Source organism: Gossypium arboreum, chromosome 12 (genome assembly GCF_025698485.1).
Source record: "Gossypium arboreum isolate Shixiya-1 chromosome 12, ASM2569848v2, whole genome shotgun sequence".
Lineage (NCBI taxonomy): Eukaryota > Viridiplantae > Streptophyta > Magnoliopsida > Malvales > Malvaceae > Gossypium > Gossypium arboreum.
In genome coordinates, this window is record NC_069081.1 from 90,802,796 (window position 1) to 90,874,884 (window position 72,089).

Genomic DNA, 72,089 nt, shown 5'->3' on the forward strand with positions numbered 1-72,089 from the left:
GACCAAAATACCCTTACTACTAAACTTTCCAAAATTCCTTCCATGTCCTAATTTTGTCCATGAAATTAAAATTGGTAAAATTGCTATTTAAGACCTCCTCATTAATATTCCAAAACAATTTCATACTAAAAACTTCTAGAATGCAAGTTTTGCAACTTATTCGATTTAGTCCCTACTTTCAATTTAAGCACTTTAGGCATAGAATTTCATCACGAAATTTTCACACAATCATGCAACCATATCATAAACATCAAAATCATTGTAAAATAATTATTTCTATCTCGGATTTGTGGTCACGAAACCACTATTCCGATTAAGCCCTAATTTAGGATATTACAACTCTCCCCCTCTTTTAAAGATTTTCGTCCTCGAAAATCTTACCTAAATAAACAGTGTGGGTATTGGTTTCTCATAGTTTCTTCAGTTTCCCATGTAGTCTCTTCTACCCCATGCTTTTGCCACAACACTTTCACAAGTGTAACACTTTTATTTCTTAGTTGTTTGACTTCTCGAGCTAAAATCTTAATCGGTTCTTCTTCATAAGTCATATCAGTCGCAGTTCAATTTCGCTTGTGAAATTATATGTGAAGGATCTGAACGATACCGACGTAACATAGATACGTGAAACACATCATGAATCTTTTCTAATTCGGGTGGTAAAGCTAGCCGATATGCTACCGGTCCAACTTTTTCAATTATTTCATACGGTCCAATAAAACGCAGACTTAACTTGCCCTTTCGTCCAAATCTAAGGACTTTCTTCCATGGAGACACTTTCAAAAATACCTTATCACCAACTTGAAACTCAATGTCTTTTCGCTTTAGGTCTGCATAAGATTTACATCTATCTCAAGCGACTTTCAAACAATCTCGAATTATCTTCACTTTTCTTCATTTCTTTTATTAAATCAACTCCATAAATCTGATTTTCCTTGAGTTCAGTCAAATACAAAGGTGTTCGACACTTGCGACCATACAATGCTTCATAAGGTGCCATTTTCAAGCTCGTCTGATAGCTATTGTTGTAAGCAAATTCTACCAACGGCAAATATCTTTCCCAACTTCCTTGAAATTCCAATACACAACATCCGAGCATGTCTTCAAGAATCAATTACTCTCTCGATTGTCCATCGGTTTGTGGATGAAAAGCGATCTCGAAATTTAACTGTACCTAACGCGTCTTGCAACTTTTGCCAAAACCGCGAGGTAAACCTTGGATCTCTATCTGAAATAATCGATAATGGTATTCCGTGTAATCTAACAATTTCTTTAATATACAGTTCAGCCAACTTGTTAAGAGAATAATTTGTACGTACTGGGATAAAATGAGCCGACTTAGTTAATCAGTCAACTATTACCCAGATGGCATCTTTCTTTCCCGGAGTCAATGGCAATCCTGAAACAAAATCCATAGTAATCGATCCCATTTCCATTTAGGAACCATAATAGGTGGAGTAATCCTCAAGGTACTTGGTGTTCACTTTCACCGTTGACAAATTAAGCATTTGGACACAAACTCGATATATCTCTTTTCATTCCATTCCACCAATACATTTTCTTCAAGTCATTATACATTTTCGTACTACCGGATGAATCGAGAAATAACCACTATGTGCTTCCTGTAGGATCTTTTGAATCAATTCCTCATTCTTGATTTTCAAATCCGATCTTTAAACATTAGGCACCCATCGAACCAATTCAAAATCGATCCCGTATCGACTTCACATTATTTTCTTTTGGCCAAAATCTTGATCATTTTTCCGAGTTTGAAATCTCTTGTAAAACATTGGTTTTGCTCTTAACTCTGCTAGAATCGAACCATCATTTGACACTTTCAATTGAGTGTTCATAACTCTCAAAGCAAACAACAACTTTCGCTCAAAGCATCAAGAACCACATTCGCTTTTCCGGATGATAATCAATAACAAGCTCGTAACCTTTCAACAACTCCAACCATCTTCGTTGTCTCAAATTCAAGTCTTTTGTGACATCAAGTACTTAAGACTTTTGTGGTCGGTATATACCGACATTTTCACCATACAAATAATGTCGCCAAATTTTCAAAGCAAACACCACCGCACCAATTCCAAATCGTGAGTAGGATAATTCCTCTCATGAGGTTTTAATCGCCTCAAGCATATGCCACCACTTTTCCTTCTTGCATGAGCACACACCCCAAACCATTTAGAGAAGCATCACTATACACCACAAATTCTTTACGATTCAGTTGTACTAACATCGGTGCCCCTCAATAACTTTTCAATTCTTCAAAACTCATTGACATTCTTCCGTCCATTCAAATTTAACATCCTTTCGAGTAATCTAGTTATAGGAGCAGCAATTATAGAAAATCCATTTACAAACCGCCGATAATACCCAGCTAGCCCCAAGAAACTTCTAACTTCGATTCACGTTTTTGGTGGTTTCCAATCAACAATGGCTGAAGTTTTACTAGGATCAACCCGTATACCATCACCGAAACAATATGACCCAAAAATCCAACTTCCTGAGCCAAAATTCACTTTTACTAAACTTAGCATACAGCTACTTATCTCTCAAAGTTTGCAAAACTATCCTCAAATGCTCAAAGATGTTCATCTCATCTTTTGAATAAATTAAAATATCATCTATAAACACCACAACAAATTTGTCCAAGTATGGCGAAATATGCGATTCATTAAATCCATAAACACAAGAGGAGCATTTGTCAATCCGAATGGCATAACTAAAATTCATAATGACCATACCTTGTTCTAAAAGCGCTTTTAGGTACATCCGACTCCTTTACCCGCAGCTTGGTAATACCCAGATCTCAAGTCAATCTTTGAAAACCATGTCGCTCCTTTTAGTGATCAAACAAATCATCAATTCTCAAAGCGGATACTTGTTTTGATTGTCACCTTGTTTAACCGCCGATAATCAACACATAATCTCATAGAACCATCCTTCTTTTCACAAATAACACGGAGCACCCCAAGGTGAAAACTTCGGTCTCACAAAGCCTTTATCACCAACTCTTGCAACTGTGACTTTAATTCTTTCAACTCTGTTGGTGCCATTCTATATGGAGCAATCGAGATCGGAGCTATTCCTGTGATCAAATCAATACCAAATTCTACTTCCACGATTGGAGGCAAACCCGGCAATTCTTCCGAAATACGTCCGCAAATTCACACACAACCCAAGACTGATTCAACTTTCTTTTCAACTTCTTTTGTATTAATTACATACGCCAAATAAGCTTCATAACCCTTTCTCGATATCTTTGAGCCGACATTGAAGAAATCACACTAGGCAATGCCTCGATTTATCCGATTCAACCCGCAGAGTTTCACCATTTCCACACTTTAATTCTATAACCTTTTCTTTGCAATTTACTATAGCATCATGCAATGTCAACCAATCCATACCCAAAATAACATCAAATTCATCAAACGGCAACAACATCAAGTCGGTAGGAAAGTAATGATCCCGAATCATTAAAGGACATTTCTTACATACTTTATCAACAATACACATTTGCCTAACGGATTCGACACTCTAATCATAAATTCAGTATTCTCAACAGTATATTCATACTAGACACCAATTTCATGCACACATATGAATGAGTAGAACCGGATCAATCAAAGCAATAACATTAACATTATAGAGAAAATGTACGGTAATCACATCGTGAGAAAGCATCTTCACGCGCTTTAATAGCATAAGTTCTAGCCGAGCCCTTCCTTCAGTCTAACCGGTGCATCCTCGCTACATTCTTACCGCTTGTTTCACTTCCAACTTTTCTGGATACCTTCCCTTGAGTCTGCACCACTAGCTTTTACATTCGAAATTTTTCTTTCTCGGCTCTCTCTCAAGTCTCTAATAAAATGATCCGGAGAACCACATCGAAAACATTCATTTGCTCTGCACGGACCAAAATGATTTCTACCACACACCGCACTCGGGTTTAACAAATCTCGATTTCCACACTAGCCGCAGAGTAGTCCGAGATTTAGGACCCACATTTCGCTTCTTAAAATTTCCATATGATTGCCCAAATGAAACTTGGGAACGAGGATTCATATTTCTTGACTTTCCGGTTTGTTGTGAGGGTGCATTACTCATTGGTCTTTTCTTCCAATTTCGTGTTTGATTCTACCTTTTCTTTTCCTTCAAGAATTCTTCACCTTGCAAGCTCGATCGACAAGTACCACCATTTCTTTTAGTTCAAGGATCCCAACAAATACCTTAATGTCTTCGTTAAGCCCGTCTTCAAATCGTCGGCATATCTTGGCTTCAGAGGAACATATTCCCGCATACTTACTTAATCGAACAAACTCTCTTTCATATTCGAGATGTCATATTACCTTGCTTCACTCAAGAAACTCTTTACATTTCGATCAATAAATCTTTCACTAATATATTTCTTCCAAACTCTTCTTGAAAGAATTCCCGTGTTACCCTCTCTTTCGGTACCACCAAAATCAAAGTCTTCCACCAATTATAGGTGAATCTCTCAACAAAGATGTAGCACATTTCAAACATTCTTCGTGTACAAGATAATCCATCAAATACCGGATAGAATTTTCAAGCCGAACTCGCTTTCTCGCATCATCATCAATATTTGCTCTAAATTCTTCAGCCCCTTGTTTACTTAATTCTATCAACGGGGTTCTGTGAAATTTTATCATATCCACTCCTTGAGGCATTGGAGGCATAGGTTGAGGAATTGGGGAAGGTGGGGAGGTCGACATTTGGGTTCGTCTGAACGAACTCAAGGTACCATGCACTCATCATTTGGAGAAAGGCTTCGATCCCTTTCCCTCCTCCCGACCAACAAGAGGAGTCGGCGCTGCTCCATCAGCCGAGCTGGCGCATTACTCAGACTTCATCTGCCACACTGGATCGGGATCCATTTACTATATAAAAAATTTCATTTAAAAAGGTCAAGTCGTCACACTATCACAATTCATACATATGGCATGTATAGCAAAATCCGTACATACAACACGTAGTCCGAGAACCGACTAAACCTGCTCGATACCACTAAATGTAACGCCCCACACCCGAGACCGTCACGAGTCGAGTATGAGGTGTTACTAAGCTTAGTTTAACATTTTTAGAACTTTGAATTATTTGTTTCTACATTCACAGCTTTTAAGCTACTTGCGTCACAGTCACAAGAAAATCATATCTCGAGTTAAAAACTCGAAATTAAGATCCGTAAATTTTCCTAAATCTAGACTCATAAAAATATCTACTAATTTTTTCTAGAATTTTGGTTGGGCCAACTAGTACAGTTTATTAGTTAAAGTTACCCTGTTTCAAGACTCGACTCGTCTGACCTCTGTTTACTACGAACCACATTTCTCTCTGTACAAAATTCATATGACTATGAGGTTTGTTTATGCTAAAACTAGACTCAATAAGGATTCTGAGGATATAAAATACACCACCTAATTATATCTTTACAATTTATGGTGAATTTCTAAAGTAGGAACAGGGATTCAGAAACTGCTATGACTCTGTTTCACTAAAATTAAAATATCTTCTAACATATACTTCCTTTACTTGTTTCATTTGTTTCATGTGAAACTAGACATAATAAGCTTCAATTTGATATGTATTTCACCACCAAATTCAATCTCTATGATTTTTAGTAAATTTTCAAACTCGCATTAGTATTGCTACGGTATTCTGTTTATGGTAAATTTCATCCTTTTATGAGTTTTATGCACTAAGTATCTTAATAGTTTTCCTTAACATCAAACATAATCTAAACTAACCATTTTCATAATTTATCATTATCAAGCATTTCCTCAACCATTTCACAACCATACCATAAGATCATTTACACAAAATGGGTATATTGCTATACATGCCATACTTAAATTTACAAGCCATTTACCAAAAATCTTCTGGATAGTGTGACTGAGCCTTCGACCTATCCCGACTCCTGAGCTGGCTTGTCCAAAACTACAATGAGTAAGAAGGAGGGAGTAAGCATAAATGCTTAGTAAGTTCATATGCAAATAATAAGTAACATAACAAACAGTTATACCACCAACATTAGCATACATCACTAAAACACATATCACATTTTTAATCATTCTTCATCATCTTATTACTTTATCGTGGTTGTATCAATACTCAACCCGAGGGTTAAATACATACCTGTCCAAAATATCCATTTCATATCACTTACCAATACGTCTCTTTACATCTCGAAATTTTCCTCCATTTGAGTAGAACTTTACCCGTTGAACACATCGAATATAATTCGGATACATGGATAACTTGCACATAAGTGCCACATATTCAATCAAGCAATCATGTAACCCGCCCATAAGCGAACTCGGACTCAACTCAACGAGCTCGGCGTTCGCATCCATAAGTGAACTCGGACTCAACTCAACGAGTTCGGATGCCTAGTTACATCTCACGAACTCGGACTCAACTCAACGAGTTCGGACATTCGCATCCATAAGTGAACTCGGACTCAACTCAACGAGTTCGGATGCTCAACCATCCTAGTGACATGTCACTTGTATCCTAATCTATTCCTAAGGTTCAAACGGGCTTTTTCCTCGAACACTTATCCTTGCCGTCTTCCGTAGAATGCCAAATCAATACTCTGTAACAATTATATTTAATGTAGTTCACATAATTTACATATTATTTGAAATTAACCACAAAGCATACATTTCATAATAAAATTCAGCATAACACATAATTAATATCAATAACTTAAAAATAAAATTATGCTACATTATTTACACATGAACTTACCTTGGTACCAAAATATAAAGATTTTGCAATTTAGTCCACAATCTTTTCTTTTCCTCGATTGAGGTCGATTCCACGTCTTTCTTGATCTAAAATAACACATTTAGCTTATTTAATACTCACATTATCAAATTAATCCTTAACTCAAATTTTGGCAAAATTACAATTTTACCCCTAAACTTTTGCATATTTACATTTTTGCCCCTAGGCTCGGGATTAAACTTTATTCCTTATTCTTATGTTTTACAACATGCTGATCACTTTTCTCTTCTATGGCAACATCAAATTCTCACTCTAACATGTACTTGTGACTATTAGGTATTTTTACCGATTAAGCCCTTTTACTCGCTTTTTGCTTAAAATCGAGTAGTACAAGTTGTCTAACATAATTTAAAACTTTATATTCTATCATAAAACATCAAAATACACAAATTTCACCTATGGGTATTTTTCCAAATATAAACCCTAGGTTAAATTATTGCTAACATAAGCTTTATCGAGTTACCGGATCTCAAAACGTAAAAATCATTAAAAGCGGGCTTGGAATCACTTACTATGGAGCTTGGAAGCTTGAAACAAACCCTAGCTATGGAGAACCCTTGAAATTTCGGCCTAATGAAGAAGATGGACAAAATTGGCTTTTAATTTTGTTTTTAATTCATTTTAATAACTAAATGACCAAAATACCCTTACTACTAAACTTTCCAAAAATTCCTTCCATGTCCTAATTTTGTCCATGAAATTAAAATTGGTAAAATTGCTATTTAAGACCTCCTCATTAATATTCCAAAACAATTTCATACTAAAAACTTCTAGAATGCAAGTTTTGCAACTTATTCGATTTAGTCCCTACTTTCAATTTAAGCACTTTAGGCATAGAATTTCATCACGAAATTTTCACACAATCATGCAACCATATCATAAACATCAAAATCATTGTAAAATAATTATTTCTATCTCGGATTTGTGGTCACGAAACCACTATTCCGATTAAGCCCTAATTTAGGATATTACAAGTCAAATCTCATGGCTAATATAATAACCCAAAATATATCAGAATGACACTAGTCTATACATGTCATATACCATATATACAAGGCTTCAAAAGTACCAACGAGACGATCGATAGTGTGATGACGTTTCTTGATGATCCGCGAGTTCGGGTTAGCTTTGATACTCTATAAAATACAGACAATTAACACACAGTAAGCTTCATAGCTTATTAAGTTCGTACTAAATAAACTTGACAGTTTATAATATTCAAATCATCAAAAAATAAACACTTAATAAGTCTCATATCATTACTCAATTCTAACCCATGGCTATTTAACAAATATATACAAATACATCAAGCTTCATACACTTAGTATCAACTACCATATAGGTATCATACGTACCTATAGTCTCCCATATTTATTTATTACATTTTCACCTCTTTGCTTAATACATTAATCCATCCGGAAGTCTTTCAATACTCAAGGAACTCACACACTTAGTGTCCAAAATGATTAGCCGAAGCTATAACGATATCGCACACTTAGTGCCATCACATTAAATCGAAGCTATCTTAATATCGCACACCTAGTGCCACATATAGTCGAAGCTATTCCAATTCGCACACTAAGTGCTATATATAGTCGAAGCTATCTTGAAACGCACACTAAGTGCCAAATATAGTTAATTTATCGTCATATGCAATCGTAGCTGTATATATACAATTTATACATTATTAAAACATTAAATACATAATTGTAACAATGTTTATTAGGTACGAACTTATCTCAGACGTAAAAACAACGAAACTAGTCGATTAGTCGAGTACTTTGTTCTTGCCTCGATCTAAGTCTAGGTTCCTCTTTTCTTGATCTAAATACGCTCAAAATTAACTTTTTTATTCATCAATACTTTCAATTTATTCCACAAACACATATTTGGGCATTTTTACCTTTAGCCCCTAAAGTTCCACATTTATTCAATTTAGCCTTTTAACCACAAAAACACAAATTACACAAAATTTAACAAATCCCATGCCTAGCCGAATTCTCTATAGGTCCCTAGCAGCCCATATTTTTCATTTATTTCACAATTCAACCCCTCAATTTACAGTTTTCACAATTTAATCCTTAATGTGCATTTTTACCCAAAATCACTTTACAAAACATGTATATTAAACATCAAACCTTTATAATTCATCATCAAACATCATAAAACTCATGGATTCATCAATGGGATTTCACAAAATCATCAACAATTCCAGAAATTAGGGTACGGGCTAGCTAGTACTCAAAGCAACGATCACAAAAATGTAAAAATCATCAAAAACTAAGCAAAAATCATACATTAATCAATGATCTATATTTCCGAACCCTAGAATGCCTTAAATCTCTCTTTTCTTATTTATTCCTTAAATCTCTCTTTCCTTATTTATTTTCGATTGAGCATGAAAAAGATGAACTTAATTTTAGCTTTGGTTTTATTAAATTATGATTTATTTAACTAATTACCAATTTGACCTTATTTAATTTCATTGAAAAACACATAATGGATGGCTATTCATGTCAATATCCATTATCCATGGTCTAATTTCATCATAAGAACCTCCGATTTAAATATCCATGACAAATAGACACCTTTATCATATAGAATGCCACTTTTGCTTTTTACACGATTTAGTCTTTTTTTTTCTAATTGAGCTATTAAACGATAAAATTAGCTCACGAAATTTTCACACATACATATTCACATGCTATAAACACCAAAAATAATATTAAAATAATTTTAAGACCTCAGATTTGTGGTCCCAAAACCACTGTTCCGATTTAGTTAAAACCGGGTTGTTACAACTCTCCCCCTTAGGGATTTTCATCCTCGAAAATCTTACCAGTGAATAAGTTTAGATATTGCTTTCTCATAGCATCCTCAGGTTCCCACATAGCGTCATCTACTCTGTGTCGATGCCATAACACTTTTACTAACGTTGTTCTTTTATTTCTTAGCTCTTTGATCTCACGAGCTAGAATTCAGATCGGTTCTTCACTATACAATAAATCTAACTAAATCTCAACTTCTGTTGGAGAAATAATATGTGAAGGATTGGATTGGCATCGTGGAAGCATCAATACATGAAACACATTATGAATCTTTTCTAACTTAGAAGGCAATGCTAGCCGATAAGCCACTAGTCCAATTCGCTCAATAATCTCATACGGTCCAATGTATCTCGGACTCAACTTTTCTTTTCTACCAAATCTGAGTATTTTCTTCCACGGTTAAACTTTCAAAAACACTCTATCCCCGATCTGAAACTCAATATCTTTCCGATTCAAGTCTGCGTAAGATTTCTGACGATTTGACGTTGCTTTCAAACTATCACGGATCACATACATTTTTTCTTCAGTCTCTCTGATCAGATCAACCTCGTGAATCTTATTCTCGCTTGTGTTCTACATTTACAACCATATAGAGCTTCGTACGGTGCCATTTTAATACTCGATTGAAAGCTATTATTATACGCAAATTCAATAAATGACAAGTACTTTTCCCACGTACCTTCAAACTCAAGTATGCAACATCTCAACATATCCTCGAGTATTTGAATAACTCGCTCAGATTGATCATCCGTCTGCAGGTGAAATGCGGTAGTAAAATGTAATTTTATACCCAGTGCATCTTATAATCTCTTCCAAAACCTCGATGATAACCTCGGATCTCTATCCAAAGCAATAGAAATAGGTATCTCGTGTAATTGAACAATCTCTAAAATGTAAAAATCAGTAAGCTTGTCAAGCGAATAGTTCATTCTTACAGGAATAAAATGAGCTAATTTCGTCAATCGATCAACGACAACCCAAATTGCATATTTCTTACTTAGAGATAGGGGCAAACCCGAAACAAAATCCATAGTTACTATATCTCATTTCCACTCAAGAATCATAATCGGCTGTAATAAACCAGACGGCACTTGATGCTCAGCTTTAACTCGCTGACAAATCAAATATTTAGAAACAAACTCTGAAATGTCACATTTCATACCATGCCACCAATAAAGTTGTTTCAAATCATTATACATTTTCGTGCTTCCCGGACAAATAGATAAACGACTACTATGTGCTTAGTTAAAAATCATCTTAATCAACTTTGAATTTTTTGGAACACATATTCGGCCTCTGAATTTTAAACAATCATCTGAATCGACTTGAAACTCTGAATCAATATTTAAATCACATTGAGTTCGTTTTGTTAATATTTCATTATCAAATTTCTGAGCTTCACAAATCTGCTGTAAAATCAACAGTTTTACTTTCAACTTAGCTACAATTGAGTCGTTATCAGATAGAGCCAATTAAGATTTCATTGTACTTAAAGTAAATAAAGATTTTCAGCTTTATGCATCTGCAACAACATTAGCCTTTCCCGGATGATAATCGATCACTAACTCATAGTCTTTTAATAATTCTAGCCTTCTCTGCTGTTGTAAGTTCAAATCTTTCTGAGTCATCAAATATTTCAAACTCTTGTAATCTAAGTAAACATGGCATTTCTCACCGAACAGATAGTGGCGTCAGATCTTTAATGCAAATACAATGGCTGCTAACTCTAAATTGTGCGTTGGATAATTCTTTTCATGCGGTTTCAACTGTCTTGAGGCATAAGCTATAACTTTGCCTTCCTGAATCAAAACACAACCCAGGCCATTCAATGATGCATCACTATAAATCACGGATTCTTTACCCGATTCTGGTCGTACTAACACTAGAGCTTCAGTCAAAAGAACTTCCAGCTGATCAAAACTTTTCTGACATTTCTTGATCCATTCGAACTTTAAATCTTTCTGAAGCAATCTCGTCAACAGAGTCGCAATCATCGAAAAGCCTTTTACGAACCATTGGTAATAGCCAGCTAGTCCCAAAAAACTGTGAACTTCGGATACATTTCTTAGAGGTTTCCAATCCATTATTGCATAAATCTTGCTCGGATCGACTTGAATACCCGATGCTGACACAATATGCCCCAGAAAACCAACCTCGCACAGCCAAAATTCATATTTACTGAACTTTGCATATAATTACTTACCAGGCAGAGTTTGCAATACAACTTTCAAATACTCGGCATGCTCAGTTTCATCTCGTGAATAAATTAATATATCATCAATAAAAATAACAACAAACCGATCTAGGTATGGTCTGAAAATACAATTCATTAAATCCATAAAGATAGCAGGAGTATTCGTTAGTCCAAAAGGTATTACTAAGAATTCATAGTATCCGTACCTCGTTCAGAAAGCTATCTTTGGCACATTAGAGTCTCTAAATCGTAACTGGTAATAACCCGATCTCAAATCTATCTTTCAAAACATTATAACCCCTTTTAACTGATCAAACAAATCATCAATCTGCGGTAAAGGGTATTTGTTCTTGATTGTCACTTTATTCAACTGTCGGTAGTCTACACACAATCTCGTCGTGCCATCTTTCTTTTTCACAAACAACACAGGAGCACCCCTGGGCGAGAAACTCGGTCTTACAAAACCTCTACCAATTAATTATTGCAACTGAGCTTTTAATTGTTTTAACTCTATCAGTGCCATTCTGTACGGAGCTATCGATATCGACGTTGTTCCCGGCACTAACTCAATGCCAAACTAACCCTTTCGTATCGATGGTAAACCTGGTAATTCTTCAGGAAACACATCTGGATACTCACACACAACTGACATTGATTCAATCTTCTTTTCAGTCACTTTCTTATAAAGCACATAAGCAAAATAAGCTTCGCAACCCTTTCTCACATATTTCTGAGCTAACATTGATGCAATCACTGCTGGCAAGCCATTCAGATCGTCTAACTCAATCCGGATAATCTCATTATCCTGACACCTGAAATCAATCGTCTTTCGTTTGCAATTCACAACAGCATCATGCAACTTTAACCAATCCATACCCATAATTATATCAAATTCGTCAAATGGTAACAATACCAGATCTGTTGGAAAAATAATATCCCGAATCATCAATGGACTTTTCTTGCATACTTTATCAACCAACACGCCTAAGGGGTTTGATACTCTAATTACAAACTTAGTAGACTCTACAAGCAAAATCTTACTGGATACTAAATTCACACATATATACGAATGAGTTGATCCTGGATCTATTAATGAAATAACTTTAGTATCATAGAGAGTAAAAGTACTGGCAATAACATCTGGAGATGACACTTCTTCGCGAGCGCGAATAGCGTAGGATCGTACAGGTGGTCTGGTATCAGATCTCGCAGCCGTGTCTCTTGTCTCACCTCTACCACCACTCACATTTCCCGTGTTTCTAGGTGGTCTACCTCTAACTGTAGTGTTACTCGGCCTCGTGTTCTGAGTATTATCTTTCTCAGCTAACTCTGGGCAATCTTTAATAAAGTGATTTCATGAACCACAACTGTAACAAGTTTTATTATTATCTTTCACCGAACAATCTCCAAAATGCTGTCTTCCACACTGTTGACATTCGGGTTTAACATCTTTTACATTACCAACACTCGCTACCGATGTGGCTTGAGTTTTAGGGTTGGTGTATTGCTTTCCGCGATCTCTATTCTGATATCCCACTAAAGCTGTCGATCGATTAAAATAGTCTCTAAATTTGTTCGACAAAGAATGATAAGAGTTACTCATCGATCTCTTCCTCGTATCTCTTGTCTCTGAATCAGCCTTTCTCTTTTCTTTGCTGAAATCATCGGCTTTACAAGCCCTCTCAACCAGTACTACAAATTCTTTCAATTCAAGTATACCGACTAATAGCTTTATATCTTCATTCAACCCGTTAACAAATCATTTGCACATAATCTCCTCAATAGACACATATTCTCGGGCATACTTGCTTAATCGTACGAATTCTCTTTCTTACTCAGTGACAGTCATTTGGCCCAGCTTTAATTCCAAAAACTCTTTATGTTTCTGATCGAGAAATCACTGACTTATATACTTTTTCTGAAACTCAGTCTAAAAGAATTCCCAAGTAACCCGTTCTCTAGGAACTACCGATGTCAACGTTTTCCACCAATGATATGCATTATCTCTAAGCAAAGATACTACGTATTTAATACATTTTTTCGGAGTACAAGACAATTAATCAAATACTCTTATTGTGTTTTTGAGCCAGAATTAAACTCTCTCAATATCATCATCAACTGTAGCACGAAACTCTTCAGCCCTCTGTTTCTGAATCTTATCAATAGGTGGCTTAATTAATCAAATCAGATCTATCACTTGGGACTTGTTGAGGAACAGGTGGGGGTGGAGGTTGTTGAGTAGCCGGATTCATTCGAACGAATTTCAAAAAGCACTCACTCATCATTTGGAAGAAGGTTTGCTTAGCCTCTTCCCCATGGCTACTTGACATAGACCTTGAATCGGCCGGCGCTGCCCCTTGAGCAGGAGCGGGGGCATTACTTTTTACATCATCAGCTATGGCTCATTCGGGATCCATTTGCTGTACAAAAACACATTTTAAGCTATCAGGAATCATCACACTATCACAATTTATATATATGATATGTATAACTAGACTCTCACTCACTACGTTAGTCCTACAATCGACTAAACCGTAGCTCTAATACCAATAAAATGTAACACCCCTAACTCGTATCCGTTACTGAAATAGGGTTATGAGGCATTACTAGATAACACATCTCATTAACATACATTTATGCAATCATAATTAAAATCCATTCATCTCGATCATATTGTCCCTTATAAGATCCTATGAGACCTTAAAACATGCTTAGAAGTGGTTTGGGACTAAACTGATAACATATGCAAACTTTAAGAAACTTAGAAAATTTTCTTTAATTTCAGGGTCACACGCCAGTATGAACAGGCCGTGTGCCTCACACGGTCACCAGACATGCCCGCGTCACAAGGCGTGTGAAAATAGGACATACATACTGACTTGTATTACACGGCCGGAGACACGCATGTGTGCCATGGCTGTGGGAAAATTAGGGAGGTTACTTGTAACGAGGCATTACCGAAGTTACAAATTTATTTATCAGACATTTTATATCATCTAGCATTCATATTTGGGACCAATCAAAATCAAGCATATTGCCCCCTAAACATACTTATTTTCCTTGTATCAACGTATCAAAGATAATCACATATTTACATGTCATGATAAATATCATTCTCTTACCGTTTCTTCATAAACATAAATAAGTTAATTCATTATATCAATATTTCATATACCATCAACTCATATTTCCTTATATCACATAATTAGGTTTCACGAACTTGTCTGACTAAATTGCAAAAATACCAAGATTTTAGGGCATTTCGGTAATTTTTTTATTTTCTTCGATTTTTCAACCAATCTTGATCTAAATTAATAATTTCATTCAATTTATTAATTCAGAAAATAAATAATTCATTTCACTTAATTTGGTCATTTTTATATTTTATAAAATTTCCCTAAAGTTTTAATTTTATTCAATTTAGTCCCCAAGCCTAAAATATGCAAATTAATCACTTTAATGTAACCCATGCTAACTAAATATTCATATATATTTTTCTCCTCATCCTCTCCATTCCATATCCTTAATGTATGATAATACTTTAAAATGACATGTTTTTCTATATTAATCATGTGTTTATTTTGAGCTTGAGCCTACTAATTTGAGCTATTTATGTCTTTTTATCTTTTAGGGACTAAATTGGAGGCGAAAAGTAAATTCAAGGGAAAAAGCGTCAATTTGGAGATTAAATGGGCCAATATGCAACGTGGGACAAATATGGTGCCAAAAGTGCGAACATGGAAGGCACAAGGACTTAAAAGCAAATAGAAGAGATTTTATTTTGGAAGACTCTATTTTATTTTATTTTATTTATATTAGGATAATTAATATTAAGATAAATATTAGGATTATTTAATTTTAGGATTTTATTTTAATTATCTTTATTTATCTTTAATTAAATGTATTTATCTTTTAGAATTTAAGTTAAATTAGACTATCTTCCTAGCACTATAAATAGGAGGTGAAGTGACTTTATTTGGGGGTTCATCTTTTCTGTAAACACTCTCCCCCAAAAGTCTTTTGTTCTTTCGATATTTTTTTCTTTCAATAAAATTTCTTTTTCCATAATTTTATTTACTTTCCCACCATTATCATGAGCCACTAAAACCCTTCTAGCCAAAAGTTGTCAATATTTCCCAAAAAGTGTTCTTAAGGCTTAGAATCCGAACTTAGCCTTTTCCACCAAGTATTCATCGTTTCTCCGCACTACGGGTTGACGCTTCCGTCCATGGCCTTTAAGAAGTAAGCTTTTCAACGTATGCAAAGGCAGCCGCTTTGTATGTTTTGGAATGATTGCACAGTCGGTTCGTTAACTTACTGCGTCAGAGGTTGGCAAACCAAAGAGACAAAATGGCGTGGGATTCGCCATTGAGAAGTGTTGATCTAGCATAGATTACTGGCTAGATTCAGGTTCCCTAAAAATCGTAAGTCTAATCTTTGGAGCTGGTGGTCGTAGGCGTCCTCTTCCACTATAACTGGCTTACTTGAGTCGAGAAGGATTATCCAAAAGCCAAGGATTGAGCCCAAGGCGGAATGAGACAACCGGAGGCTGGAACTTTCCCATAAGAATTTCTTTTCTCTTAAAACTCTCTTTATTATTTTTATTAATTTTGTAATCACAATTTCAATCAACTTTAGATTCTGCTTTTTTCATTTTCCCTCTGTCACGAGGTTTTCTTGGGCACGATTCTGCCCAGGATTTCGAGAAACAAGCATTCGTATAATCTGGTCCCTGAGGATTCGACCCTACTTCCCAATTACTATTTTTTTTATTTCTACTATTTTACATGGAATAGGATATTTTTGGTGCTCTCAACGACCGCACCAATGTATATATAATTCCACTATTTTCTCATATGTTCATATCAAGTTGTCCACTTGAGTCATAGTCACTAAATTATTTATATCATGAGCTACAGAATTCTAAATTAAGAACCGCTTGATGTTTCTAAAACTAGACTAAAATATATTTCTACCATAAAAAAATTAGAATTTATAATTTATCCAATAAATACAGTAAAAACTTCAAACTTACCCTTATTCTGCTGTTTAACAGCTTCGACCTTTCCTTACTAAAAATTAATTATCTTTTAGTACAAAATTTGGATGATGTTTCCATTTGTTTCTATTGAAAATAGACTCATTAAGGATTTAAAAATATAAATTTAACCCCTAATTATTTTTCTCCAATTTTTTTATTATTTTCTAAAATCAAAATAGAGGAAACCAAAATTATTCTGACCTTGTTTCATAAAATTTATTATATCTCACAATTTACAATTCCATTGCTTACACCGTTTCTTCTATGAAAAACTATACTCAATAAAATTTAATTTCATATTTTATTCAACCTCTAATTCGATTTTCATAATTTTTGGTGATTTTTAAAAGTTTAACTACTACTGCTGTCCAAAACTATTTTAGTGCAACATATTGATTACCAAGTTTATAACACCATTATTTCCATTCTCTACAATATTTCCTATCATTTTCTCTTATTTCCCTTCACTAATATATCAAGAACATAGAACCTTATATAAGAAAACTCTACCTTAACATCATTTTCATGCTTTTGATATTACCTTACATGAGAAACTCTACTTAAAATATATTGAAGTCTTAAAGTTCTTACCTTGTCCTATTGATTTCAATCTTTAACTTGATTTTTCTCTCTCCTTCAGCTTCTATTTCTTGAATCTAACTTGATATTATAACTCCCCTTAGTCTCCTTAACATTTTTCTCTCTTGGTAGCTATGGAAATTATTTTGATTTCTAGGTGAAAATGGTGAATTTTTTGTGGAAGGACTAAATTGTAAAGAAAGTAAAACTTTCTTTCTTCTCTTCTCTTCTAACGTGAAGTGCATGGAAAGATGATGGATGGTATGTGTGTGTGTGTTTTTTTTTTCCACACACACACATATATATACTAAATAAAATAATAAAATAATCATAAATATCTTGTTAAAATATTAATAAAATAATATTTATCTAATTAATTAATTTAAAATATCATCAACATAATCATTACATTCTAGAATTCTCTCTCTTACTAACTGACCATTTTGCCCTTCATAATCTTTTAAAATTCCATTATTGAGTCATCACTTAATTTGAGAAAATTACGATTTAGTCCCTCATAATTTTTCACCTATTCGATTTGGTCCTAATTCATCCATTTTTCTTAGTTTCTAGATTATTCCACCCCTAAAATATTTGCACTATTGGTCCTTTAAATTTTTCATATTTACACTTTAACGCCTTAAATTTTAAGTATTTACTCTTTGGCAACAAAACTTTTCTCACTTTTACAATTTAGTCTTTTCTTGAATTAATAATGTAATATATCATAATATACTTCCCAATGTTGACATAATAAAATTTCCTTTTTAGTCACTTTATTTCCTTATTTAACAATATCAAGAATAATATCTTACTTTTTTTACTGTAGTAATTTTCGGGGTATTACATTACTGACTTAGGTCACACGGCCGGCCACACGCCTATGTGCCAGCCCGTGTGTCTAGGCCGTGACAAAACTGTTAGGTATACTGCCTTAGTTCGAAAGGGTACCCCAAGGACACACGTCCGTGTAGCATGATCGTGTGTCTCACACGGTTGATACACATACCCGTTTCTCTTCCCGTGTGGATAAAATAGGTCATTTACAAAGCCAATTTGCCACCTTTTTCTCATGCACACCTAACCATCAAAATGGTATCATTTCAACACATATATAGGCAACCAAAACATACCAATTCACCTACATATCATGCCATCTATTCACAACCATTTCAATTACTCAATTCCACGACCAAAACAAACCATTTCAATATGCCAAAATCATCAAACTTGCATAACTTCTAAATGCATTTACCCATCAACTTATCACCTATTTCATGCTTCAAAATATACTATTTTATCACCTCAAAGTTAAGCCACAACATATCTTTATTCTAACATTAGCTTACAATATAACCATTAGTTACATAAACAAACTTATAACCATCACATAAAGCATTATATGCATTACATGTATCACATAATAAACACATAATTCAAACCAACTTAAATGGTTACAAGCCAAATCTCATGGCTAATATCATAACCCAAAATATACCAAAATGACACTAGTCTATACATGCCATATACCATATATACAAGGCTTCAAAAGTACCAACGAGACGATCGATAGTGTGATGACGTTTCTTGACGATCCACGAGTTCGGGTTAGCTTTGATACTCTATAAAACACAGACAAATAACACACAATAAGCTACATAACTTAGTATGTTCGTACTAAATAAACTTGACAGTTCATAATATTCAAATCATCAAAAAATAAACACTTAATAAGTCTCATATCATTACTCAATTCTAACCCATGGCTATTTAACATATATATACAAATACATCAAGCTTCATACACTTAGTATCAACTACCATATAGGTATCATACGTACCTGTAGTTTCCCATATTTATTTATTACATTTTCACCTCTTTGCTTAATACATTAATCCATTCGGAAGTCTTTCAATACTCAAGGAACTCGCACACTTAGTGCCCAAAATGATTAACCGAAGCTATAACGATATCGAGCACTTAGTGCCATCACATTAAATCGAAGCTATCTCAATATCGCACACCTAGTGCCACATATAGTCGAAGCTATTCCAATTCGCACACTAAGTGCTATATATAGTCGAAGCTATCTCGAAACGCACACTAAGTACCAAACATAGTTAATTTATCGTCGTATGCAATCGTAGCCGTATATATACAATTTATGCATTATTAAAATATTAAATACATAATTGTAACAATGTTTATCAGGTACGAACTTATCTCAGACGTAAAAACAACGAAACTAGTCGATTAGTCGAGTACTTTGTTCTTGCCTCGATCTAAGTCTAGGTTCCTCTTTTCTTGATCTAAATACGCTCAAAATTAACTTTTTTATTCATCAATACTTTCAATTTAGTCCACAAACACATATTTGGGCATTTTTACCTTTAGCCCCTAAAGTTCCACATTTATTCAATTTAGCCCTTTAACCACAAAAACACAAATTACGCAAAATTTAACAAATCCCATGCCTAGCCAAATTCTCTATAGGTCCCTATCAGCCCATATTTTTCATTTATTTCATAATTCAACCCCTCAATTTACACTTTTCACAATTTAATCCCTAATGTGCATTTTTACTCAAAATCACTTTACAAAACATGTATATCAAACATCAAACTGTCATAATTCATCATCAAACATCATAAAACTCATGTATTCATCAATGGAATTTCACAAATCATCAAAAATTTTAGAAATTAGGGTACAGGCTAGCTAGTACTCAAAGCAACGATTACAAAAACGTAAAAATCATCAAAACCAATCAAAAACCATACCTTAATCAAGGATCTATATTTTTGAACCCTAGAATTCCTTAAAGCTATCTTTTATTCTTTATTTTTGGTTGAGAATGGAAAAGATGAACATAATTTTAGCTTTGGTTTTATTAAATTATGATTTATTTAACTAATTACCAATTTGACCTTATTTAATTTCATTTAAAAACACATAATAGATAGCTATTCATGCCAATATCCACTATCTGTGGTCTAATTTAATCATAAGGACCTCCCATTTAAATATTCATGACAAATAAGCACCTTTATCATATAGAATGTTATTTTTGCATTTTACGCGATTTAGTCTTTTATTTTTCAAATTGAGCTATTAAACGATAAAATTAGCTCACAAAATTTTCACACATACATATTCACATGCTATAAACACCAAAAATAATATTAAAATAATTTTACAACCTCAAATTTGTGGTCCTGAAACCACTGTTCCGATTTAGTTAAAATCGAGCTGTTACACTTTCCAAGGGTGAAGATGCCCTCGATCATGTGGGACCCTCCTAAGCATAACAATCCCGTACTAATTGAAGGAATAACAAAATGGGTTCCACAGTGTGTGTTTTTCGTGCATTAGATGAGGTTAATTTTCCTCATAGTAATTTACCACGTCTTGCTAATGGACGAAGTGACCCCTCCTATAAATACCCTAATTAGTTATGAAGAAGGGATTGATTCTAGTACCCTAAAATTACTCTGAGCAATTGTCTTCTCAATTAGCCTGTCCCATTGTCCTTGTTCCGACTCTCGATCTCTTTAGGTAAACCAACCTCCATAACATCACCTTAATCTCCTCATTGCTCCTCATCTCTTTTTAAACACTGTATCAACAAAATTAATATTAGAATTATATATTATATCAAATTAAAATGGTTACTTAGGCCTTAATTAAGTCAAAAAAATTTAAGTAGCAGAATAAAATAAAAGTATACTTCAAAGACTAAATTATGAATTAAGCTTTTGCAAAATCGTGAAGCAAATACTGTTTTTTCTACTTATATAATATTATAAACATAAAATAAGTTGACCCAATTTGTGTTCCAAGTAAAATTAGTTTAAGTCTTAGAGGATTTTTGGTTAGATAATCGGTTCGGTTTCAATTAAATAAATTAATTTAATCGTAAATTCAATTAATGTTTTGTCTCGATTCAACTGATTTCAAATAATTTATAAACATAAATTTAAATAAATTAATATTCATATATATTAGATCATATGCTCTAACCTTATTTTTAATTCATAGTTTTAACAAAAATGGACATATTTTTTATCACTCAACTATCAAAAGTTATAAAATTAGCACCCAACATTTTTGGTTGGCCAACTATAAAAAGTTACAAAATGGTCACCCAACGATTCAATTTCGTCTTTTTTGGCCAACTTTTAAATTTAACATAATTGCAACTTTTACCATCAACATTTAATACAATGTGTTAATTTAGTCTTGATATTAAAAACCTAACCTCAGCATTTATACATTATGTAATTTGACATTTTTGCAGTTTTGCTTTTCTGCATGACCCTTTCACCTAAAAAGCTTTAAGAGAAACAAATTTATCAGTTAAATTTAATTGAAAATATAAAAAAAATATTAGAAACACCCAAAATTCAAGATAATTATTTTCATCTTTTCTCATTCTATTAAGATTAATTCTCAAAATCACAGACAAAGCAAACCTGTAAAAAAAAAATTATACAATGTGTAAATGTTAAGGGATAATTTTTTTCGAATCAAAATTAAATTGACATAATTTATAAATGTTGAAGGTTAAATTTATTATTATGCCAATTTTAAAACTGCATCCGTTAGCCAACCGATGATTGAAAAAGACAAATTTGAATAATAAAATGATCATTTTATAATTTTTATGGAAAAAAACTACTAATAAGATGATTATTAATGTAATTTACTTAAAATATTTTTTAGGGTTTAGGATTATTTGTAAATTTATTAAATTTGTTGAATTTAAATATGGAATCGATTCCATAAATATAAAACTCATGTTCACAAGCTTTTGAAAACATTAATGACTCAACCATTGCATTCACCCCTTCACATGGATGGAATTTGCTTTAATATTATATCATAAAGGTTAATATATCAAAAAGTCCTTCAACTATTATATTCTGTTTAAAACCTTTTATATTATTTTTGTAGTTAAATAAGTCCTAACCTATTATTTTTACTCATAAAAGTCTTTAATTTTAATATTAAAGTAAAAACATTTTGAATTTCAGGCTCTTAAATTAATTTGTTGACGCAGTAAAATTTATATATACTTTAACATCAACATAAATTTTAAATAAGTATTTAGAATTTCCAAAAGAGTGATTAAGTAGGGACAAAGCCAGAAATTTTTTTAGGGGCGAAATAAAATTTTAATTTTTAATAGTCTATATATTTATAATTTTAAAGGATTATATCAAATTTCTATAATTTTAAGGGACAAAGTGTAGTAATTTAACAACAAAAACAATATAAGAGCTTGTTTAAACAAAGTGTAGTAATTTAAGGTCTTTTTAATATATGAGCCTACTATATATAATTAAAATGTGTTAGAAATTTATTAAAACACACTTAAAATTTTAAAAATCTTATTAATTTAGCTAATTCATAAAATATAACTAATAATTTTCTTAGAGTATAGGGACTTATAACATATTTTAACACTTTAATTTATATTAGTTTGTAGTATTAATTTAAGAATGAGATTTTAAATTCATTCTCAAACTTTAAAATATTCTAATTGAGTCTTCAAAGTTTTAATATCATATCAATTAAATCCTTTTTCCAATATCATCATTAGCTTGGACATTAAATTTAGAATCAAATTTGACTTGGAGCATATTTAAAATACTTGGATCAATTTGTAAATATATGTGTATTACCGCATGAAACAACTTGAATGTAACATGTTAGAAAAGGAATAGATCTCTCAAATTTTAATGGCACAATTAATTTTTTTCTAAATAATGTCATCAACATATTTTAAAATGCTTCGTCGATTTGAATAGAATGATGGAATAAATTATTTAATATAATATTAATACTTTGATATCTCGACTAGAATGGTGTAAATTTTAAAACTAATTTAAAATATAAATAATAATTTAGGATGCTTGATGTAATCATTAATATTTCCCATCAACTCTAAACAAGGTTTTTTTTTCAAAAAGGTCAAAAATAAAATCATCTAAGCTAGAAAGTTTTTCCTTTTTCAATAAATTTGATTTATTTGATTGTAACATAAATTTTCAGTATTTGATTAATGGAATATAAAATTATTTAGAGATATATTTTACTAAATTGACTTTATTATAGAAATTGTTTTAAAATAAATTTAGCTCCTTAATATTTTTAATTTATATATTAATAAGTAAACATATAATGTTGAAATAAATTTATAAATTATAATTATAATTATAATTAATATATTAATAAATAAGAATGAATATAATAATTATATTTTTGAAGTATAACATCTATTGTGTCATTGTCAATAAAATAATAAAATGAACAGATTTTAATATTTAGATGACAAAAATAAATAAATGTTAAAAAAACTTAATTAATGGATCAAAAATTATATTATTCCTAAAATAAATACATGCATAAGTAATTAATTGGGCTTTGGGTCTTTCCTATAAATAAATGTCAAAGTAAACTTTCGGTTAGATTTAATTTTCATAATTTAATTTCGTTTTTGTTATAAAATAAAGAGAGATGGGGAGAATAAAGAATAAAGAATAAAGAAAATATGAAAACAACAGAGAATGTACTTTATTGATCAAACGCGGTGATTACAATGCTTCATCAGAATATTTATTTATAGGCATAAGAAGTATAAAAGAAATAGAGATCTAATTCTAATAACTATTAGAATTTAAAGTACATCAAAACTTTATCTTGATCATGGTGGACATCTACTTAATAAGATATTCATAACACTCCCCATTGGATGTCCATTGGTAGATAATGTGCCTCATTAAAACCTTATTAGTAAAAATCCTGTGGGATAAAAACCAAACTAGGGAAAAAGAATACACAATCTATAATCGCATAATATGTTGCCTCATTAAAAACCTTACCAAGAAAACCCAATGGGACAAAACCTTGGTTAAAGGAAAAATAGTACAACGCGTATTTACTCCTCCTCATGAAAACATCACATACTTTCTCATATTCTACGTATTCAATCTTGAATATTAGTTTTTCAAATGACTATTTGAATATATTTACTAAGCATTTATATTACCATTCTTTTAAAAGTCAGGAGTGAGGGAAATTTGGGGAAATATATTTTGATCTCTTTAGTAGATTCAACAATAATCATAACAAACTTTAAACATGATTCTTTTATAAAAACACAAATAGGTATTTTGGATCATTTTATAATCCTCCTTCAACTACTATTCACTAAGTCAAATTTACCACATTTATTCAAATTATTTCAATTCATATAAATGAATAATTTCCCGAGAATTTCAATATGCTTCTAGCATTCTAAATCCTTCAAGGATTTTAATATAAACTTTACTATATAGTGATTTATAAAGGTTGTAACAACAACCATTAGACGCAAGTTAAATCTTTTATGAATTGTCAATTTAATAATATATCTAAAGGTTATTGCATTCACTACAAAAGAATATTATATCTTTTCATAATCAATACCAGTACTTAGCGAAAAACTTTATATTTTTATCCTGCTTTCGCATAACTACTTCATTTGCACCTTCATGGGCTTTATACATTTAGATAATTGGACTACTGGTCCAAAAACTCCTCGAATTTAATTGTACTTGAGTTGCGTCTTTCTATTTTTATCAAATTATTCCATATCTATATTTCTCAATAGATTTATTCAAGATCCTCATTTTATTTCATTATTTCAATAATAATATTGCATGCAAAATCATTGTCGACCACTTTTATTATTCGGTTCCACATTTTTTCGAATTGACATAACTTATCGAGATATCTTATTTTCATTATTTTAAAATTTAGTTCCAGGTACCTGAATCTCTTCTGAAGTTTTACTTATTAGTTATGTCTTGGGTCTCTTCTAGAGCACCCGCCTCTACTAGATGACCATCTAGAATAATTTTCATCTTTGGAACCGATCAATCTATTATTTATTCTAACTGATTGTCCTACTGGGACTTTGATTCAAATTAAAATATTAGATGGTATATAACACTTGGTTATTCTCATTAAGGTTGTCAATACATCTAACAGTTAACTTGTAATGAGTTATCCTTATTAAATTTCTGGTTCAATTACTCTCCCCTTAACTCATTATAAGTTATTGTTTCTCTCCCTTAATATTGGGAAAATTGACAACTCATGTCACAATTAAATCTCGAATTAATTGCTCAAAAATATTATAAAGAGACTCATATAAATATACATTCTCAATCTCTTATTATGACATGTGTGTTGTAGTGGAGCAGTTGGAACATATATTGCACATCCAAAAATTTTAAGATGGGAAATATTTGGCTCTTGACCAAAAATAAATTGTAATGGAGAGTATTTATAATTTATTGGCTTGATGCGTACATGTAAATCAATACAATCTCATGTTGAAATAGAAAGTTTTGTTCTCATAAGTAATGATTTAACTATTAGTTGAGGCATTTGATAAACAATCCAGCTAAATCATTTTGTGTGTGAACATGAGTTACAAGATGTTCAACTTTTATCCCAACTGACATGCAATAATTATTGAAAACTTGGGATGTAAACTCACCAACATTTGCAACATGAATTGTTTTAATTGCATAATCTAAAATTAATCATTTAAACAATCAATCTCGCAAACGACAGGTTGCGAGTTGATAACGCATGTGATTATTTTGTAGATGCATCTACCAAAATCAAATAATATCAAAACCATCCACATGGTGGATGAATGGGCCCATGTTCATTTCAAAAATGCAAGACATTAAATCTCAATTTTAGCTAATGAGTTTCTAATAACCAATTTTTATTGAGAACAAACAACAAATGAGAATTCTTTAAATTAAATAATCTTATGGTTCTTTAATTGAATATTTATATGAATTCTCAATTAATTTTCGCATCATATTCGATCCAGGATGGTCTAACTGGTCACACCAAGTAGTAAACACATTTCTATCAATAAACTTCTGGTTTACTTTAACATGTGCTTCAATTGTACTAAATTGTAACAAATTAATAATTTTATTATCATTCCTTTTAATTTGTATCCAATATAAGTACTATTATGTCATTTACTGCTGAAAATATCTAAATCAATATGAAGTCTATAATGCTACAAAGTCAAAAATATAATTTCCAAATAATTATATACAGTATTCGCTTCAGGGAATATGCCAAAATCTTCAAATGCCCAAAAATATATTAATAGCAAACTTTGAGAGTGGATCTTAATTTTCATGTGTATAACAGGTACATAACTAATGACTTTTCATACATAAGTTTTCTCTCTTACAAGTTCTCATTAGTAATATTTACCACGTAATTTTAATTGAGAACTTATTCTGAATGTTTTTAAAAATACTTGCAACTTTAGATACATCCAACCATAATAAGCTTTAGATAGAATTATCATATTCTATTACTTATGAGTAGATCTTTCACAATCAAATATTTTGCTTTCAACCCTTTAATAGGGATAATGACAAAAAATATCATAAATAATATACATTAATAACTCAATCCCTTTTTTTATTCATATAAAATATAATATTTTCCTTATTCACAATCTCAATATGAGATCCATTACAAATAACTTCTAAAAGTAATGCATTAACCATCACAAATTTTGTGCTTTTTAGATAGTGATATATTAGCTCTTCTAAAGCTTTCAACTAATTTTATACTATCAAATATTGGAATAATATTTGTTTGTTTCAATACCAAATAAGATAAATATTTTCTATCTTTAATGATAGAATTTACTCCTACATTTTCAAATCTTTCCCCAAAGAATATTAACAGAAATAAAATATTTGGGTATACGCCACATATGTGGCCTGTAGAAGGCCCAAATTTAACCTAACCCCAAACCCAAATAATTCCCAAATACCCCATGCGCAAACAACAGTAGCCTAACCCAAAACAAATAACCTAACCCCAACCTAAAACCCTAAACACAAAACAGAAACTACAAACCCTAGGTGCGCCGCACCTAAGGCCGTCTGTTCATCTGCCACCTCCTGCCTGTTGCAGCACTGCCCCTTCACGTCCACTGCCCTCAAGTGGCACCTGCAAAAAATTAAAAAGAATGACAAGTACTTGAACAGAGATATTTTGTACACGGCTATATAAAGCCTTTTATACCTTTGTAAATTTTTTTAGAGAGATTGGAAAATAACAGCAAATCAAAACACCATTGAAGATTACAAATATCAACATAAAACCGCAACAAGAAAGATCGAAAACAGAAGCCAAAGGTTTATCTCTTTTCCCTTTTTGTTTTCTTTCGAATTTATTTGAACATACTAAACCATATTTTATTAAAAAAGGACATATATCTAGATAAATATAGCAAAAATAATGAATTTTTCCCCTCTCTCCCCTCTCTCTCTCTTTTTGTTCCCCTTTAGCAGCTAAAATGAATTTTTTTAGAAGTTTTTAGGCTTTTATAGCCTACCAAAACGGCACCGTTTTGGTGCTCAGGCCAAGACCCAAAAACGACGTCGTTTAACTACCCTGACCCGAGACCCAGCTCCGACCCGCCACAGGATCCGCGCGTTTTTGTGTAAGGGTCTAATTACGCGTGCGGTCCTTCCACTTTCTATATATTTTGCAATCAGGTTTTTATTTTTTAAATCTGGCCATAAAATTTGTCTCATTTTCAATTTGGCCCCTATTCGGATGACGTCACTTGGGAGGGAGGGGATTATTTCATTTTTGGACCCCGTGTGTTATTCGCGCTTTCAAATCAGTCCCTTCCTCCTTTATTTATTTCTGGATTGGCCCCGAATTCTTGTTTTAAATTCAATTTAGTCCCTAGCTTAGTTATTTAACACCTTTATTATTAAATTAGTTAATTTTATTATTTTCTTTTATTATTATTTATTATATTTTTCTATTATGTTTTTACTACTTTATTACTATTGCACTATTGTTATTATTTTCCTTCTTATTACCATTAAAATTATATTCTCTTTCTATTTATTTATTCGTATTTTTTTATATCATCCTTTATCCGACAAAAATAATCCTTTCATAAAAAGTAAATATTCCGTATTTGGTAATTCGAGATAATTGTGCCCTAACTTACTGGGCTTCGATTTTTCTCATTTAACCTAAATAACGGAATACTTTTTTAAATCGCTATGCGAGTCTTGAAAAATGCTTATTCTCGGAGATACGAAGTGTTGTGCCCTAACTTACCGGGTATGACATTTTGTCACCTCGAAATAAGAATTTGCTTTAAAATAAAGGCAATATTCGTTGTTTGAGAATTCGAGAAAACGTGCCCTAACTTACTGGATTTCGATTTCTCTCGTTTATTCTAAATAATCGAATACCCTTTTAATAAATTAAAATATGCAAATTTCATATAAAAGGCAAGCTTGTTCTCGAAAATTCAAGATGTCGTGTCCTAACTTACTAGATGTGACATTTCATATTTTGAGACGAGAAGGTCTTTAACACTTGAGCATTTTCATAAAGAAGGATCGTATTTCAAAAGTCTTTCAAGTTTTCAATCTTCGACACTAAGACACTAATTAATCAACTAGGTACCAATTTTGGGCGTATCGAGGGTGCTAACCCTTCCTCGTGCGTAACCGACTCCCGAACTCATTTTCTGATTTTCGTAGACTAAAAATTATCGTTTTAGTAAATCTTAACTTTTATTAAAATGATTAATTTAAGGTGACCCGATCACACCTCATCAAAGATGATTGGTGGCGACTCCCGTTATTTAGTTTTCAAATCCAAGTCGATCCCCGTTTTTTCAAAAAAATGGTTACGACATGGCCAATAATATTTCATATCACATATTGATAACATAAGTTATCTTTACTCTTTAAAGAGTTATCTTAAGAACTCTCATTGTTCTCTTATTTATTACTATGTTCCCGCTTTTAATGGTCTATTAGTATATCTTTTATTTTATTTATGTTTACATTCACTTCGAGGAATACAACAAATCTAGTAGGAAAGACTTATAAACATCCCAATAGATTCTTTATTTCATAATTACTATCGCAAACATGCGGGAGATTTCAAATCAAAATCTATCTATGCATGTTGTCATGATTAGTCTCCAATTATAATAAACAATAAATAAAACATAGTAAAATATACCTAAAGATCTTTAACATCATCGTCATCACTAGAAAGTATGAGATTGTTCGAAAATATTCTTGATATCATATGGATAACGATATCAAATCTTTCACCATCCTTAAGAACAAGAAGTAAAATAAGTTAATCAAAACAGTGACAACATATAATGAAATAAGAATGAAAAATAATAATCAAATATGAAATATTAAATAAAAGAAATTTCCTATAAAAACTTTGCATCTTGCCGTCAAATAAATTGAAAATCATGGAGGATAAATTTGATTGTCGATAAAAGGAACTATCACTTTAAACAATATCGTGCTGATAACGTATTATAAAATAAAGAGAGATGGGGAGAATAAAGAATAAAGAAAATATGAAAGCAACAGAAAATGTACTTCATTGATCAAAATGGGTGATTACAATGCTTCATTAGAGTCTCTATTTATAGCATAAGAAGTATAAAAGAAGTAGAGATATAATTCTAATAACTATTAGAATTTAAAGTATATCAAAACTTTATCTCGATCATGATAGACATCTACTTAATAAGATATTCATAACAATTTTAGATTTTTTATATTAGCTTTGAGTTTTAATAAAGTTTTTGTTCAATAAAATTTGATATTGTTTGATAAAATTTTAAAAATAAAATTTAAAGTAAATAAAATTATCAATAACTCTTTTTTTTTAAAAATTATGTGTTATTTTTGTTATTTAAATATAAAATATTTATTATTATATCATAATTTTAATAATAAAAAATTCAATACAGTTTGGGTAACATTGACTTTCAACTTGCAAACACAAAATTGTATAAATATCATTGATTCGATTTGTGAGATATATATTTTTTTCAACCCTGTAATAAATAGTACCATTAACTCATGCAACAAAGCAAGGGTGGCATTATATCATTGATATGATATAATCACTACTGTACTGAGTCTATTTTGTGATTTAAATGAGATGTGATATTTAAGTAAAGCTCTTTTAACAGTGATGATTACAAAATTTGAATTCACTCCATTAATATTTAGAGAAAAAAAGTTCACTATTACTTTTTCAAATCATCTACTAATGTTTTTGTCTATTTCGTGGTTTGAACTTTTTCCAATCACTTTTTCAAATCCTATCATTTTGATTGTGCATCTATTCTATTAGATTTATTTAAATATAAAAGATATAAATACCCTCAAAATTATCATTTTAATCTAGAAAATAAGTCTTTTGATAATTTACTAACTGAGTTAGGACCCGTTAATGAGTGACACCAATTTAATCAATCTCTTAATATATAGTATAGATATTTAAATTATTGATTGTTATTATATAGTTTCAACTAGGGCATTTGTTATTCAGTTTTAATCGAATTAACTAATCAAAATTCGATTTCATTTGATTATTTAATCAATCATTAAAAATTAAAATTTAAATTATTGGTTAATTTATTTCAATTAACAAAATCAATCAAATTAGTTGATATTTGAATATTATTTTTGGTTATTGGTTAAAACTAACAATCGTTTTATTTCTTATTTATTTTAAAATTTTAATATGTTATAATTCCATATTTGATAATTATTACCATTTTTTCATGTTTTACTTTTTCTGAGTTATTATATATTTTTATATAATTAATCAATAATCATCGATGAGTAAAAAATATAATCTAGATTTAAATCAATTTAACGATTAAAGTCAGAAATTGAAGAAGAAAGCTATTTAAATTTTAGTTTATAAATTGTAATATTCAAAATTGTTTCATGAACAAAGCTTAATTGTAAAAGATAAAAATAAATAAATGAATAAAAAGAAAGAAAGAAAGCAAATTTTAATTGGTGAAAATAATGCAAACAAAAAGATCATACGACAATAATAACTTAAATGAAAATTTTCAAATAATTAAATGATTATTTTATAACTTTTAGAATTTAGATAACTAAAATGTAAACAAATTCAGTTTAATTAATGATTAATGCATTTTAACCGAATCCATTTCAACACCCCTGATTTCAGAACATCCACATACATGCATAAGGAAATACTATTTGTCCAAAGGTTAACTGAAAATATTAAAAGAGAAGCTATGAAATTGCTATAAAATCATACAAAGATACCTAATAAAATAAAATAAAAGACAGCAACAAGATGAATGAGGCAAAGACCAATGGGTGTTTTGGTTTTGAGGAAGAGCTTTAAAACTTTTAAGGACTGACCGATTCCAGTTGTTGTTTTTCCTTTAGTCGCGCACACGGAGTTCATTGAAACCGTGAACCTCTACGGCGGCGATGGAGTAGGGGACGTCGGAGGCTTAAAATCGGGATACTGCAAACATAAAGAAATCGAAAAACCGATAAAACCTAAGCCGTTTGATGTTTTCCCACGGCGAAGAAAGATAGCAACCATTTCTATTACAAAGCATTAATGTTACAACAGTATCAAGCGTAAATTGAAAACTGGCATTACCGAAGGATACGGTGAAAGCGGTCTCGGAGTCCCTGAGCTTCCTTTCGCTTTGGATTCTGATTCGGGTACTGCATTAATTTGGGTAGGCGTTTCTGCTGATACTTCGCTTTTAGGCTCTGGGTTTGCCTCTGTAGGTGCCGGAAGAGCCTTACTAGTTGTAGTTGTTGGTATTAAGGCCACCCCTATTTGCTGCATTCAAAGGCAAATCCAAATATAAGAGAAATTGGCTATGTTGCTTCAACTCTTCAAGGCTTTTTTTAAAATACCCGCGTCTGACATGTGTTTTTGATATGACCATGTCGACCTTCTACTATATCCATGTTCGAGCAACATAGCATTTCAGAGACAAGTAGTTTTAGGTTTAAGTGATGTAATTTATCTCTACAGCCAGAGTAGGTTTCACTTGTCGAGAAATCGAACTTGCTTATCAGATAAATGAAGCATATATCGAGGTCAGATACCTTTATATCGTCGACAAGCTCCTTCGGAGCCACTTTTGTGCTTAAGAATTCATCGACTTGTTGAAGTGTTTTCTTTCGGTCCTGTTAGAAATACCAGTAGGTTAGTTTAATCATTATGTTTAGGCCTTTGGTATAAAAGACCAGAACTTTCGGTAGTCCATTCAAAGAAAGCCACAAAATACTTGATTTTCAATCAAATTTATGAAAAAGAACGAACAAGTGAATGGGAGGCCATGGCGACTTACCTCTGCAAACAGAAGCTTCTTGCTTAGAAGCTGAATAATAGCAGCAGAGCCTAAAACTTGAAGTATTGTTTCTATCTGAAGATGATGGGAGAAAACTAGGGAGTCAAAAACCGTATTTGCTCGGACTTTTCATTTTTCTTTAAATACTCGTGTGCAACATAGTTTTGGACATAAATACAAGGACATTATCCTCTAAAGTAGCTCCGAACATACTGATGACGGACATTGTTCAAAAACCATACCTCTGAAAATGCTAATAAGCCTAATCCGGTAGCTGCAGCGATCCCTAGTGTAACAGACAAGCCATCCGATTCATCCTGTGTATTATCGCAAAAAATGTTACGATAAAACCACAAAGATGCATACATTTCATGCGTCGTGTTGTTGTTGCCGAAACAAAAGAAATGAATATGCATACCCCGAAGGCACCACTTAATGTTTCCGTCAAGTTGCTAAGGTCGAGACCTTTCTTCGGTGGTATCCATGGAAGACCGCTATTCTGCAAAATTGCAATCAATGTGATAGGATGCAATTTCAGGATTAAAGAACAAAAAATGATTTGAACCGGTAAATACCATCCATCCTTGTGGTCCTTCCGCGCCGTCTTTTATTGCATATGCGGCTTTGAATCCGTTCACGGTGACCAATTCCGCGACCAGCTCGGAGTTCCCATTGAATCTGGGCTTTCAACACAAATTTAACAACACTAGGATTTAAGAGAGGGCAAGAGACCATGTTCATTTATAGTATAATCCATTTCGTATCAGATATAGAGATATCATCAATCAGAATGGATGGTGGAAGAATATATGTCTAACCTACTACAATGTATAACCCAACCAATACAAAACATAGCGGACAAAGAACCGGACAAAACCCACGAATAACATACGTACATGGTGAAACTGAGACCCACACAGGACTCGATATTGGATACCCAGAGCCTCTGCCTTAATCAACAAGCCAAGGCTTCATTGGCATCACCTTGGTGAAATTGAAGCAATAGCAATGGAGATAAACAATGAATTCTTAACTAATTATAATTATAGAAATGTCATAAGCATATAATTGGATTTAGCAACAACGAAATACGATCATATTGATTGACAATTACAGAAACAATGCATCTGAATCACTATAAGCAGAAATTAATCATTACAAAACACCAATCAAATCACTGAAAGCAGAATTAATCACTAAAACTGGCCACTTAAGATCCTAAGAACTCAACCGCATAAATGCTTGTAAGTGGTAAAAGTACGATGAAGGCCTAAGAGTTAGATTGATTTTTATCCCTTTACTCAAAAAATGAGTAAATTGGTTCTTTCTGTTAAAAATTCCATCCATTTGTACTATTAAAAACTAATGTGGATAATAGAATTATCATATAGTGACATGTGACATACCATGTATACCGACTTACAAGTACCAATTTTTAACAAAATGACTAATTTACTCTTTGATCTAACATGAAAGGGCCAATTTACACATTTTTTGAGTAGAAGAGACAAAATACAATCCGACTCCCAATAGTACAAAAGTCTCGATGATACTTTTACCGCTAGGAAGTTATATATATATGTGTATATATATACAAATTACAAATGCATAGGGTTAAAAATCTTACTTGTCGATAAACAAGGTGAATTGGAGCATTAGCAATGGAGATAAACGATGGGTTCATAACAAATTATAATTACAGCAATGTCATAAGCATATACTTGGATTTAGAAACAACGAAATACGATCATATTGATTGACAATTGAAAAAAAAAAAAGCATCTGAATCATTATATGCAGAAATTAATAGATAATGGAGGCCTTTTATATTGTATCGGATTGTATTTTGTCCTCTTTATTAAAAAAATAAATTAATATCTACAGGATAAGATCAAAAACAATCTGATTTTTTGTTAAAAATTTCAATTATTTTATTAGTCATGTCAATTTTATGAATTAAAAAAACGAATTTATTATTCAAACTAACATACTAATTTGTCATTTTTAAGTAAATAAAAAAATACAATTGGACGGTAACATATTTTTACCAAATTAATTATTACAAAACACCAATCAAATCACTATAAGCTCTCAATGGCATAACCAGTGGATTCTTAACTAATTATAATTCTAGCAATATAATTCATGCAAAAAATGCTAGGAAGTCATATATGTGTGTATATTTATATGTATATGCATATACAAAGGCATGGGGTTAAAAATCTTACTTGTCTATGATAAACAAAGTGGTATTTTCCGGTTCCTTGAATTTCAAATCCAGTTTTTTCAAGAACCCAAGCTTGTCTTCACCATTAAAGGCAATTGATACAGGTTTCTTCCCAAAACCCTTTATATCAGGGCTGCCAACATCTTTAAACTCCTTGGGTCCTCTGATATCCAGCAACTGAGCATTAGGATCCTCACCCAGCTTACCATACGCACTCCTCGCGGTTTCAATTCCCCATGGTTTTGAACCCTTCAACACCTGAGACAAGATCAATGGAACCGCCAAAGCAACGGCACCACCGGCTACGACCGTGGGGTTATCGGATATGAAATTGACGACACTATGAAGAACCCCATCGGAGGAAAAGCTAGTTGTCGTCTGCTGTAGTGCTTCGTCGTATGATAAAGCTTTAGCTAAAGTAGTAGGGAAGACTGAAGATAATAGAACTATACCCCCATGTAGAGCCGCCGGTGTGGTCTTGATGAAAGCTGATGGAGCTTTGGGCGGTGAAGCAAATGATGATGATGATGATGATGATGATGATGATGGGAAATTTTTGGGTTTGTAAAGAACTGAGAGTGGTGTAAAGCGTGATGGGTGGAGGACCTTCATGGCATAATTTTATAGTTCTTAAAGATATGGTGGAAAAGCTTGAACCATGGACAAAAATGGAGGGTTTGTTGAGTTTTTTTTTTTTTTTGTTGGTGAGCTTTGGGTGCTGGAAGGTACTGGAGTGGACTGAAATACGAGATCGATACCATTTATTGCATGACACATTGGAAGTGAAACCAAAGTAGCTTTTTTGATCGTGTCCTTTAGCTTGGACATTTTTGGTCTTTGATCCCATTTGTGTGGTTGATAATTCTCTTGTAGAGAAACTCAATAGTACATCTGCAATACATTGGATTTGTTGCAACAATTGTACTAGTACATTAGTGAGGGTTTCAATGTCAATGTGAGATTTGTTAGGGGGACAAAAATGAAATTTCCGCATTTTAAACAACGAAAAAAAAAAGGGGTTAATTTCTTCAGATATACTCAAACCATGACTCAAATTTTATATTGATACTTAAATTTCGAAAACAATCTAAAACCATATAAAACCATCTAATTAGGGTTCTCAATATTAATACCACTCAAAACCTGTTGTCCACCTAGTCATTAGTTTGATCACTAAATGGCAACTTTAATATGAGCATACTGGTAAATTGCATTTTACTCCTTTTATTCAAAAAATAGATAAATTAGTCTCTGTAAATTATATAAAAGAGCAAATTGATCCTTATACATCAAAATAAAGCACATATGCTAACTAGTTATTCTACCAATCACAAATTTTTAACAGTAGAAATGGATGAAATTTTTAACAAAAATTACTAGTTTGCTCTTTAACCTAATATACAGAGTCTGACTTGTCTATTTTTTGAGTAAAAGGAACAAAATACAATTTAACTTTTAATACAGAGACTTCTATGGTACTTTTATCAAAACATATCATAAACACTCGCGTAACTACACAGATAACTTAAATTCGGCATAATAAAAGAATAATCCTTCTTTTTTAAATATGTTCTATATCATATCCAAAACGCTAATTAATGCTTAAATTCTCAGCTAAGCTAACAAAAACATCTTATTAATATAATACTGAAACTTTGAAAACACAATTAAAACATTTTAAAATTGATGGACGAATTTAGAATTAAAACAGTAGTTTAGGAACATGATGCAATTAACCCAAAAAAAAACTCATGTATGTGCTGGTCATAGATTGATTTTATGTCTGTGTCTGATTTGTCCAGTTACGGTTCAAACAATTACAAGTGGGCCCAAAGTTGATAATAAGTCCAATAATCAGTCAATTTCGATGTTGAAGCTTTAAAACATTGTTTTATACCTGGATCTTTAAACCAAAAATCACACCTTCTGGCCCAGATAAGGAGATAACGAAAGCTAACGAAAGGACTTTTTCTTTAGGGTTAAACTTGGCAACATATTCCAATTTAATTCCTGAATTTTTTTATTCATATTAGTCTTGAAATTTAACAACTTTTTTAATTTGACCCCTAAATTTAAATTCCATTAAGATATGATGACATAACACTCTAAAATTATATCATGTCTTGAAAATTTTAAAAATTTATATAAAATTTTAAAAATACGAAATTTTATTAAAAATTATCTTTTTTAAATCCAGTGATGAAATAACATAATATCAAAATAACACATCGCCGTAACTTAATGGAATCCATGCTCAGAGACCAAATAGAAAAAAGCTGTTAAATTCCATGACTAATGTGGACCAAAAAATTTTCAGAGATCAAAATGAAAAAAAGTTAAAAGTTCAGGGATTAAATGTTACTTTATTCCTTTTATTTATGGTTTTTGGCTGACACTAAGACTAAGGGCCAGTTCTGCATTTCTTTTCAAAAACACTTCTGGCTCCAAAAGTACTTTTAGAAGAAAAACTGTGCAGAACAAACTGCTTTTGGCTGAAATTTTTAACTTTTCAGAAGTGCTTTTCAAAACACTTCAAAGCGGAAGTTAAAATTTTAACTTTTCCTCTCCCAAAAGCATTTTAGTGCTTAATTACTTTTCACCCCTTCAATAATAGAGTACTTCTCTTTATTTTTCTTGGTACTTAATTACAAATGTGTTAAAATCATTAATTAAAAATAAAAAATATTTTTAAAATACTAATTACAAATATTTAATAGTTATATTTAAATATTTAAAATATAGTTTATATACTCTAATTAAATTTTATAAATAATTAATATTTATTACTTAAAAATATTTAAAATTTATATTCCATATATTAAAATATTAACAAGAAATTATAATATATTTTTTTATATTCTTACTAAAATATAATAATATTAACTAATTTAAATATTATTTAAATGTATATTTGTTACTTGATAATAACATGTCTAAAATGGACATTTTATTTCTCAAAAGTCTTTTTGACAAAGAATGCTAAACATTCAAATTTTAAACCAAATTTTTCAAAATCACTTCTCAAAAGTATTTTTCCACAGTACTTCTCAAAAATACTTTTCAAAAGCATTGCCAAATTAACCCTAAAGCTGAATGGATATACAAGAACCGACCATATTTTCTTTTGAACTGGCATTCGCCACTGAATGCCGAAGGTCAAGGTCTAGTTATGACCTCACTTCCTGTACTTTTCGAAAAATTAATGTCTCTGCTGTTAATTTCATCATGAACTTAAGTCACTCTCCATATCTAATTTAAAAATTAAAGTCTAATTGATAACACTATTAATTAATTGTCAATTGGACTTTAATTTCTAAATCAAACAAATAGAACTAAAATACGGGAATCAAAAGCAGACGGCATAAATTTCAAAATTCAAGAAGAGTACAGGGACTGGGGCAAATTTAAACCTAAATCAAATTACACTCAAATATCTTGGAGAAAACAATAAATGGTGAATGCAACCGTGCAAAATAGACAAATACCAAAAAAATAGAGTGGAGAAAAAAGAATTTTCTTGAAAATTCTAATTTCAGCACATATGGCATGAAACCAGAACCATGTGTAGCAACAAAAGTGGAATGATCATAGAAGATCAAAGAAGTAATCCAAACCTTGTCCGATTTCCCATATCGAAATGCCAGTTCTCCAGAATCGAGCTTCCTCTAGCCGCATGTAAATCGACATCAACGAAGGGTAGAACACCGCATGTCTGACATTGTTATCATCGAAATATACGAAAAAATGCTCTCCACTGTTCTTTTCCCATTGTAGTTGAGGCCTATGTTTTTCCAACAATGAGAGGTAATCTCTACCAAGGATAGCTCCAGCACCACCAGAACCTGCTCAATGTTTTAATAGAAGCCTATAAAGTCACATGCAGAACTTGGTCGTCTTACAACAAGCCATTGAAAATACATCACTAATATTATATGATAGGGTAAACTACACCCAAAGTTTCTAAACTATATAACTTTACATTTTGGTCACTCAACCTCAAAAAGTTAAAAAATGGTTATTAAACTCTTCGAAAGTTTTTATTTAAGTCACTGAGTTATTAAGTTTTTCTTTTTAAGTCCGGCTAACGAGCTTCAAGCGACAATTCGATGACCGGTATGGTGAATCAGCACCCATCGGCGAGTAGAAGAACATATCTTAGATCCAAGTCAATCTGACAATAAATATCAAATGTTGGAGAAAAAAGCTATTTGGATTTTGGTACACAAATTAATGACATGCAAAACTGTTTCATAAAAAAATCAAATTGTAGAAGAGAAGGGGAAGGAAAGCTTTCGATTGGTGCAAGTTGTGCAAACAGAGAAAGCCATACAACAATGATTTTAATAGCCTAATGACTTAAATGAAAATTTTTGAATAATTCATTGACCATTTTGTAACTTTTTGAATTAAGTGACTAATACGTAAACTTACTATAGTCTAATGACCTTGAATGTAATTTACCCTATAAGATATCATGGAAGGATTAGCTAATGAGTCAATTATCAAGGTCACATATTTGTTAAGATCACTAGGTCCTAGGGATATGATTATAGTCCAGATGGTCTAAACAACGGAAGGCGGGTTCAAAATCAGCTTAAGAAATATGGGAGAAGAAAATGAAATACCTTCTGAAAGGATAAAATCATTGCCATAAAAATTGATGCCAAGAAATATCTTTGGAGCCAATCTCTGAGCATTGTTTCCCGTGGAACCAAGAAGCAGCCGTAAGGTAAAGCGTATCCAGTTGAGAGGTGCATTTGGACCAGGATTATTAGGACCCGAGAAGTCATAGGTCATAAGTGAAAAACCATCCACAGAACCACTCAAGCTCTGAAGATCAGCTGGTCCAAAATCATGCTGCTGGAGCGCATCTGAATGTGGTGGACCTACAACATATACCAACTGCAATTGTTGCTTGGGATTCCTTGTTGATGCCACAGAATGCAGTGCATGTCCGAGTTGTTTTATAAACTTGAGGGCCTAGGTGTTTAAACAGCAAAAAATATTTCAAATCTCTAAATAAAAAATGATAGACCATTTCATTTTCTATTGCTACAGACAAGGAGTTGCCACGGATCAGAACAAAAGAATGCTTGATGATTCTATGAACCTTAAGGTTTGATGTCAAGTAAGAAAAAGGAAAATCCAAGGCTTTCCACATACTCGTTTCCTTTTAGTAATCGGACTTCTATTTTAGATGTCACTAATGCCTAGCATCAATAGAAAACTGAGCAAGGCTTCATTCCCATGAACTTAATGTAGAGCTAAAAGGGGAGCACAATTCTTTTGAACTCAAAAGAATGCATAAGAAAATCTCAAACTTGAGCATAATGCTTTGGAACCTCAAACTTAATAAAGAGCTAAATGGATTTTGAACCAAAAACATAAATGAAGTACATAAGAAATCAGGAGACTTTGATCCCGAAAAGAAAAACAACAAAAGGAATCAAGGTATCGGGTAGAAAATTGGCATAGCAAAATCGAAGAGTCCAGGAAATAGTAATAGATTTGGCATGCTCATGCAGGATAGTCCACAAAATGCCACTTCAATACATGTCTAAACCCCATGTCTTTGGGAACCAGAAATACACAGTTTTAACAAATACAAAACATCAACCGAGGTGATCATTACCATATTCCTCAAGTCTGGATTATGCAAGACACCGTATGCAGCCCATCTCGACCAAGACTCTAGCACAATACCATCATACTCCATTTCTCTATTCATTAAGGAAATTATCCACACAAGAAACAACATTAGAAAACATTTGCATAATGCCTTACGTAACATTGTATACCAACAAAAGACCATGGAATAAGAAATCGGAGCTTACTTGCACTCAGTTACCATGAGGTCAATAGCTTTATCCATTTGTTTCTTCTTTTTAAGCAGCTCTGTAGGAAATGCTTCCAAAACTATTCTAGGTAATATCTATATATATCAAAAACATATTTCATGATAATGAAAAATACTTTGCTAACAGGCATACAAATTATCCCTAAAAAATAAAAAATTAAACTTATATTACCAAAGCATTTCCCCTCATTCTAAGCTCTGATATCCATCCTTTATCAGCATTATGTCTCCCTTCCAGAATCAAGCTGTTTCCATGGCTGGCAACGATTTTTTTTTTTCAATTTTAAAAATTTTAAACAAGTGCTAACTTCAAAGTGTTAATTCAAAATTGGATTTACCTTTTCAAATCATACCAAACAGGTGATAAGTGAGTAAACTTAGAATTAAACCTCTTTGCCATTTCATATCCCTTCGAATTCCTACAAAACTTTTAACTTCAAATAAATAACTTTTTTTCGTTAAAAAATTAGGAAACTAAAAGCAATATTGAGATGATCTTACCATGGAGTAATGTAAGCCAATACTGGATAATCATAATTTCTTTGCGATTCATTTCCAGCTACGTTCGTATTCTCCTGAAATTACTTAAAATTTCAAATTTTGATGAATATAAGTTCAAATTATATAAATTTCAATATGGTTCTTACAGTGAGGATCTCCTGGAAATTAATGTCAGTTTTGATGGGTCCTCGCTCCGTTATGACCGGTTCCAAACGTTTCGTTCCTGAACCGTATTTGTATACGTATACGAGAACAGATACTGCCGGAATTATGATGAAGAAGAGTATGAATATACCGATAAGCTTACGCTCCGAAGCATCTGAGTCGTTGAGTTTTTCTTCTCGAGTTGCTGGTCCAACTCGATCTTTGCGCCGGTCCTGACTCGGTTCCCCCCGGCGCTCCCGCCTCCTCGCCATTTCTCTCTTTACTCTCAGTTTTCGAGTCACTGAGGAAGTCAATACTTCGGCCAAAGAAGAACAAAAGAGGTTAGTGCTTTTACTGACAGGGAAAACGACTTGCCGTTTTGAACTTGGTTCGATATGACAAGTTTACCCTTCATAGTTAATGATTTTGCAGTCCAGTCAGTGGAAGGTGGAGAACAAAAGGGTTGACTTCTATGATTAGTCCCTGTCCTTTACTCAACTTATGAATTTAGTCTCTATTTGATGGGGTCTGTGTTTGATTTTCCATTGTCAGCTTCCAAGTTGTTGTCTCGGTTGACGTTCTTGTGACATCGGAGACTAAGGTATGTACACATAATGCCTGTTACAGTTAATTGAAGTTACAAAACAAATTGATTAGCTTATAAGAGTTTGCAACACAGAGAGTCATAGGTGATTAAAGATGATCAGAGTTAAGAACCCTTGGTAGGATCAGAGTTTGATAGGAGGAAGAAAGGTAATTGATAGTGTAAGAGGAGAGAAAGAAGAGTTGTATGATTCAATGTTTGTGGGTTTTAAAAGGGGCGGCTCTGGTCCTTCTCAAGACATCACACGTCATTTTTGTATTACTTAGTTTCATACTTCCTGTAACCCAGTTGACCAATTGAAGTTCTGTCCTCATAGATATAGGTTGTATTGTCATACCAACAAATATATATATATGACATTTAAGTGGAAGGTATTTTGTCCACGTCAAGGACATGTCCTCCATGGTGTGAGTCTATGAGGTCTTGGGCTCGTAAAGTCATGGGCTCACCAGTATTCTTCACTCGTAATATAATTTTAGTTTGTGGCTTTGATCAACAAAATTGACAGAATGTGAGACAAGCTCACTGTAGGTATAACAAGATTTAAGGTTGAGTGAAAAATTTGAAAAAGTAGAAAATTAATTCAAAACGTAGTGCATTTGGCTCAAGTTTTAAAAATTGATTCAATTTATACTTCAATTTTTTGGATCTGATTCAAATTTCCATTCGCAAACTAGGAAATTATAATTATACAAATCCAAATAAATTTTATTTTATAATTTATATATATTTAAGAAATAAACATTTTATATTTAAATTAATAAAAATAACTTATAAATTCTAAAAAACTAAAAATTAATTACATAAAAAATTAAGCCGATGAGCTTTTAAAACCAAAATACTACATTACATTCATAATTTTTCAAAATCAGTCCAAACCAAATTGTTACCTCTTTCTTAAAATTCAAAATCAATGTTGATTACATTACATCAATTGATTCGTGAACTGTTATCGAGCAATTGAACCAACAATTGAATTGAACTAAATTTTATATTTTTTAATAATTTATTTACATTAAATTGAACAAATTGTTCTGATAAAAATTAGTTGTCTAATTAATTCAACCACCAACCCATTCTAAAAATATTTTCTTTAATCTTAATGTTTTTTGAATCGACTAGTAATTAAACTTATCAAATCGTCAATTTATAATTTTGACTAATTCAATTAAAAAAACTTAAATTCATTAATTTAATTATTAATTCAATTATTTTTTAATCAATTTAATATTATTCTCCATATTAATACCTAAATTGATTGTCTAGTTAAAACATTATTGCTTAACTAGGAGGAAAACCTGAAAAAAAAATCCTCGAGAAAAAGGAAAACAGAGAATAAATTGAAAATCAATAAACCTTGTAAAAACACGAGAGATACAGATGCTGATAGCCCTTCTTCAGATGACGCGTGGTGATCCAACATTTTTGGTTAAAAGGCACATTGGGGGATAATCTTTGTCTATAGTGATACGTGGCGATTTCTAAGGTTACCACACAAAGGCTGGTTTTATTCAAATCAATTGATTTTCGTGCCTCCGTCGTAACAGGCGGTTGTAAATTGGCGGGAAATAAGGGATCGAGCAGAAAGACAGCCAATTAAAGGCTGGAAATGTGGCAGCACCTGGCAGTGGGGCGCTTCATGCAAACACACATTTGGCCGGCGAGGATCTACTGAATTTACGTTTCTACCCCTCTACTTACCATCATAATATCGCAAATGCCTTCGGAAAACAAGAAGGGCGTTTTAGTCATTTAAATCCATGTTTTGGAACGAACCTCTCATATTGTCCACGTGAATAGATTCTCTCAGACTGTGAGAGTCTTCTTCCTCCTCTGATTTTTTCATCCTTTTTTCTTTAATTATAAACAGATCTCACTTTCAAAAAAAAAAGGTCTGTTTCAATTTCGAAATTCAAAAAGATGCTCCCGTTTTTCAGCTTGTATTTTCTTCTCCGAATTCATCAATTTTGACTCAGCTTTCAAGTTTTCTTTTCTCTTTTACGTTTCTCATATCTATCGGTTCCGATATTGCGATCCAGCATTGTACGATCTCTCCTTAGCATTGTCGTCGATCTCCTCCTAAACTAAGGTACATTTCATTACTTCCTACTTTTACTAATTTCTACTCTGTTTTAATGAAAGACATTGCTAAATTCTTGATGAAGATCATAACTTTGAAATGAATTTATCGTTTTCTCGTGAAAAAAAAAAAGTTATACAATAGCTAACCTTCTTCTTTTTTTCTTTCTTTCTTTTTGGCGGCTCATCCACGTGCATTCATTCGCGAAATGTTGAAATAAATTATTGTTTTTTGTTGAATATATAAAAGGACTGAGAGGACTCTGATCATGCATGTAAATAGGTAATATATATGGCTAAAAAAGTATATTTAAGACTTAATTGTTTTAGATATATAAGTCACACTAACATCTAATTATTGAAATTTATCAAATAATTTATGGTTAATATTTGAAATTTTATTTTCAACATTGTTTTGATAATTATTTTTATTTTTATTTAATATAAAATTTAAAAAAAATGATTGGATATGATAAGTAGGTAAGCAGTGAAGATGATAAATTGATTTTATTTTATTAAAAATTAAACTAATTTATTTTTTAAAAGATAGATATTTAAATCATCATATTTACCTCTTATAAAAACTTTCTAAAATAATAAAAATATTATATTAATAAGATTAAAATTAAAAATAAATCATATTTAAAATTAATATTTACTTTTATTAAAGAACATAATTATATTTTAAACTTATATTTACTAATTTATCAAATAAATTTTTAATATAAATTTAACACTTACAAAATTTATTAATAAAAATTAAATACTCAATTTTTCAACATTTAATTTTTCTTATTATTAGTTCTATTCTTCAATGTAATTAATTCAGAAATTTACATGTTATAAACGGTGGTAAATCGAAAAATTGTTTTTGGGAGTTAAAATTAAATTATTTATTTATCATAAAAATATAATTTCATAATTTTAATAGTCTATATTTTTATAATTTTAAATAATTAAATTATTTTTATCATTTTAAAAAGTTAAAATATAATTTCACTAATATTAATTTAAAATTTTATAAATTAAAAATATTTAAATAAAAACATTTCCAGCTCTGCCACGTGGTGCAAAACATATTTTGAAATGATTATATACAATAATCATAATAGTAAATAAATGCACTAAAATGATGAGTTGGAGTATTAATTATTATAAGTTACGTTATATAGAAGATTAATCATATTGGTTAGAAATTAAAGGTGGGCTAGTCCATTAAATTGGTATATTAACACGTGGCGCGCATGCAAAAGCAAGCCACTTTGCTACTTTGGGGGCTTATTAAAGCCCAAGTGTCCAACCATGAAAAAGCCTTTTATTGATGGTGGGTGGGAGTTGATACAGATTTCCTTCTTTTACTTTGGGTTAATTTCACCGAAAGTCCTCAAAGCATGATCCAAATTTTAAATTAACTTTCAAACTTTAATACGATAAATTGAGTCTTAAAAGTATCAAATATCATATCAATTCTCTTCTATTAGTCTAGCCATCAATTTAAGTGTTAGACCTAAAAAATTTTTAAGACACATTGATCAAAATATAAACATACGTGTTTTTATTACATGGACAATTTAAATTTAGTAAATTAAATAAAATGAAATAGCCTTATTAAATTTTAGTGACATGTCTTATCTTACATATTTATAATTTTATCAACATATTTTAAATATATAACATATTGTCAATTTTAGTCTTTTAAAACTAAATTTGGCTCTTAATCTTTAAAAATAGTAGAATTTGGCATTCAACCTTTCAAAAAGAATTGAGTTGTTGCTTTCTAATGGAAATATTGATTAAATAATTAATTTTTAAACATGACAGTCCGCATAACAATCCACATGTACTTCATGTTAATTTTTAAAATTTTTATGAACTTTTTTATTTTATAACTTTTACATTATTTTTAACATGACATATAAGATAAATAGTGTAATGTCAAGATGAAGCATACATGGATGGTCAAACTGGTTGTCACCTTAACATCATTGAAAGTTGATGTTTTAGTCAATATTTTCGTTAAAGATAAATTATTTTACTTTTTAAAAAACTTAATAACTAAATTTAACTAAAAAAGGAGATAAATTGACAAAACTATAAACATTAACAGCTAAATTTGATATTATTCCTAAATATACTTACATCATATACAAACTAGCATTTAATGTCTATATTAAAAGTTAAGCTTCAAAATAACTTAATTGATATAATACTAATACTAATATTAATATTTTGAGGATTTAATTACAATATTTTTAAAATTTAGAAGGTAATAAAATGAGGATATTTACTAAAATTCTTCTATTAAATATTTAGTTCCATCAGTCTCTGCTTAGTTCATGATTTTGATTGAATGAAAACTACTAATATTTATGAAGATAATTCTAGATAAGAAAGCATAGGTACTTCCGGTTTAATTTAGAGCTTGGAAAATATGAAATATATCTATTTCAAAGACGGTGGCCCCAAGCTCGATGGCTCCAAAGGGCAAGGTTTGAAAGTTTAACGGGGATTTCAAAACTAGAAATTTGAATAAATAATATTACGTAAATATTGTAACATTGCAACAAACACTGGAGTTTTTTAGGCTTTGGATTCTTGAAACATTTCAATATTTATTAATTTTAGGATAAAATAACATTTAGTCCTTAAATTTAGTAATTTCTTTCATTTTGATCCTTAAACTTTTTCTCCCATATTAATTTTAGATTATGACAGTTTTGTTTTTTCAAATTGGTCTCTACATTAAGATTTTCTAAAGGCATGATGACGGGCACTCTCAAATGATGTCATTTTTCAAAATTTTGTTTAAAAGTTAAAAAATCTTTATAATTCTTCAATAATTTGTTTTATATTTTATACTATATATAAAATTTAAACATTTTGAAGTGATGATGTGGTATAATATTAAAGTGCTATATCATCCCACTTTAATGGGATTTGAGTTTAAAAACTAAAATTTTTTAAGTCCACATTAGTCGCTGATAATTTTGAAAATTAAGGACAAATTTGAAAAAGTAACCAAAACCAAAGAATAAATGTTGTTTTATTCCTTAATTTTTATATACTCTAATCCGTTAAAACATTAAAAAGGATTGCAAAATATCGTACTCTTAGTTGTTGGACTTGGCAATGCATGACGGACGACAGTAAATATTTTATTTGCGATTTTTGGCTAAAGGGATTGAGCAGCGACGACGGGGATTTTCAAGAATGGAGGATATTCCTTGTTTTGAAGTAATGAATACCGAAAAATATGGCCATCGAGATCAACAACAGTAGTGTCTTTGTTTCTTTCCAGGTACGTGACGAAATTTAATTTCTTATGCTTAATATATTATTTCATATAACATATTTTTATTTATATATTATCTATATTTAACAAAAGTTGTATATATTGATATTAAAAATAATAGTATTAATTAATTCGAGTTTTAAAGTTTGATTTAATAAAAGTTAATTGAAAATATTATTAAGTTTAAAATTTGTATTATTTTGTACGATTAATATTTTAATATTACAGCTGTTATATTTTATATTTCATTCATATATATATATAATGCATGTTAAATTTAATATTAATTAAAAAATTCTAATTATTTATTTTATTTAAAAAAATTAACCGTTCAATATATATTAATATATATAATATTTTAGATCGATATGATCTTGATATCAAATTGATTCAAAATTTTACATACTTGATAAGTACAAATTATATCAATAAATTCAATAGTTAAGTCTTTAAAATATTAATTGTATAAAGAAATACAAAATGGTGTAAAATTAAGGCATAATGACTTTTTTATCCTCTAATTTTATTAAAAAAAAGTACCCAAAAGGCATTTTAACCTTCCATTTATTTTTTTTTCTTCTTTTAGTTTTTGAATTTGTATTTTTGTCAAATCACCACAAATGGATAGTAAAGTTAACTTGAATGACATTTCAGCATTTAATTAATTTTAAAATTTTAAAATATTTAAAAATAATTTTAATAATTCTTAATTCTTAAAAATAATTTTATATATTTTAAATTTTAAAAAATAAATTAAATGTTTATTTGTCATCCACATGAATGACACGTCAAAAAGTTAAAAACAGTAACTTTTTCATCCATTTTGAGATGATTTGATAAAAAGCGCAAGTTTAAGAGGTCAAAAAGGTGAGAATTAAAAAAAAATTAAAGTTGGAGGACTAAATAAGTTATTATTATTAAAACTGAAGCATTTTATACCAAGTAAGTGGATCATCCCAATTTAGTGTTAATTAGGAAAATCATTGGGTGTTGTGTGGTTTGATTTTATTATTATTTTAAAACAGTGATATTTTTATAATTTATTGATTGTTATTTTCGTTTAATTTTATTTTTAAACATATAAAAATTTTAATAAATTTATTAATCTTCACCGAAATTGATTTTATCTTTAATTAAAAGGTAAAGTTGAAATGATATTTACTAAGAAATAAAAGAAATATTTTATAAAATAATTTAACTTTAATTAGTTTTATAATAAAAATATAAAATTGGGTTTTATATATCATCTTAAAAATACATTACTAAATAAATAATATAATATTATTGTTTAGATTAATTTAAACTAATTTATTTTATTAATAAAATTTAATATAAGATTAAGTCATTATTATAATATAATTGTGTGGTTAATGTTTTTTTAAAGATATATAGTTGTTTTATTTAACTATTCTAATATTAAATTTTAGTTTTATAAATGTTTTGAAATTTTATATTGTCATTTTAAAATTTTATTTAATAAAAGTGTTTAAAATTATAATAATAAATTCTTATCAAATTAAAAATTATTAAAACTTTCAATACTCAAATTTGAAATATTCACTATATCAACATCGTTAAACCAAAATAAATTACATAAAAAGTTGATGATGTTGCATATGCTGACAATAAAAAATAAAAGAAAAAGAAAACAGTAAGTCCAAAATAAAATAGGAGTATTGAAAACCCAAAAATATTAATAACATCACACATAAAAAGCAAATTAAATACATGATAAATTTTTGTATAATCAATCTGAAAAGAAAAATAAATAAATAATTAAAAATAACTTATGATTGTTTATAACATGAATAATTAGTAATCAATAGATACCACCGTACAATTTTTAATAATTTTTTACAATTTTTATAATTCTTTTCTAATTTTCAATAAAATTTAAATATTTTAAATATTTATATTAAAATTTAATCATTTTTATAAGTTTTATTGATTTTTATTTTTAATTTTTTTTTTTGCCACATGTCACACTGTCGTTGTGACACGTGTTGGCTTTAATTGAAAAAAATAAAGGTGATTTAAGTACCCGATTGAGTGTAAAAGAAAAAAGAAGAAGCAATAGTTTAATTGCTATTTTGAAAAAAATTGAGGACTTTTTTGATGCATTTTAAATGTCCAAATACCCAATTGAATGTAAAAAAAAAAAAGACTGAATTACTTTTTTTTTAAATTTAGGGCTTTTATACTTTTAAACCAAGATTCATATCCTATCTATACAAATCCTAGTACAATTTTCTATAAACATTTAAGATAATATTATATATATATATATATATTAAAAATTATATTATAAAAATTATTAACAAAGTTCAATGAAATAAACTTAAAACTAACTTAAAAGATGATTTAATGGATTATTTAAAATTTTAGGATCATTGCTCAATGAAATACAATTGTATGTCTTTTAAGTTTAAACATGCAATTCAAGTTTAATTACTTCAAATATTAATGACCATAACAAATAATACTCTAAATCAAATTAATATTTTAATTAAAATTTATTTTAAAATTCATAGAGAGTAAAGGAGTTTATAATTCAAGTTCTTTAAATAAAAATTTACTGAATTCATATGATTAAATTAAATAACCAACCCTTCATAATGTTACATCAATTTAATAACATTCTAAATCTAATTTCAGTATTTTATTCTTTTTCAAATCTTCTAAATTCATGATATTAATGCTCAAAAGCATAAACAACATAAATGATACTGATACGAATAAAAAAATAACTGTTGCCCTTAAAAGATTTTACTGTTACCTTTTTAAATTCTGATTATTGAAAATGATTATTAAAAGAAAATGTATTAACTGAACGTGCTTTCACACACTCCTTTCAAAATTAACTTATTTTCCTAAATTTTAAAAAAGAAAGTGGCATATAAGACTAATTTAGCCTAAACTATATCCCTTATCTTGTGAATTTCTTTAAATTAAGAAACTCTAAAAGCTTACTAAAATAGTGAATAAATTGACATTGGTGAGCTATGGAAGTGTTTTTAAGTTAATATGAGATTAAAATTAACCTTTTAATTTCTTTAAGTATACATAAAAGTATGTATCTTTTATTTTTTTAATTTATTTTTAAAAATATATCTAAGTGTATGTCTTTTATTTTATTAATTTATTTGTAAATTAAAATTCTATTTAGGACTAATAATTTTTATTTAAAAAATAACGGGGTAAATTATAAGATTTTAAGTTTACTCATAACATGATGAACTACTGAATAAACCATGGTGAGCTACTTATTTTCAAAGGTGCAAAGGCTAGGAAAGTTTGGGGAGGAAAAGTTCTGATTATTATTTCTATTTTTCATATAATATATATTATTATATATCAATAATATATAAAATAATTTTAAACGTCTTCTCTTATGAAATTTTTGTCAAATAAAATTAAATGAGAAACTCTAAAAGCTTATAAAAATAGTGAAGAAATTGACTCTCTCATATATATTATATATCAATAATATATAAATAACTTTAAACTATAAGAACTCTCTCATAAACTTCTTCAGAAACTTTAGAGAGTTTATTTAAATAGTGAAGAAATTAACAATTATTTATAAAAAAATAAAGAAAATAAGTCTTTTTTGTACTCTTTTATTTTATAACATAAATATTATTAATAGTCTATGATGTGAAAAGAAAAAGTTTGTAACGCTAAGATGGGCCACGAAAGCTAAGATAAAATTGAAAATGACATTTCTCTCATATTATTACAATACATAATGTAATATTTTGGAGAGAAAAAAATTCATATCGAATTCGAAGTGCTATGCTATTATTACTTATTATTTCACATTTCATATGACAAAGGCATAGTCTTCTTTTTTCTTTCCATCAAATAAAAAAATTCATTGGTGTCGAGCGCGAAAGAATGCTAGACGTTTAGTAGTTTCTCCGATTGAAAAGATATGAGTTATAAGACTGTATTTGTTTTATTAGTTTATTTGTAAAATAAAAAAAATCTATTGAGGATAAATGACATAGTAATTTTTATTTAAGAAAAAAGGATAATGGGTAAAAATTATTTTTTTACTAATAATCATTCTTGTTTTAAACTAATCACAAAACTTTAAAAAATATTAATTAATTTAAAATAAAGAGTAATTCATGTGGTAAAACGTTAGGTTGTTCACATCAACTAAGGCTTGAGATTTTGTAATATATAATATATATATATACACGATATATAGGTATATATAAATAAATATATATAAATTAGATAAATCATATTCATTGTTAAAAAAAATAAATACAAAAGAGTGTAAGGGTTTGAATAAAAAAAGAAAAATATTGGAAAATTTTTGAAGTAAATGAAAAGAAAAGAAAAACATTTATTAGACTTAATTAATATCTTAAAGTAAATATATACTTTAAAAAATTAGTTAAGAATATATATATTTCATCCTTATTTAATTAAAATACTAAATTAACATTATGTAATTAATCAAAAGACCAAAATAACTTTTGTAGAAATAAAAATAACTTAAAAGGATGACTTTAACCTATTTATTCTAATGGCTTTCAGAGGGCTGATTTTTCACATAAGCTAGGGTTCTAGGAATTTGTAATATAATATAAATATATATATATGATATATAGATGTAATTATAAAAAACAATATACAGAAATATAAAAGTAAAGACAAATAAATTAAATAAATTGTACTCATCGTTAAAAATAAATATAAAAACAGAGTATGGTTTTGAATAAAAAATATTTAAGGTTTTGAATAAGAAAAAGAAAAATATTGGAAAATTTTTGAAGTAAATGAAAAGAAGAAAGTGGTGAAAAAAACTTTTATTAGACTTAATTAATACTTTAAAGTAAATATATGCTTTAGACAATTTTTTTTTTACATAATTACCTATCATTCTCTCCTAAACTCATAAATAGGAGGGTAGTTTATTTCAGTGCACTCGAACTCACGTCTTTTTATATTAATAATAATATCCATGTCCATCAAGCTAAAATTACATGCTTTTAACAAAATTAGTTATATATATATTCATCTTTGTTTAATTAAAATATAAAATTAACCTTATATAATTACTGAAAAGATCAAAAATAACCCATAAAAGTTAAAAAAAAAAGCTTGAAAAGGACGATTTTAACCTATTTATTCTAATGGCTCTCGAAGGAGGTAGTTTTATATTATACATAAATTATGAATATGTTTAACTCTGGGTTTAATTTATTAAACATTAGTTTAATGGCTGTGAATTTTATTTTTTTTTGGATTTTATGTTAATTTGGTGAAAATTAATTAAAGATTTCCTGTTCCAATCACGCTTGTTTCTTATTTATTTTTCCTTAATTTACAAATTTACAGTTATAAAATAGATACTTCACCTTAGCCCTACTTTCGTCTTAAACATGACTACTTCAAGGGAACAAGCCACGAAATTGGTGACAGCTATCTGAAATTGGACTCTTCAAAATAAACATTGGATGAGATCATTTTTAAAAAAAAGGTTTAATTTTGTCCCCAGTCCTAGTACACTTCGGATTTTTAAAATTTAGCCTCTTAGCTTTTAGTTTCAAAATTTTAATCCTCTACTTTTATTATTTAAAAATTAAAATTCAATTGATAATACTATTAACTGACTTCTGCTATTATTTAAATTTAACAAAAATCAATGTTATGAATTGGATTTTAATTTTAAAATTGGACTAGTAGAGGGATTAAAGCATGGAAAACAAAGGACTAAATTTTAGAAATTTGGATAGTACAGAGATTGGTGGCATATTGAAACCAAAAGTTAAATAAAGGCTAGATTGTAGATGATGTTTCTTGTCCTAATGAAAGTAGTTGAAGTCTATGGGAAAAATAGAGCAGAGTAGTTGAAATCTTATAGAATCAAACAAGCAATACATCATAGATTTCATCGACACTAATGTTTTGTCCCACCGATGTTTTTGGAATCCCGCACACAGTTGAACCGATCAAATTATCAATTCTCGATCCGATAGTTTGTCCAGTATAAATAAAATAAATTATTAAAAATATATAAAATCCAGTTCAACCGGTTTATTATTTTAATTCAATTGATTTTTTTTACTTTATTTCGAATTGATATATTGATAGATTCTTGATTCAGCTGATCAATCCAACTCGATTCTAAAAACACGGGTTGAAACATATTCAATTGTTGGGTCAAAACAAAAAAAAAGCATCGTCTTTGTTCCATGATCGATATGGATAAGAGAACACAATCTCGTATATAAACTGGGCATATTATAGCTAAACATCATCACAAATTTTTTGGTAAAGTCTAACACTAGTTTCGTTTGCTAATTTGGTTATTACAGAACAAAACTTATGCATCTTTAAACCCTTGTTGTTATCGCATACACTGTCCCTTATAATGTTCCTTACCAATTTCCCGTTGCTCACTCTTCTGTAGGAAAAGTTATGTTATTTTTCTGATTGAAAAGCTATGGCATGCGCATCCATGGCTGTCCCTACCTCTCGAGTCGCCTCGAAGGCGAAAGAGGAAGAGATCAACGGGCTTCGAAGATTGGATTCCAGCATGAATAAAGCTGGCATTCGAAGGTCTTATTCTGATAATCACCTTTGTTGTTCTATTAATCGGATACGTGCCGCTGCATCGACGAAGCCGACCATGACAAAGAGCAGTTCGGTCGGGATCCTTCCATCGTTGCTGCCGGTTCAAATATCAAGTTCCATAATTCCAAACTCAGTTAGGTCGTTTTTGTTCGACGACAATGATGATGAAGAGGAGGAAATAAAGAGGGCGAATTGGGTGAATAGGTTGCTGGAAGTTCATAGTCGTTGGAAACATAGACAAATAGAAGATGGTGTTGAAGGAGGTGAAATATATGATGAGAACGAAAACGATGGCAATGAAGATGAACATGAAGGTGGCTGCGAAGTGAACTACAACTCCGATGAAGAAGGAGACGAAGTGGTGTACGACCGTGAATCGTTCTCGAAATTATTAGTTCGAGTTCCATTGTCTGATACCAAGCTGTTTTCTGAGCTTGCCTTCTTATGCAACATAGCTTATGTCATACCAAAGATTGAGGTATGCATCTTCCGTTCTAGCAATTATGTATTAAAATTTGAAACTACTAGTTTATTCTGGTATTCATATATATATATATATATATATATATATGTAAATATGTGTACGTGTGTGCGCGCACGTGTGCTTCATTCTCGCATTCATATATATGTGTGTGTGTGCAGGGAATGGAGTTAAGAAAATATTACGGTCTAAAGTTTGTGACATCGTCTATCGAAAAGAAAGCGGAAGTGGCTACGATCAAGGCCAAAATGGATCAGGATTCTATTCGTGTACCTGTTGCTACCCCAAAAAGTACTGAGTTGGAGAAAGTTAAGGGTACTGAGACGAAGCGTCTGATCAGCCTATCTGCTGTTTATGAGATTGCTGCTTCGGCTGCGTACTACGTTCAGTCACGAGCAAAGGGTCTTTTGTCCCCTGGATTTAAGTCACCAGTGGAAGATGAAAGGGATTCGCGTAGATCCGGGGATGAGCATGAAATGGAAGGGGAGAATTCGCCTCGAGTATATAACTCGGAGGTGGCTGCATACATGGCAGCATCGGCGATGACTGCGGTGGTTAGATCTGGGGAGAAGGAAAAACAAGAGACGGCAAAGGACCTTCAGTCTCTGCAGTCATCACCTTGCGAATGGTTTGTTTGCGACGAGTTGAGCACGTATACTCGCTGTTTTGTAATTCAGGTAGGCAGTTCATATTGATAGGTCAGCACGGTTCAAGCCAGCCATGTTGTTGTGAAGACCCGATTATCGAACCGTGATGTTTGATAGGTTATATTTGTTCGTATTTGCAGGGGTCCGACTCTCTAGCATCGTGGCAGGCGAACCTTTTGTTCGAGCCTTCTACATTTGAGGATACTGATGTGCTTGTTCATAGAGGAATTTATGAAGCTGCAAAAGGCATATATGAACAATTCTTGCCTGAAATTATGGATCATCTAAATCGGCACGGGGACCGTGCGAAGCTTCAATTCACCGGTCATTCCCTTGGGGGAAGTCTTTCTCTTTTAGTTAGCTTAATGTTGTTAGCTAAGAAAGTCGTAAAGCCTTCTGCTCTTCGACCGGTTGTCACTTTTGGGTCACCGTTTGTGTTTTGCGGAGGTCAAAAGATACTAGAAGAATTCGGGTTAGACGATAACCATGTTCATTGCGTGATGATGCACCGAGACATCGTCCCTAGAGCCTTTTCCTGCAAATATCCGAACCATGTTGCTATTGTCCTCAAGCGTTTGCCTGGTTCCCTCCGATCTCACCGTTGTTTGCTCAAAAATGTAAGTACCATCTTAAACGTTTTGAAATTGGAAAAAAGCCCAATTCATCATTTCATTGTTGTTTTGATGTAGAAACTTTTGTACACTCCGCTTGGGAAACTATTCATTGTCCAACCGAGCGAGAAGTCGTCTCCGCCACACCCCCTACTCCCTCTCGGAACCGCTCTTTACGAATTAGACAAGACACATAACGGATACTCCACGAAAGCACTTAAGGCTTTCCTCAATTGTCCTCATCCATTGGATACCCTCAGTGATCTTACGGCATATGGCTCAGAAGGTACTATTTTACGAGACCATGACTCGAGCAACTACTTGAAAGCAATCAATGGGGTCTTAAGGCAACACAAAAAGACCGTCCCGAGCCTCACGACGAGGACAGTATCGGATACAAGCTTATTATGGCCGTTGCTCGTTTCACCATCCCCTCGCACATGGAACCATCATAGACAAATGATGTTCTCAAACAAGGAGATAATGACTGGTGTCTAAGTTCCTTCTTTGATATGCAAATGATGTTAATAGCATACACATACACATATATATATAATATATATCATCTTTAATCTCCCTCCCTAACTTTTCATGACATTGAAGGGGAAGAAATAGGGAAAAAATGAAACATGTACATCACTGAACTTATAATTAGTCATTTGCTGTGTCTCATTGTGATTTATACTAATACTGTTTTATGTGTTAATAAGATGTAAATGTTTTGGTCGACAACAGGAAGCTTTGTATACAAAACTGTATTATAATTTTTGTAATGTTTTTCCTTGGTTAAAGTACCTAGAAGGTCCTTGTATTATAGGGACTGGATCAAATTAGTCTCTCTATTCTAATTTGGCCTTATTTGAATTTTTTTAACAGTACAGAAATTAAATTGATCCATTTAAAAGTAGAGAGACTAATTTGATCAAGTCTTTATAATATAGGGACCATGTAGGTACACTCACCCATAATCATCTATAATCAACTCTATACTCTTCACAAATTTGGAATTCAATCCTAGGACTTTTATTTTTAAGAATTTAATCACTTTATTTTTCAGATTTTAAAATTCAAGTCCAATTATTAACATGGTTATTTTTTATTAAATATGTTGGTCCGACATTTTAAAATTAAAACTTATTTGATAGTCATGTATCTAAAAAATAACCTTATAATAAATCTAAATTTTAAAATCTAACAAATAAATTTACTAAATTTCTAGAAATAAAAATATAATGATTAATTTTAAATTTTAAATTACATAAATTTATGGCATATTCAAACCAAAATAAATTTATAGGGTTAGTAGATTTTAAGATTTTAAAATATTTTTAAATTTAAATTTATTTAAAAATATAATATAATACATATATTTTTAATTTTTAACAATATTTTGAACAATGAATTGAAATTTTGGATCGAGTAAAGACAAGTTCGACCCAACCCAACTCATGGATAAATTTATGTTTTACCACTCATATTCGATTTTATTTAGTACAAAATTATTATAAAATATTTTTAATATGGAATAAACAGAACAAAACAATGCTATGTCTGTTTTTATAAAACCCTTAAATCGAAAGAAAAATACATTTAAACATATTTGAACTCATATCCTCCTTGTTATTACAATAATAAGGATGCCAATTGATTAAAGTAACGACCCAATAATCACGGGTATCGGAAAGTGTGTTTTCGAGTCTCTGTTTTCGTAAATTGGATTCATAAATATTTATTAAAAATATTTACGAAATTAGTTGTGTGACTAATTAGGTTTTGGCTAGGTGAATTAGCTTGAATTAATGGTAATTAGGTGTAAGGATTAAATTGGAATTTAGGTAAAAGTTGAATTATAGAATAGAGAAAAGTTAAGAGATTAAATGAGCAATTAAGCCAAAAGATGATAAATGGATGGTGAAGGTAATGAAATGTGGTAAAATAAAATACATATATATTAATAATAATTACTTATTTACTTATTATTAAAGTAAATATTATTTTATTATTTTATTATTGAATTATTATTATATTATACTATTATAATAAAATATAAAACAAAGTAAATAAAAGAAACAAAAAGTAAAAGTAAGAACAGAAAAGAAAGGAGAAAAGAAAGAAGGAGAATTAGGGATTTTAAGGTTCAAAGTTCAATTGGTAAGTCAATTTAGTTCTTTTTTTTTGAAATTTTCATGTTTTAGAATCCTAGAACAAAATACTACTTGATTTATGTTGAAATTTTAGAACTAGTGGATTCTTAGATGTTATTCATGTTGAATAAATTGAAGTATTAGGGATTAAATTGATAGAAATTTTAAGTTAGAAGTGAAAAAAGATTGAATTGTAAAATAAATTTATAAATTTTGAGTAATAGGGACTAAATTGAGATAATTTTAAAATTTAGGGTTTTATGGTGAAATTAAAGAGTTAAATTTGGTTTAAAGAAGAAATTGAATGAGAATATAGAATAAATTTACTAAAAATAAATTTATTAAATTTCTAGAAATAAAATAATTTTCAAATTTAAAATTACATAAATTTATGGCATATTCAAACCAAAATAAATTTATAGAGTTAGTAGATTTTAAGATTTTTGGCAGCTCGCCCAGTTTGGTACATCCAATTCAATCTGGGTCGAGTATGGATATCAACTTGAATTTGATATAATTAATAAAAAATATTTTAAAATTTAAATTTATTTAAAAATATAATATAATACATATATTTTTTTATTTTTTAATAATATTTTGAACAATGAATTGAAATTTTGAGTCGAGTAAAGATAAGTTCCGACCCAAGCCAGCTCATGGATAACTCTATGTTTTATCACTCATGTTCGATTTTATTTAGTACAAAATTATTATAAAATACTTTTTAATATGGAATAAACAGGAACAAAACAATGCTATGTTTGTTTTTATCCATAACTACTTAAAACCCTTAAATTGAAAGAAAAATACATTTAAACACACTTAAACTCATATCCTCCTTATTGTTAAAGTATAGGTTGTTAGTTTGTTAATATAATATGGTATACTGTTAGCAGATTAGTTAGCAGTAGAGGTGCTCATGGGCCGGGTCGGGCTGGGCTCAACTAAAAATTTAGGCCTATTTATTAGGCTTGGGCCGGGCCGGGCCCAAAAAATGGGCTTAAAATTTTGTCGAAGCCCGACCCAAATAAAAATACTAAAACTCGAGCCTGGATCGGCTCGCCCGTATTTATTTTTATATAATTTTAAATATATATAATACATCAAAAATACTAAAAAAATCAAAATAAATATTTTCCAACAAATTGAAAATAAATTTTAAAAATATGTAGACTTAAATAGCACTAAGATAGATGTAACTTAACAAGCAAATACCTCTAAAATAATAACCAAATTAACAAATGCCTTTAAAATAAGAACAAAATTAATAATAAAATAAGTTTTATACAATATCCAAACAATAACAACAAAATAGTAGCAACTAATAGTAATATGGTAGCAAAATAGGGAGAAAACAACAAGAAAATAATATTCAAAAACAAAAAAAAATAGCAGATTTTTTTGTCATTTAGTGAATTCGAGCCGAGCCCGGGCCAAAAATACCTTACTTGAGGCCCGACCCATTTTTTAAACGGGCCTTATTTTTTTGTCCAAGCCCATTTTTTGGGCCTATATTTTTGCCCAAACCCTCCCACATTTCGGGCTGGCTTTCGGGCTGGGTCGGGTAACCCAACTCATGAGCAGGTCTAGTTAGCAGCAGTTAGTGAAGTTAGTCATTCCTTGGTAGTATATAAACTCTAACTTTGTACTGTTAAGATGAGAGAAAATTCAATACAAACACAATTTAGTATTTTAGTGTTTTCCTTCATTTCAGTATTTCTTTCTATTATCAAATTCTGTAGAGTAGCTTACATGGTATCAGTCGTCGTGTTTCTGGAGACCTGATTCTCGTGTGTTCTCATGGCTACCAACGCCTCCCCTGACTCAGCCTCTGTTCAGCACGGATGTCCATCTTTCACCGAAGCTCGGATTGTCCAATCATTCCCTCGCCATGACACTGTTAAATTGGCTGCTGGAAATTTTGTTCAGTGGTAGCATAGCAGCACATGCATTTGATTATTGAAAACTATGAACTGACCGGATTTCTGGAAGGCACGTTGTCCACTCCACCACGTTTTGTGACGTCGCCAGAGGGATCTCTCGTTCCAAATTCGGAGGCTTCGGCATTTGTTCAACAAAATCGATTGCTTGCATCGTGGCTCATCTCTCCTATCTCTCCTTCTCTGTTGCCCTCATTCACAGACGCTCTCATGGCCTGTGATGTTTGGAATACGGCCACTTGGCTCTTTGCGGCAGTTACCGGTGCGAAACTATCACGCATCCGTCATGACCTTCATTCTCTCAAGAAAGGTACTCTTTCTATCTCCCAATACGTTGCCAAAATTCAAAACATATGCATCTTGATCGAGGCCTTTGGCTCTCAGATCTCGGAAGTAGAGAAAGTCGAAGTTGTTCTTGCAAGCCTAACTTTAGAATTTGATGTCGTTCTTACCATTGCCTTTTTCTCCATTGAAACTTTGCCATTTCAACAGTTAGTCGATGTGCTGTTGGAGTATGAGACGCGCCTCACTCGTGCCGTTCAAGATCTTCCACTTCAGGCTAATCTTGTGGAGTCCGCTCTATCCTCGACGCTGATGGAGCCTAGTCGTGGTGGCTGTTCGTCTTTTGGTAGCCGTGGCAGAGGATTTAAGAGCCATATTCAATGTTAGATCTGCGACAAGTTTGGGCATTTAGCCCAGCGATGTTATTACCACTTTAATCGTGAATATGGAAGTGCCTCGACTCCGATCTTAATGCCGTCTAAAAGTGCTAGTCACAGCCCGCGCGATACCACGTTCGGCCAGCATGGGTGGCGGTCGGCTCACGGTGCTCCGGCCTCGCTTGATGGATGAGGTGGTCCGGTTTCTTTTGGTGATCTTGGGCGATGCGTCAGACATTCGGTAGTAACTCCGATGGCATGCCCTTATGGTTTTGAAATGGGAGCCTCCTATGTGCCGTTTCATACTTCAGCCAGGGTTTCTAACCCTTTTTCATTTCTTGCTATTGATGCTACAGATGGACCAATTAGTGGACATGCTAGACGTGGGCCACATGTAATGGCGTCAATGTCACCCCTTATGGACAACCAAGTTGGGCCGCATGCCTTTAGGTGTTATCGTGCACCTAGGCCAGAAAGTACAGGCCATGGAATTGGGCCTTATAGTAGGTCGATTAGTGTAGATCCAAGTGCTGGCCAGCATAATAGGCCAAGTGTCAATCTTGTTGGGTTTGGGGCCACTGGTAATGCTTCTGTTCAACATCATGGTGTGTCGTAGCGCACTAAACCGATGGTGCGGGTTCATGATGTTGACGCATCACACTGCGTTGGATTGCCTCGTACTCCTGATTTTAATACCTCAGATTTTTTGACCACGTCTGGGACCAATGTCAATACAAATCAATATAGCTCTAATTTTGGTAATGAAAATTCTTATGTTCCTATGCCTGTAGGGATCATGTCTTAGCGTCCTAATTCTGGAGCTACACACCATGTTTGTTGAGAAGACACGACTTTGCGTGAGTCCACACCCTACTCTATGCTTTCTCTTCTTATCGATGATGGATCCCCTGCGAAAATATCATATGTTGGGAATTCGAATTTATATACAACCAGTACAATACTCATCTATCTAATGTGTTGTGCGTGCCTAATATACGGAAGAACTTGTTGTCAGTATCTAAGTTTGCTAAGGACAATAATGTGTTTTTTGAGTTTCATCTGTCGTATTATGTAGTTAAGAACATCCTGACGCAAGAAACTTTGCTACGGGGCCACACTCGTGACAGGCTCTACTATTTTTCACCAGCCACTTCTGACTCCTCTGTCCTTGCTCCGTCTGCTCTCAACACTAGTCTTCAGCCTGCAAGTGATGGTGATGATGTGTTTGCTTTATGGCACCGAAGACTTGGTCATCCATCTGCGTCAGTTGTTAAAATTGTTCTTGATAAATGTAAAATTGTTTCTAATAAATTGTGCCTTGGTAATATCTGTACTGCCTGCCAAAATGAAAGTTTTATAAACTGCCTTTTTCTTATTTTACTACTGAATATATGGATTTTTTTGGCTTGGTTGTCTCTGACTTATGGGGCTGACATTAGTTTCATATGGCAGTAATCTGTATTATATTTTGTTCATCGATATGTATAGTCAGTTTACATGGATTTATCTCATTCAGTATAAGTCTCAAGCTGTGGAATGCTTTCTCCAATTTTAAAAAATGATTCAAACTCAGTTTGGGAAATGTATTAAAAGGTTTCCAAGTGACTGGGGCGGTGAGTATTATGCCTTCACGATGGTTTTGAATAATCTCGGAATAATTCATCGATTGTCTTGCCCACATACGTCGAAACAAAACGAGGTAGCTAAGCGAAAACATAGGCACATTGTTGAGACTGGTCTTACTCTCTTAGCTCAAGCCAATCTACCTATGGATTACTGGGGTTATACCTTTTGTAGTACCGTCCATCTTATAAATCTTCTACCTACTCAAGTCTTGAAATGGCAGTCTCTTTATCAAGTTCTTCATGGTGGTGGACCCACATATGATCACTTACGGGTTTTTAGATGCTGTTGTTTTCTGTATCTGCGTCCGTTTACACATCACAAATTGGGTTTTCGTTCTCAGCCATGCACATTATTGGGATATAGCTCTCAACATAAATGGTAGTATCTGTCTCACACCGGATGGTAAAGTCATCGTGTTTCGGCATGTTATATTTGATACTAGCCGTAGCTTCAGTTGATACTAGCCCGACCGTCTCCACATATGTTCCTCTGGTTAAGACTAGTGTTCCATTTCCTGTTGCCACAAGGGTGGAAACCAGCAATGATATGCCATCTTTGCCTAGCTTAACTTTCGTACCATCTCCTTCCAGTAATCATGATCCCTCGACCGCGTTTGAGACTACTCATGGGGATCTTCGTGTCTCGGGTTCCACAGATGATAATGGTTGTTCTACTCAGGGACCTGCTTCAGTTCTATGCTCCTCGGCTTCTCCACCTATTCCGATGGGGAACACTCATAATATGGTGACTAGATCTAAGGCTGAAATTTTAAACCTAAGGCTCTGACAGCAAAGGTTTGTGACTATGAACCACGTACAGTTGAAGAGGCATTAGTTGATCCAGAATAAAAATGTGTCGTGTAAGTGAAATTTGATACACTTATGACTAATTCCACTTGGAAACTTGTTCCTTTGCCCCATGGTCGGAAAGTGATAGGGTGCAAGTAGCGTTTCAGGATAAAAAAAAATCATGATGGTACGATTACTCGGTGAAAGGCTACACTTGTTGTGAAAGGGTGCTCATAGGTTCTTAGGTGTGATTTTAAAGAAACGTTTAGCCCGGTGGTCAAACCTGCGACTATTCGAACCATATTGACGGTTGTTGTTTCTAGTGGCTGGCAACATCGTCAAATAGATGTTAATAATGTCTTTTTAAATGGTGATCTCACTAACGAAGTCTTCATACAACAACCCTCGAATTATGTTCAGACCGGTCCGGATGGGGAACAGTTGGTGTGTCGTTTGACAAAAGCTTTGTACGGGCTGAGTCAAGCTCCACGGGCCTGGTTTACAAAGTTAAAGGAGTTTCTTGTCTCTATTAGATTTCTCACATCCAGATCTGATGCATTCTTATTTGTCCGTGTAACGTCCAAATCTGTTATTTATATTCTGGTTTATGCAGATGATATTATTGTTACAGGGTGTGCGACTGATAGCATAAATAGTTTTGTTCAATTGCTACATAGTGAGCTTTCCTTGAATGATATAGGGGATCTATATTACTTCTTAAGTATTGAAGTCACTAGATATGCCACTAGAAGTTTACATTTATGCCAGTGTAAGTACATCAGAGATCTTCTTGACAAGAGTTTATTGACTAATGCAAAGAGTGTTCATACTTCAATGATTAACTCGTCTACATTGTCTAAAAATGAGGGTAAGCGTCTTATTGATCTTACAGAGTATCAAAGTCTTGCTGGTGCTTTTCAATATATAATGTTGACCAACCGGATATTGCGTATGCAGTAAATCGTGTGTGTCAGTTTATGCATGCACCTACTTCAGTTCATTTGGTGGCTTTGAAAAGAATCTTACGATATTTACATGGAACTTTTGGTTATGGTTTAGTTTTTCGTCTGTCCGATAGGTTATCTCTTATTGGCTATGCTGATACCAATTGGGGATTGGATTTTGATGATCGTCGGTCTACAACGGGGTTTTGTGTGTATTTTGGTGATACGTCCATATTATGGTGTTTAAAAAAGCAACAAGTTGTATTTTGATCAACGACAAAAGTAGACTACCAAAGTCTTGTTGCCACCACCAGTGATATTATGTGGTTAGTCTCTCTGTTAACAGAGTTACAGATTCAATCTGTTGTGATAATACTCTAGAATGACATATTTTTATGTATTAATTACATATTTATTTTGAGTATGATTCTAATAATTTGAGCTATTTATGGTTTTTTATCTTGTAGGGACTAAATTGAAGGCAAAAGAAAACTTGAGGGCAAAAAGCATGAATTTAAAGATAAAATGGGCCAGCATGATAAGTAGGAAGGAAGTGGTGCCAAAAATGTAAAGTGTGAAAGACTTGAGGGCAAAAGTACAAAAAAGAAATTTTATAAATACAAGACTTTATTTAAATTTTAATTATATTAGGATAATTGTTAAAATTTATTATTTAGATTTAATTTTAGCTTTTTTTCTTCATTTATCTTTAACTATCTTTATTTATTTGTATTTATCTTTTAGAATTTAATTAGGAATAGACTAAGTTTCCTAGTACTATAAATAAGGGATGGAGTGACACAAATTTCACACATCTCTTTCTGTAAACACTCCCTCTCCCAAAAAGCTTAGCCTTATTTCCTTTCATATTATTCAATAAAAACACCAAACTTATCTAGCCAAAGGTTGTTGAAATTTCCCAAAAGGGTTTATAAGGCTTAGAATTCGCGCTTAGCTTTCTCAACGAGTATTCATCGCTTCTCTGCACTACGAGACTGACGTTTCCGTCCATGCCCCTTCAAAAGTAATCTCTTCAACTTGTGCAAAGGCGACTGCTTTGTATGTTTTGGAAATGTTGCACAGTCGGTTCGTTAGCTTACTGCGTCAGTGGTTGTCGAGCCCAAGAGACAAAATAGCGTGGCATTTGCCATTGAGAAATGATGATTTAGTGTAAGACAGTCCCACAAAAGCAACGGTTGGCTAGAGTTAGGTTCCTCTAAATCGTAAGTCTAAAAATCTAAGTTGAGCTGGTGGCTGTAGGCGTCCTCTTCCACTATAACTGGCTTATTCTGTTTAAGAAGAATCACCTAAAAGCCAAGGATTGAGCCCAAGGAGGATTGAGACAATCGGAGGCTGGAATCTCTCCATAAAAAACTCTTTTCACTCAACTCTATTTATCTTTACAATGTTAATTTTAATTTTCGCAATTTCAATTCAATCAACCCTTTAATTTTTTTTATTTTTTTTAGGTACGCAAGTTTTATTGGGCGTGACTTTGTCCGAGATCTCGAGGAACAGGAATTTGTGCAAATCCAGTCCCTGAGGATTTGGCCCTACTTCCCTTTATACTATTCTTTTCATTATTTTATAGGGATATGATATTTTTGGTGCTCTCAACAGCGCATCATCCTGATTCTCTTACTGTTTGGTGTGACAATTCTAGTGCCGTTTCCATTACTGTCAATCTAGTGTTACACTCCAAGTTCAAACATGTTGAGCTTGATTTATTTTTCGTCTGTAAAATGGTCGCTGACGATTCGCTCGTTGTTAGTGAGGTATCTGTATGTGACCAAATTGCTGACATCTTTACAAAACTGTTGTCCGTCTCTTTGTTTACTAGGTTTCGTTCCTCACTTCGTGTGACAGCCCTAATTTGACCCTAGTCGGAAAGTGGTTTCGGGACCACAAAACTGAGTCATAAAAATAATTAACCGTTATATTCTATGCTTATTGTATGTGTACATGCATGTGTGAAAATTTCATGCTTTAATTTTGTCATTTATATGTGAAATTTATTAAATAGGACTCATGTGAGGCAATTGTGAAATGTGATAGGTAAAATTGAAGTGGTCTATTAATGCATATTATAAAAAGGTTGAACTTGCATGTCAAATATCCCTTTTTGTTGTTATTGGCCAGCCATGATGATGCTTTATATAAAAATATATTATTTATCACTTAAAATGGCTTTATATTTTATATTTAATGAATAAAAAAAAATAAAAATGGGTGATGAAAACAAAACTTTTATGTTTGTTTTTCTTGGCCGATTAGAAAGAAAGAATTTGGGGGAAAACTTTCGGTCATTTTGAAGCATAAAGAAGGTTAATGAATTGTGTTAGATTTTTGAAATTTTAACTTGTTTTAGGTTGATCATCTTGATTCTTACTTAGCCCATGCCAAAGCTTTGAATTTTGATGGATGAATTTGCACATTCGGTTATGGTTAACAAAGAAATAAGTTGATTATAGCCTTTAAGTTTTGAAGAAGAATTTGTTGATGAAAGAAGTTAATCTTGTTAAAAGTATGAATTGTCATTGTTTGGCATAGGTGATACTCATACGAAATTGTTACATTGGTCATGAAATGGAATTTTTAAATGGAGGCAAAGTTTGTTTAGTTAGGGCTGAATGGGGTTTACATGATGTCAAGGCATGCACTATATATATATGTATATTTATGCCTTATGTATACACCTTGCATCATAGAGACAATTGAATATATATATAGTTAAATTCATGTATAAGGTAACATAATAAGTTATGTAACTCTTTGTTGTGCATGCGAATTAGATAGGGAATAAATAAGTATGAAATTGAGTCATGGCCTATTTTATAAAATATAAACATGTATTGGAGTTATGTATGATTGTTATATGCGACTACTAAGAAGTATAGTTGAATAAGTAATTAAATAAATTCGTTTTGTTTAAATTAAGCTCAAGAGCAGGGAGGAGCTAGATCAGATAAGGAAAAGGGGAAAGCAATCGTATAGCCTATCCGCAACTGTTCAAAAAAATATCCGAAGTAAGTTTTGAGTAGTCTCCTTTATAATATAATTGATGATGCCTCTATATAAGTATATTAGGTGAATTGCAACCTTTTGGTTTGTACGTGAATTAGGATGTGAAATAAATAATTCGTGTATATGATTGATAGTCTAATGGTCACTTTGGGTTTAAGCTTGAATGGTGAAATGGATATGTAATCTTAGGTATGACTCTTGAGCCGAATTGTATATGATGATGTACATGTTGAGTTTATATCCGAATGTATTAAATGAATTCTAAAGTGATAAGTCAAATGAAATGTGTTCAAATATGACTAAGTATGCATGATACTTGGAAACATATCCGGACTTGAGGTCCGCAGGCTACATGCTGGAAACATATCCGGACTTGAGGTCCGCAGGCTATGTGCTGGAAATATATCCGGGCTTAAAGTCCCGCAGGCTTTGTGCTAGAAATTGGACTCGGGTTTTAAAAACCTAGCAGGCTTAATGCCGGTGATTTGAGTAAGATTGTGATTTCGAATTTTTGGAGGAAACCACCATTGAATATGTTCAATGCATTAAGTTGGCCAGGTATGTATTATATACTTTTATATGTTAGATTGATCGGAATTGAATCATGAATGCGAAATGAGAAGTATATGTGAAAATCTCATATGTGTATGTGTGTATTCGGTTATGGTGAAAGGTTACATGAGATTGATTTGGTGATATACATGTTAAATAATATGAATGCAAAGAATGTGTAATAAATCTGCTTGGGACAGCAGCAGTAACGTGATTTCAGAAAATCACCATAAATTGTGGGAGTTGAGTTAGAGGCTGAATAAATTATTTCATGAAATCTTAATGAGTCTTGTTTCTTATAAAAGAAACCGTGTAAGCAAAAGAATTTCCAATAATGAGATATTTGAAGTGGCATGGAACAGAGTCAAAATGACTTCGAGGTCCCCTGTTCTGTTTTCAGAAAATCATTATAAATGGTACAAAAATGGTTATAAGATAAAATTTATATTATTAGACTCCTTAATGAGTCTAGTTTCAAATGAAATAAACGATAACATATTTTGAATTCTGTATAATGAGAAATTTGATTCGTAGTGAAGAGTGGTCAGAATAGTCAAATAGTGAAACAGGGGAAAACTTCAAGAAAAATCTGGTATTGATTGGTCAAACCAAAAATTCTAAAAATTTGATGGATGGAAGATATATTTGTCTATTTTCAGGGAAAATTAACGGCACTTGATTTGGAGTTTCTTAGCTCCAGTTATAAATAATTTAGTGACTGTTGCTCAGGAAGACAGCTTGTAGTAAATTTGTGATTTTGTTGCAAACATGGTTAAAACTTGTTAATGAGATGCTTTTCGAGTTCTTATGATCTTATTTTTTATTTCAATAGTTGGTTTTAATTCAGTTTAGATTCAAGTGAGGTGAATTTGCTACATATGCATTATGTTCATGGATACTTGGCCAAAATGGAAATTATCTAGGAATGATTTCTTGAAAATTTAAATAATCGATCTATAAGTAAATTAATTGTTTGCATTGCTTAAAACTTACTAACCATAGTAATGCTTACTTCGTTACCTTAATTCTCTGTTTTGTAGATTTTATTAAATCACTACGGTCTCGGGGATCTCAAAGTCGAAGTCGACCACACTATCTAAGCTTCTTGGTACTCTAGTAGTTAAATTTCGATAATGGCATGTATAGGCTTGACTTTTTGTTGTTAAATAACTATCTTTTTGATGATGTATATATGGGTAGCCATGCGAAAATGGCTTGATAAGTTACTATATGTGTTCCAAATGGTTAATGTGAATGCGTGGTTGAGATTTGCTTAATGTTTTCAATGTCTGATTGAATTGAACTTAAGAATAAATCGCTATACCTAATTATCTTGATATGACTCTTTTGTATATGATAATACTCTTTAACCCTCCAGTGACGGGTACGAGTTAAGGGTGTTACATTTTATTGGTATTAGAGCTACGGTTTAGTCGATTTTAGGACTAACGTAGCGTGTATGAGTGTAGCTATACATGTCATATAGTGTTAAATGATAGTGTGACGATTTCTAACAGTTAAAAATGTGTTTTCGTATAATAATGGATCCCGATCCCAATCGAATAGTAGCTGATGATGCTGAGAGTGTAGCGCCTGCTCCCGCACATGGGACAGCGCCGATAGACTCTCAACCTATTGTAAGCAATCAGAATGACGAGGCTAGACAGGCTTTTTATAGTGTGATGAATGATTGGTTCAACCAATACATTCGAACTAATACAATTGCTCCACAACCCCACTCCCAAATAATCGCCCCAGTACCTACAATACCTCCGTAAGTGATCAGACGAGGTTAAATAAGCCTCCAGTTGACAGAATCAGAAAGCACGGGGCTAATGAATTTAAAGCTACAGATAGTGATGATGCCGAGCAAGCTGAATTTTGGTTGGACAACACTATTCGAGTACTTGATGAACTATCTTGCACACCCTATGAATGCCTGAAATGTGCTATATCCTTGCTACGTGATTCTGCTTACTATTGGTGAAACACATTGGTTTCTGTTGTACCCAGAGAACGGGTGACGTGGGAGTTCTTCCAAACTGAATTATGAAAAAAATATATCAGTCAGAGGTTCATTGATCAGAAACGAAAAGAATTTCTTGAGCTTAAACAGGGTTCCATGTTAGTTACTGATTATGAACGGAAGTTTGTCAGACTCAGTAGATATGCTCTAGAATGTGTATCGTATGAGACTATTATGTGTAAACGTTTTGAAGAAGGGCTGAATAAAGATATAAAGATGTTTGTTGGCATTCTTGAAATACGAGAGTTCGTAGTACTTGTCGAGCGAGCTTGCAAAGCCGAAGAACATAGTAAAGAAAAAAGGAAAGCTGATGTCGAAGCTGGAGAATTTCGTACAATATATTCAAGAAAGTCTTTTCAGCAATCATCGAAGAAATTTCGAAATGATTCAGGCCGATCAAAGAATACTTCAGGTTTTTCCAGACGAGACCATGATCGACCCCCTGTGAGTACACGAGCCATTTCCGTTGCTAGTGTTGGAAATGATCGTCGGGATAGAACAGAGTGCAAATATTGTGGTAAATGGCATTCGGGGAGTTGTAGATTTCATGACCGCTCCTGTTATAAATGCGGGTCAGCCGATCATTTTATTAAAGACTGCCTGAGATTATCCGAGCAAAATATGAACCAGAGTGGGAGACCGAGTATTACAGCACGAGGTAGACCACCTAGGAATACGGGGAATACTATTGGTGGTCAGAGAGGGTCTAGAGATGCTACAACCAGATTCGAGGCTCGTGCTCCTGCTAGAGCTTATGCGATACGCGCACGCGAGGATGCTTCTTCACCTGATGTTATTACCGGTACTTTCACTCTCTTTGATACTGATGCGATTGCTTTGATTGACCTTGGTTCTACTCATTTATATGTATGTGAGACTTTAGCATCTAGTAAGACTCTACCTGTTGAGTCTACTGAGTTCATAATCCGAGTGTCAAATCCCTTGGGTCGATATGTGTTAGTCGACAAAGTGTGTAGGAAATGTCCCCTGATAATCCGAGGTTCCTGTTTTCTGGCTGATTTGATGCTTTTACCGTTTAATGAATTTGATGTTATTCTCGGTATGGATTGGTTGACCGTTCATGATGCAGTTGTGAATAGCAAAAGAAAGACTATTGATTTGAGATGTGCAAATGATGAGATAATCCGAGTTGAGTCTACAGATATGAACGGGTTACCAGCAGTTATATCCTCGATGTTGGCTCAGAAATATGTCAAAAATGGGTGTAAGGTGTATCTTGCGTACGTACTTGATAGTAAAGAATCAGAAAAGAAGCTTGAACTAGTATCAGTGGTTTGTGAGTATCCAGATGTTTTTCCCGAGGAATTGCCAGGGTTACCACCTGTTCGGGAGGTAGAGTTTGGTATTGAACTTGTACTTGGGACTACACCAATTTCGATAGCGCCGTACCGTATGGCACCAACGGAATTGAAAGAATTAAAAACTCAGCTGCAAGAGTTAACGGATAGAGGTTTCGCTCGACCGAGTTTCTCACCTTGGGGTGCACCAATATTGTTCGTAAAAAAGAAAGACGGAACCATGAGATTGTGCATCGACTATCGTCAGTTGAATAAAGTGACGATAAAGAATAAATATCCGTTACCGCGTATTGATGATTTGTTTGATCAGCTGAAGGGAGCTTCAGTGTTTTCAAAGATAGATTTGAGATCGGGTTATTATCAGTTGCGAGTTCGAGATTTAGATATACCTAAAACTGCTTTTAGAAATAGATACGGTCACTACGAGTTCTTAGTGATGCCGTTTGGGCTCACTAATGCCCCTACAGTATTTATGGATTTGATGAACCGAATTTTCAGGTAGTATTTGGATCGGTTTATAGTTGTGTTTATAGATGACATCTTGATTTATTTACATGATGAAACTGAACACGCCGAACACCTGAGATTAGTGTTGTAGATTTTACGGGATAAGCAGTTATATGCTAAGTTCAGTAAATGTGAGATCTGGTTGAGAGAAGTTAGCTTTTTGGGACATGTAGTATCCGCATCGGGTATTCAAGTTGATCCGAGCAAAATTTCAGCCATACTTGATTGGAAACCCCAGAAATATTATCGAAGTTCGAGCTTTTGGGACTTCTTGGCTACTACGGACCCTTTGTAAAAGGTTTCTCGATGATAGCCACACCAATGACGAAGCTACTTTAGAAAGATAGTAAGTTCGAATGGTCGGAAAAGTGCCAGAAAAGTTTTGACCAACTGAAAACACTTTTGACGGAAACCCCAGTGTTAGTGCAGCCCGAATCCTGTAAAGAGTTTGTCATTTACAGTGATGCGTCCTTACATGGGCTGGGTTGTGTATTGATGCAAGAAGGTCGAGTTGTAGCTTACGCATCGAGACAATTGAAGCCACATGAGAAAAACTATTCGACTCATGATCTCGAATTAGCTGCCATAGTTTTTGCTTTAAAAATATGAAGACATTACTTATTCAGAGAAAGATGTCATGTATATTCGGATCATAAAAGCCTCAAATATTTAATGACTCAAAAAGATTTGAATCTACGACAAAGACGTTGGCTTGAATTGTTGAAAGATTATGATCTTGTTATTGACTATCACCCTGGAAAGGCTAACGTGGTTGCCGATGCTTTGAGTTGCAAGTCACTGTTTG

At 31.9% G+C, this 72,089-nt stretch overlaps 3 protein-coding genes across 3 annotated transcripts; 1 reads left to right on the forward strand and 2 right to left on the reverse strand.

Annotated features, from left to right (window-relative positions):
* Window positions 1-31,506: 31,506 nt before the first annotated feature.
* On the reverse strand, window positions 31,507-35,833 carry LOC108476767 (rhodanese-like domain-containing protein 4, chloroplastic). Its single transcript, XM_017779085.2, has 8 exons — window positions 34,947-35,833; window positions 33,294-33,396; window positions 33,137-33,217; window positions 32,961-33,035; window positions 32,719-32,793; window positions 32,474-32,554; window positions 32,013-32,201; window positions 31,507-31,871 (listed from the first exon to the last, which is right to left on the reverse strand). The coding sequence occupies exons 1-8, from the start codon at window positions 35,555-35,557 to the stop codon at window positions 31,824-31,826; spliced, it is 1,263 nt and encodes a 420-aa protein (XP_017634574.1). The 5' UTR covers window positions 35,558-35,833; the 3' UTR covers window positions 31,507-31,823.
* A 2,478-nt stretch (window positions 35,834-38,311) lies between these two features.
* On the reverse strand, window positions 38,312-41,803 carry LOC108477292 (uncharacterized). Its single transcript, XM_017779796.2, has 8 exons — window positions 41,450-41,803; window positions 41,304-41,377; window positions 41,141-41,221; window positions 40,975-41,059; window positions 40,780-40,877; window positions 40,578-40,665; window positions 39,571-39,925; window positions 38,312-38,787 (listed from the first exon to the last, which is right to left on the reverse strand). Exons 1-8 carry the CDS (start codon window positions 41,717-41,719, stop codon window positions 38,531-38,533), a joined length of 1,308 nt encoding a protein of 435 aa, XP_017635285.1. The 5' UTR covers window positions 41,720-41,803; the 3' UTR covers window positions 38,312-38,530.
* A 1,569-nt stretch (window positions 41,804-43,372) lies between these two features.
* LOC108478433 (phospholipase A1 PLIP1, chloroplastic) lies at window positions 43,373-56,487 on the forward strand. Its single transcript, XM_017780891.2, has 6 exons — window positions 43,373-44,140; window positions 47,309-47,428; window positions 53,853-54,494; window positions 54,659-55,174; window positions 55,285-55,761; window positions 55,834-56,487. Exons 3-6 carry the CDS (start codon window positions 53,886-53,888, stop codon window positions 56,251-56,253), a joined length of 2,022 nt encoding a protein of 673 aa, XP_017636380.1. The 5' UTR covers window positions 43,373-44,140; window positions 47,309-47,428; window positions 53,853-53,885; the 3' UTR covers window positions 56,254-56,487.
* The last annotated feature ends 15,602 nt before the right edge of the window (window positions 56,488-72,089 follow it).

Coding starts and splice junctions, on each gene's coding strand:
- LOC108478433 (XM_017780891.2), top strand. CDS start 53,886: ATGGCATGCGCATCCATGGCTGTCCCTACCTCTCGAGTCGCCTCGAAG. Junction 54,495..54,658: donor ATGTCATACCAAAGATTGAG/GTATGCATCTTC, acceptor GTGTGTGTGCAG/GGAATGGAGTTAAGAAAATA. Junction 55,762..55,833: donor ACCGTTGTTTGCTCAAAAAT/GTAAGTACCATC, acceptor GTTTTGATGTAG/AAACTTTTGTACACTCCGCT.
- LOC108476767 (XM_017779085.2), bottom strand. CDS start 35,557: ATGAAGGTCCTCCACCCATCACGCTTTACACCACTCTCAGTTCTTTAC. Junction 33,397..34,946: donor ACTTTGTTTATCATAGACAA/GTAAGATTTTTA, acceptor TTGAAAGCCCAG/ATTCAATGGGAACTCCGAGC. Junction 31,872..32,012: donor CGCTTTCACCGTATCCTTCG/GTAATGCCAGTT, acceptor TTATGTTTGCAG/TATCCCGATTTTAAGCCTCC.
- LOC108477292 (XM_017779796.2), bottom strand. CDS start 41,719: ATGGCGAGGAGGCGGGAGCGCCGGGGGGAACCGAGTCAGGACCGGCGC. Junction 41,222..41,303: donor TTGGCTTACATTACTCCATG/GTAAGATCATCT, acceptor AAAGTTTTGTAG/GAATTCGAAGGGATATGAAA. Junction 40,666..40,779: donor CTCATGGTAACTGAGTGCAA/GTAAGCTCCGAT, acceptor CTTAATGAATAG/AGAAATGGAGTATGATGGTA.